The sequence below is a fragment of the Solanum stenotomum genome, chromosome 4, assembly GCF_019186545.1.
Source record: "Solanum stenotomum isolate F172 chromosome 4, ASM1918654v1, whole genome shotgun sequence".
NCBI lineage: Eukaryota > Viridiplantae > Streptophyta > Magnoliopsida > Solanales > Solanaceae > Solanum > Solanum stenotomum.
The window spans coordinates 538,541-596,655 of NC_064285.1; the positions used below are offsets into that span (position 1 = coordinate 538,541).

At 35.4% G+C, this 58,115-nt stretch overlaps 6 protein-coding genes across 7 annotated transcripts in view; 4 read left to right on the top strand and 2 right to left on the bottom strand.

Annotated features, from left to right (window-relative positions):
• The window catches only part of LOC125862197 (50S ribosomal protein L18, chloroplastic), a 3,663-nt gene extending 424 nt beyond the window's left edge, over nucleotides 1–3,239 (top strand). Inside the window, exons 2-3 of the mRNA XM_049542209.1 lie at nucleotides 1,966–2,127; nucleotides 2,951–3,239. Of these exons, the coding sequence (XP_049398166.1) occupies nucleotides 1,966–2,127; nucleotides 2,951–3,100 (312 nt within the window). The 3' untranslated portion in view covers nucleotides 3,101–3,239. The remainder of the gene's footprint in view (nucleotides 1–1,965; nucleotides 2,128–2,950) is intronic.
• Nucleotides 3,240–7,076: 3,837 nt separating this feature from the next.
• Nucleotides 7,077–13,139, top strand: LOC125862186 (ABC transporter B family member 11-like). 2 transcript variants are annotated; one of them, XR_007446023.1, is made up of 12 exons: nucleotides 7,077–7,541; nucleotides 8,191–8,245; nucleotides 8,355–8,530; nucleotides 8,614–8,835; nucleotides 8,930–9,168; nucleotides 9,374–9,899; nucleotides 10,003–10,276; nucleotides 10,417–11,291; nucleotides 11,376–11,642; nucleotides 11,720–11,978; nucleotides 12,078–12,371; nucleotides 12,528–12,659. XR_007446023.1 is itself a non-coding variant. In XM_049542197.1 (12 exons), exons 1-12 carry the CDS (start codon nucleotides 7,221–7,223, stop codon nucleotides 12,879–12,881), a joined length of 3,867 nt encoding a protein of 1,288 aa, XP_049398154.1. In that variant the 5' UTR covers nucleotides 7,078–7,220; the 3' UTR covers nucleotides 12,882–13,139. The 2 variants fall into 2 exon arrangements, 1 of the variants encoding a protein (XP_049398154.1); XM_049542197.1 differs by having other exon boundaries at nucleotides 7,078–7,541; nucleotides 11,720–11,983; nucleotides 12,528–13,139.
• A 664-nt stretch (nucleotides 13,140–13,803) lies between these two features.
• Nucleotides 13,804–26,487, top strand: LOC125862781 (uncharacterized). Its single transcript, XM_049542907.1, has 24 exons — nucleotides 13,804–14,049; nucleotides 14,633–14,693; nucleotides 14,798–14,925; nucleotides 15,009–15,064; nucleotides 15,993–16,068; nucleotides 16,267–16,333; nucleotides 17,141–17,207; nucleotides 17,326–17,392; nucleotides 18,526–18,609; nucleotides 18,683–18,765; nucleotides 20,083–20,125; nucleotides 21,164–21,322; nucleotides 21,904–21,972; nucleotides 22,099–22,164; nucleotides 22,253–22,381; nucleotides 22,455–22,511; nucleotides 22,906–22,995; nucleotides 24,076–24,141; nucleotides 24,810–24,878; nucleotides 24,946–25,050; nucleotides 25,193–25,318; nucleotides 25,845–25,903; nucleotides 26,008–26,044; nucleotides 26,135–26,487. The coding sequence occupies exons 1-24, from the start codon at nucleotides 13,867–13,869 to the stop codon at nucleotides 26,276–26,278; spliced, it is 2,091 nt and encodes a 696-aa protein (XP_049398864.1). The 5' UTR covers nucleotides 13,804–13,866; the 3' UTR covers nucleotides 26,279–26,487.
• A 454-nt stretch (nucleotides 26,488–26,941) lies between these two features.
• Nucleotides 26,942–28,895, bottom strand: LOC125862192 (diacylglycerol O-acyltransferase 3). Its single transcript, XM_049542204.1, has 2 exons — nucleotides 28,453–28,895; nucleotides 26,942–27,932 (listed from the first exon to the last, which is right to left on the bottom strand). Exons 1-2 carry the CDS (start codon nucleotides 28,819–28,821, stop codon nucleotides 27,081–27,083), a joined length of 1,221 nt encoding a protein of 406 aa, XP_049398161.1. The 5' UTR covers nucleotides 28,822–28,895; the 3' UTR covers nucleotides 26,942–27,080.
• Nucleotides 28,896–30,402: 1,507 nt separating this feature from the next.
• Nucleotides 30,403–36,387, bottom strand: LOC125862198 (ABC transporter B family member 11-like). Its single transcript, XM_049542211.1, has 12 exons — nucleotides 36,073–36,387; nucleotides 35,537–35,591; nucleotides 35,267–35,442; nucleotides 34,962–35,183; nucleotides 34,632–34,870; nucleotides 33,636–34,161; nucleotides 33,252–33,525; nucleotides 32,123–32,979; nucleotides 31,774–32,040; nucleotides 31,416–31,679; nucleotides 31,028–31,321; nucleotides 30,403–30,871 (listed from the first exon to the last, which is right to left on the bottom strand). The coding sequence occupies exons 1-12, from the start codon at nucleotides 36,385–36,387 to the stop codon at nucleotides 30,518–30,520; spliced, it is 3,843 nt and encodes a 1,280-aa protein (XP_049398168.1). The 3' UTR covers nucleotides 30,403–30,517.
• A 5,762-nt stretch (nucleotides 36,388–42,149) lies between these two features.
• Nucleotides 42,150–52,575, top strand: LOC125862187 (uncharacterized). The gene is made up of 17 exons (XM_049542198.1): nucleotides 42,150–42,612; nucleotides 43,360–43,454; nucleotides 44,216–44,335; nucleotides 44,907–44,996; nucleotides 45,070–45,185; nucleotides 45,470–45,569; nucleotides 46,104–46,175; nucleotides 46,251–46,298; nucleotides 46,374–46,451; nucleotides 46,658–46,777; nucleotides 47,022–47,127; nucleotides 49,530–49,693; nucleotides 50,097–50,231; nucleotides 50,650–50,780; nucleotides 51,061–51,123; nucleotides 51,237–51,315; nucleotides 52,251–52,575. The coding sequence occupies exons 1-17, from the start codon at nucleotides 42,327–42,329 to the stop codon at nucleotides 52,302–52,304; spliced, it is 1,857 nt and encodes a 618-aa protein (XP_049398155.1). The 5' UTR covers nucleotides 42,150–42,326; the 3' UTR covers nucleotides 52,305–52,575.
• The last annotated feature ends 5,540 nt before the right edge of the window (nucleotides 52,576–58,115 follow it).

Sequence of the window (58,115 nt, forward strand, 5' to 3'; positions counted from 1 at the left end):
ATTCGTGGTGTAATGAAGCTATGTTAATTGGGTTAATCTTGTTTTTTAGTAACATGGGGCAGTGAAGTATGTATGTGGGGCTTTGAGTTTGAGGTTTAAGCATTCTGGGTTGTGAATTCGCGGTGTAATGGAGTTATGTCAATAGGGTTAATCTTGTTTTTACCAACATGGGGCAATGAAATTTGTTCGTGGGTTGGATAAAGTTGAAGTCTTTAATAACGAATTTGTGGTATAATGGAGGCATTTAACTAGTAGAGGAAACCAAAAAAGCCACCTTTTTCAGTTGGAGATTATTTTTTGGTAAGATCAGTCTTGTTTTTGCTTAAATGGAGCGACATGGTCGATAAGAATTTGTACAGCCTGCTTTAACTTGCTTGAGGCAGAGTAGTAGTAGTCGTTGTTGTTAAGGTTAATCTGGTAGACCAATTGGCAATGCAATCTCTTCTTGGGGTCCTGAATTTGTGTTGTAGAAATCCCAAGTATCGGATAATGAATTTGTGGTGAAATGAAGGTATTTTACTAGCAGAGGTAACAAAAAAAATCCACCTTTTTCAATTGCGCTTTTCTTGGGGTAATGTTGAACTTGTTTTCGCTTAAATGGGGAGACATGGTTAGTGTTAAGAGGTGATGTGGTTAGTCAGAATTCATATAGTCGTCACCACTTGCTTGGAATTGAGGCATAGTTGTAGACTTGTAGTAGTTGTTGTCATCAAAGTTAATCTTATTTACCAAAATGTGATGATGCATTCTCTTCCTGGTGTCTTGAATTTGTGTTCTATGCATTGAGAGTTGTTCAAATCCCAAGTCCCAAATAATGTTGTTGTATAATGGAGGTAGTTAACTAGCCGAGGAAATGAAAAAAGTCACCTTTTTCAATTGTTTTTTGGGGGATAAGGTTAATCTTGTTTTTGCTTTAAAATGGAGTGATATGGTCCATGGGAATCCATGCACCCAACCTCAATTTGCTAGGGGTTGAGGCTTAGTTGTAGTCGTTTTCATTAAGGTTAATCCTGTTTTCCAATATGTGGCAATGCAATCTCTCTTGGGGTCTTGAATTTGTTCTCCGTGCATTCACAGTTGTACAAATCACAAGTCCCAAATTGCTGCATGGTAGAGCTATTTAACTAGCAGAGGAAACAAAAACCATGAGGAAAGGAGAGAAGTAAATAGAGCATTGTGTTGAGATTGAAACCCAATGATGTGACTAGGAGGGGAAAGAAAAATTGATAACCTTCCTAGAATTTTTAGGAATATGTTAGATTGACCTCCTTCCAAGAATTCCACTGTAAGTGGTCTCTTTACCATAGATTATGGGCAGAGGAGATAGTTGGATCCTCTTTGATGTTTACCGTTATATGCTTGCTTGAAAAGATAGTTCTTTAGAAGCAATGTAATATAGGAAGTCATCAAAAGTTTGGCATGAAAATGCTTGTTGAAAGATTTAGAATTGTCTTTGCATACTGTTTCGTTAGACAAAGAAAGTACACCAGTAACCAGTTCAAGTGTATTGAAAAGGATGGGCTCTCTTTTTCCTCATTGTCTTAAGTCCTCAAATCTTCTAAATATTTTTATTGTGAAAACTTTAGAAAAATGATACATCTACACTTACATAAGACAATTTGCACTTGCACTTGCCTTTATACATCATATAGCTTGAACCCTCTATCATTTTTCTCCTTGATTCCATTTCCATAAATTTTTGTATGGAATAGACTTTCTTTTTAATGTTGTAAACATATATTTGTGATTGATATGCTACTTTATAGTAATTCTTATTTGACCTGCCGTCATGATCTGATTTCCCTTCCTTGGTTCTCTTCTTTTTGGTTCGTTTTTTATTTATGTAAATTCATGAATTCTATTGCATGAATCTTAAAGGTGAATTCACTGTTGCCATTATCAAACGAATCTTAAAGGTGCATATATCATTAAGAGTCAACTCTACAACACATCTTTTACTTTCAGGTTGAAGGGACACCTGAAAGACCACGAATGTGTGTCTTCCGTTCCAACAAGCATATTTATGTTCAAGTTATTGATGACTCCAAGATGCACACACTGGCTTCAGCTTCAACGATGCAGAAACCAATCTCTGAGGAATTCGACTACTCTGCTGGTCCCACTGCAGTAAGTTCTCAAATATGTTTTCTCAAAAAAGTTTAAAGACCTTTCTTTTAGGAGTAATATTTAGTAATGTTTATGAGAAGAGTTGTTGGGTCCTCATTAATTATCCAGTTTTGTATTCCCCTGCAAAGGTAAGCAGATATTATTGTAATCTTTGTTGAGTAGGTGGACTGACATTGTTGCTCTTGTGCTTCAAATGCCCTGAGGCTCCATGCTTCACCTAACCTTTTAAAACTGCAATACTGATCAATTGAAGTACACCAACCCTCGTGGATGTAGCTTCACATTATTTCGCCCTCATCACATTTTATATTCTTATATAGCTAGAGCTGAAATGTGTTAATATCGAACAGTTTGTGGCACTGTTTGTCTTGGTTATCATCTCTTGATTGCTCTTTCGTGGCAAACGTAACAACATTTGCATTATCTCTCCCATGTATACATATGCTCTGTTATGTTCATGATGGAGTTCTTTCCGTCTATTAGGATCATGTTGATGCTATTAGGTATTACTCCATAAAACACATATCAACTATCACATGGTGTGGTCAGTTGCAGCATTGAAAAGAAGATCTTATGAGGATTTGGTTGGTTTTCTAATTGCATCTCTTTGCTGAACCTCTTAGGCATATCTCAACCATTCTTCCAGACGGAAATGATTAAATGAACTAAGAAACAGAAAACAGCAAAAAGAGCGTAGAGTTACCGGAGACAATTACTACGATGTGATTCCCCTGGCAATTTTCTTGCATCGATTTAGTTTCTTGAATACTTGTTATGCTGTTTGTGAACAGAAGGCTCTATCATAACAACCTTTTGTTTGCAGGAAGTGGCAAAGAAAGTAGGGGAAGTTATAGCTAAGGCCTGTCTAGAGAAAGGGATCACGAAAGTAGCCTTTGATCGCGGAGGTTATCCTTACCATGGACGGATTGAAGCTCTCGCTGATGCTGCACGAGAACACGGCCTTCAGTTTTAGAAAGCGGTTTCTTTGTTCCTATTTTTTGTTGTGCAAATGTCCTTTTCCAATCTTCCTATTTGTTCCAGTTTGTAAAACTCATGACTAACTAGAGAGATGAACTGGAGTTTTAAATGTATGATCTGCAATTTTTGTCTTAGATGAGAACTTTGATTCCTTTGTACTTCAAATTTGGCTTTGGTTTTCCAATTTAGAGAAACTTAACTAAAACAACAGAGATAATGGTCAAAGATACATTTGAACTATTATTTTTTCGCGAATTTCACACCTACTATTAGTTGTTTCCTTTTTCTACTTGAATTATATCTAGTTGGTCCATTTTCGTACCTGAACTATCACCATTTATGTGTTCAAACACACCTAGTTGAGTAAATGATGATAGTTCAAGAAGAATAAGGAACAACTCATGGTTGGCCTAATCAACTTCGGGATGTGTTTTGATATATAGATAGTGATAGTTCATATAGGAAAAGGGAACAACTAATAGTTGGAATGTGAAAGTCGCAAAAAATGATAGTTTAGTCGTGTTAAGTTATGGGAGAATTTATATATTTAGTTTATGCGAATAATAAATTATGAAAATAAGAATGTCTATTATGATAATATCTCCAAATATTATTAATCATTACATAATAATTTCTTCATTATTTGACCACATCACAATAACCATATCATTGCTATTTCATCACATAAACAATTACTGCATAATTTGTTTGTGAACCAAACAACCCTTTAATGTAAAATTACAATACAATTCCAAATACAGTTGAAATCTCTCCATGATATTTAATGATCATGGGGATTGAACTAAAAAAACCAAACAAATTGGCATAAAAAACAAGTCTATAACTTGAATAACAACCAATTTGTCACTTGTTTTTTCTACCTAATCAAACTAAGAAGCATTAACAAATTTTCCAAATCTTGCTTTTGGGTGTCAAGAGTATAGCCACCACATCCACAAGACAACTAGCAACTAAAAAAAAGACAGTTCAGTACACAGATCATCCCCTTTTTTTTACAGAAAATTTAGAAAAAGGGCCACATCAGCTTCCACGACTTGAATCCTAACCTATAAATCGTACAACGACAACTTTACTGATACTCTGAAGCTACACTTCAAGACAACTAGCAACTATGTACATAAATTGCTTGATTCTTGATAGCTTATCCAATTAAAAAACAAGTTCAAGTTCTTGGGTTTGACTTGTCTAAAATTGACCACATCACTTGAACATCTTCATATGGACAAGCCATTACTTCCACTTGCAAATTTACTATGTGGTTCTCCGGCCCTGAACAGGTGGATCGAGAATTTAAAGTTAGCACGATCATAATGACTATGATTTTACGTATCAACATAGTTATTCGCACATGTCTGAGTCAATTGAACTCACAAAACCAACGAATTGCTAATAAACAAAGATAAATCCAGCATATAGAATCAACATGTTCACATCTAAATGTACGTACGTACGTACCTTCTTGATGCGACTTCTTATCCCTCGATGATTCTTGATTGAATAAAGTTCGAGCCTTTCTGAAAGGAGATGTGATTGTTCGAACCCATGAAGTAGATTTTCTATCATGATGATAAGTTGCCATGAAATGGTAAAATATTTTTTTGTGTTTACTATATGATCTTATTCTATGTGATATATCTAAATTTCTATTGGCTAAGAACACAAAATTGGTTGGTTTATATAGAATGTACGTGTCACATATAGATACAATACAATATTTTTTTAAAGTAAAGATATTATTTCCCATAAAAGGCAGGCAAGATCCGTGAGAATAGCTCTGTTTCATTATGTAATCTCTTTTTCATTTTTAAAAAATGTTTCCACCGTTCAAATTTACTTGACGCTTTTCGAATTTCTATATTCAAATAAGTTTTTTAATCATAATTTTATCATACATCTTGAATTATCAATTATTATGATGTATAACACTTCATACGTAACTTTCAAATATGTAAATTTTAGTTAGAGATTTCATGTCCAAATTTACAAATTGTTTGACTATCGAAATTCGAACAATGTCATATAAATTAAAACAGAGGCAGTAACATTTTTGGTCCTTTAACTATTCATAAATTTTGAGTTTGGTTCTTGTGATATATTGACTCAACACATTATACTTTAAATGGATAAAAATATATGTTTTGATCCCTTTTTTAATATAACGCGTTATATAATAATAACAATAACATACTCAATATAGTCTCATAATGGAGTTGAGGAAGGACGGTGTACACGTAAATCTATGCCTACTTTCGTAAGATAGATATGTTGTTTCCAATAAATTATCGACTCAAGAAAACAATGCACCCCCACCCTACTCCCACCCCACACCCCATCCTCTTTTTCTTTTTCTTTTTTAAATATTTGATTAGAAGTGTTTGTGCACATGGCATTCACGCTCCATTGATGGCCCCTTCCATGTGAAGTTCATTAATTTGGGCACATGACGTTGACGTAAAGTTGATGAGTCCAATTATCAAAGTTATAACTAATTAAACTAACCAATTATAATTTTATAATTGTTTAATTTGACTTTCTATAGCTTAATATAATATTAATTCAATTATTTTTTCTAGGATTTTAGTTTAGTACAAGGGCGATTGGCTTTTGGCTTATGACTTCTAAGCCAAAAGCCATAAGTTAGGATTTCTAACTTATAGTTTTTGGCTTATTTTTGTTATTTTAACTTTAAAATAAGTGTTTATAAGCACTTTTTAACTTTACCCAAACACTTCAAAACTGCTTAAAAGCTATTTTGGTTTAAAAGCACATAAAATAAGTCAATCCAAACGGACACTTAATAAGGATGCAACACACGATTTTAGTTTAAACTTTGCGTATTAGGATTCAATAAGAACGCAACACATGACATGTGTTAGTTCTATGGTAATGATACAACATGTAACTGATGTTATGTTATACATGTTAGGTGTTAGGCATACGTTACAAGTTCGAATTTTAAGGTATTTTTGTTTAACGATAACGAAGCAAACACATGTGACGTGTATTGGGTGCACAACTAGCTATTTATTACTAGGTTCCTTGTTAAAAAATATTATCAAAAAATTATTATAATTTTGCCGCACTTCTTGTTTTTATGTTCGAATTTTAAGGTAAAAGGTTTATTTTTTAATTTCAAGTTTGACTTTGATTAAGCTCAATTGGTGGAAAAAATGGGATCCACGAGAAGAAAAAACAAGCAAGCTAATATAATCATGACTGTTAGTGATGGTTGACGATATATCATAATAGTCGATAGTAATGGTTGACGATACATAATAATTGTGGTGATGACTGATAGTAATAGTTGACGATACATAATAATGCTGGTGTTGACTGATAGATTAGTGATGGTTGACGATACATAATAATAGTTGATAGTAATGATTGTTAATAGTGATCAACACATGATGTGATAATAACATTTCTTCTTTTACCTTCAATTAACCATTGTTTGGATCTCACTTTCAGCCTAAAAAAAATAATTAAGAAAAGAGATATTCTTAAAGTAATTTAATTTTTTATTTACAACATGAATCATTTTAATATGTTTGAAAGAGGAAGTGTCATCTATTGGATGAACTATGACAAATATATTTTTACTGTACTATACAAAATTTATTATTTGGATAATGGTAAGCGTAACGAGGGTGTATCAACCCTAAATCACAAACTTTGAGAGGTATATCAGACCTTTTCCCCCTTAAAATAAAGACGTTTTAACCATGGTTTTGTATGTGATAATTGTGCAAAAGACAAGTTTTAACCAAAAATGCATTATTTTTTGGAGGATCCGACACACACCTGTCAACATTTCTGAAGAGTCCGAGCAACATAGTCTTCAACTGCAAGAGTAGCAACTATTGGAGTTGATTCATTTTTCAATTGTATGCATTTTTTTCATTTGACATAGTCAAAATAATCCTAATTATTAGCTGTTTTCAAAATCTTTATGTTCTTGTTATTATGCTCAACATGTTGCCATCAGATGGATATTTTTATTGTTATTAGCTATTGACCATATTACTGAAGTTATGTTCTTTTCTGATCATATTGCTAGTAATAAGCTGATAGTTGGAGATTCAGGTTGAAGTAGGATGATGGAAGAAGAGAATGATACTCAACGAGGCATCGATAACATGGAAAATAAAGTTATAGTATCCTCAGATGGCTCGAATTGTGCACGAGTACAGGACAAGACAGAGAAACAGAAAGTGGCTGCTGCTGCTGCTGAAGTTCCATACTATAAGTTGTTATCTTTTGCTGATACAATAGATCATGCATTGATGATTATTGGTTCGATCGCAGCTGTTGGTAGTGGAATTAGTTTTTCGATGATGGCTGTTTTGTTTGGAGAGATAGTTGATTCCTTTGGAATGACCGTGGATAACGAAAAAGTTGTTGGTGAAGTTTCTAAGGTACAATGAATTTTCCAATAGAATGCTATTCTGGTTATGTTTTCTTGATGATCTATCTGTCATAGTCCAAATTCTAGGAGTGTATGGTCGTTTTGTCCCTTAGGCTATGACACGTCGAGTCCAAAGTTGCTCGTACCATGTTTACTTGTCCTCTGCCTCATATAACACTTCACTTTTCATTTCATTTCCAATGTGTGATTTACCTAAGGTGTTATTCTGTTCCCTTTCTTCAGAAGCTTGCCAATCCTCCTCTCGACCTGTCCTCATTGGGCATCATATACCCCCTTAAGGACATATTATCCTAGTTTTTCCCCACCATGATAGGAGTCTAACTTTGATACCATATTTGTGACATCTCGAGTTCATGACATGTAACGATAATTTGTCCCTTGGTGACGCCACATTGAGCCCAAAAGTGCTTGTACCAGAACATTTGTATTTGGTCTTATATAGAACTTCACTTTCCTTTCCCCTTCTGATATTGGATTTGCCTAAGGTGTTATATGCACCCTTCTTCGGAAGCTTGCCATCTTAAAATGCCCATATCAATCCATGTGTCATGAATTGATACGGGCGTTTTAAGCTGAAGAAGTTCTGATGAATGGACAAATTTCATTTTAATGCTTGCTTTTCTGTCCTATTTTTTCAGGTTAGCCTTAAATTCATTTATCTGGCTCTGGGTTCAGGTCTTGCTACATTTGCACGTACGTATACTTGTCATGACGATATACCTGCTTCTGTTATCATGGCATTGTTAAAGTAGTTTCTCTTTATGACCAAGAAAACTGAGTACTCATATTAGCATCTTTTCAGAGGTGACTTGCTGGACGGTCACAGGGGAAAGGCAGGCTGCTAGAATCAGATGTTTATACCTGAAAACTGTCTTAAGACAAGATATTGGATTTTTCGATCAGGAGACTAACACTGGTGTCATTATCGAAAGACTGTCTAGTGATACTCTTACTATTCAAGATGCCATTTGCGAAAAGGTATTTCTTCAAGACAGGCCTATGTATATCATTACCATTTGATATATCTAGAAGACTTAGCCTGCATTCACATTAAACTGCAGGTTGGAAAATTTATCCAGATATTAGCTACATTCCTTGGAGGATTAGTAATAGCTTTTATTAAGGGGTGGCGTCTAGCGTTGGTCTTGTCATCTTCGATTCCTCCACTTGTCCTATCTTCTGCTGTCTTGACTATCCTTCTGACGAAACTAGCATCGCGTGCACAGACTGCTTATTCAGAAGCTGCAACTGTGGTTGAACAGACAATAAGCTCAATTAGAACTGTATGAAGAATTGGAAAAAGACGCTTTTTTTTTTTTCAATTTTCAACTGTTGGCAAAAGTATTCATTCACTAAGTTGCATTATCGATCGTGCAGGTTGCATCGTATACTGGGGAGAGAAGAGCTATTTCTGAATATTACAATTCTCTGAACAAAGCTTACTATTCTGGTGTACAAGAAGGTTTGGTTTCAGGGATCAGTATGGGTGTTTTCTTTTTTGTTTTCTATTCAAGTTATGCTTTAGCAATATGGTATGGTGCAAAAATGATTTTGGAACACAACTATACTGGAGGAGATGTGATGAATGTCATGATGGCTACACTGACCGGCTCCTTGTAAGTTCTATTCTGGATTTTCTTTGTACGTTTAGTTTCTCTCACCCATAAGACGGGCCGGAGGCTACACTGACAGATATGGTATACAAACCAATAAGTTACAGAACATGTATTGATGACACTGATAGATATACTAAGCCTTACTTTTCTAAATTATATCTGCTTATTATTGGTCTTTTGTTCTTTGTTTTCCTTGTAATTGCAGTACTTTAGGACAGGCATCTCCATGCTTGCATTCGTTTGCTGCTGGAAAGGCTGCAGCGTTTAAAATGTTTCAGACGATAAACAGAAAGCCGGTCATAGATCCTTATGATATGAAAGGACGGAAACTTGTTGACATTAGTGGTGACATTGAACTTAAGAATGTTCATTTCTGTTATCCTGCAAGACCACAAGAGAGCATATTTGTTGGTTTCTCTGTGTCCATACCTAAGGGAACAACGACAGCTCTAGTAGGACGAAGTGGAAGTGGAAAATCGACTGTGATCAGTCTAATAGTGAGGTTCTATGATCCACAGGCTGGTGAAGTTCTGATTGATGGTATAAATATCAAAGAATTTCAGCTTAGGTGGATCAGGGGGAAAATTGGCCTTGTTAGCCAAGAACCTGTTCTGTTTGGTTCAACGATAAAGGATAATATTGCCTACGGGAAGGATGATGCAACACTTGAAGAAATTAAAGATGCAGTTCGACTTGCCAATGCATCCAAATTCATTGATAAATTACCTCAGGTCTAGAGTTGTTTTATTTTGATTTCCATCAAGTTATAGCTATCTAAAGTTCTTCTCAATAGCTTATAAAAAATATTTTTGGCCATTATTCCTTCTAATTCAGGGACTAGATACCAGAGTTGGCGATCACGGAAGTCAGTTATCTGGAGGCCAAAAGCAAAGAATTGCTATTGCAAGAGCTATACTGAAGGAACCCAAAATTCTACTTCTGGATGAAGCTACAAGTGCTCTTGATGTAGAATCTGAGAGGATTGTTCAAGATACATTGGATAGTGTCATGATCAACCGAACTACAGTAATCGTTGCACATCGCTTGAGTACAGTAAAGAATGCAGATGCAATAGCTGTACTTCAGGAGGGAAAGATCATCGAAAAAGGTGTGTCAAATATACAATATTTTCCAGCAAATTGGATTGCAGATGATAAAGAAGACAACAGAAATGCATGTATGTTTGTTTATTGGCGAATCTCGTCTTTTTTTTAGAATGCTGATTTCTTATACCTTCCAAACTTTTAGGTTCCCACTTGGAACTAATGAGAAAAAAGGAAGGAGCATATGTTCAGCTTATACAGTTGCAAGAACTTAGCAAATATTCAGGAGAGAAAGATTCAAATGAACTGGATAATGAAGAGATAATCAAAAATCCTAACAACCAATCAAATCACCAGATTTTCGTGACACGATCAGCAAGTAGGCACTCATCGGAAGTTGAGAATAGCAGCCATCATCCGGTATCCTTTTCAGTTACTGCAGCAGAGAAAGCAGTTGGTGAATGTCATGATCCTAATTCAACAGTTATGTTGAGGAAGGATAAAGACAACACGTTTTATCGCTTGGCCTTAATGACCAGACCAGAGCTTCCAGAATTATTACTTGGTTGCATAGCTGCAGTGGTCAATGCTCTAATATTACCAATTTTCGGGGTGCTTCTTTCTTATGTTATTAAGACTTTCTATGAGCCAGCTCATGAACTCAGAAAGCATTCAGGATTTTGGTCATTGTTATTTCTTGGTCTAGGATTGACATCTTTACTAGCAAAACCCTTGAGGACGTTCTTTTTCGGTGTAGCAGGATGTAAGTTAATCAAGAGAATTCGCCTAATGTGCTTCGAGCAATTAGTTTACATGGAGATTAGTTGGTTCGACAGAAAGGAGAACTCGATTGGTGCAATTGGCTCCCGACTATCTACAGATGCAGCATCTGTCCGAGGTATGCTTGGAGAGTCACTTGCTTTGCTTGTTGAGAACACTTCAACAGCTGTAGCTGGTTTAGTTATTGGACTTGAAGCAAGCTGGCAAATGACACTCATAATGATAGTTATGGTGCCTCTAATTGGACTACATGGATATCTGCGCTTGAAATACACTAATGGTGGTGGCGCTGATGTTAAGGTTAGCTCCAAACTTCTGTTTTCTAACAAAATGTTTTAAGTAAAATTAGCACTCAGTGCTTATGCAAGTAAAGTTTTCTTGTAGAAACTATATGATGATGCAAGTCGAGTTGCGCATGAAGCGGTTGGAGGTATCAGAACAGTGGCTTCTTTCTCTGCTGAAGAGAAGGTGGTGCAATTGTACAAAAGAAAATGTGAAGGTCCAGTTAGAGCTGGAATAAAAGAAGGTCTATTGAGTGCTGCAGGTTTTGGTTTTTCAATGTTCTGCTTTTACTCTGTGTATGCTGCCAGTTTTTATGCTGGTGCTCTATTGACTGAGTCCGGTAAGGTCACATTTGCTGAGGTTTTTCGGGTAAGGCTCGAGAGCTAAAGATAAAACTTATGTCAAGTCTCTCTTTGTCATTTAATTTTCCTACTTCTGAATTTCAGGTTTTCTATGGTCTTAGCTTGACAGCTACCGCGATTTCTCAATCAGGTGGCCTTGCTCCCGACTCCTCCAAAGCCAAAACTGGTGCATCTTCAATCTTTGCACTTCTTGACCGACAATCCAAGATAGACTCGAACAATAACTCAGGAATGATATTGGACAATGTGAAGGGAAACATTGAGTTTCAACATGTCAGTTTCAATTATCCAAGTCGACCTGAGGCTCCAGTCCTAAAAGATCTATGCCTATCCATTAGCTCTGGTGAGGTAAATTCTAATGCATTATTCATAGAACCATTTTCCAGTCTTGTTACGTGATTTGACAACAATTGTGATGAAAAGATGTTATCTTTTATGTTAGACGGTTGCTCTGGTGGGAGAAAGTGGGAGCGGAAAATCAACAGTTATTTCCTTGTTGCAAAGATTTTACGATCCCGATTCAGGCCTAATCACATTAGATGGACTAGAAATTCAAAAACTGAATGTGAAATGGTTGAGAGAGCAAATGGGACTAGTAAGCCAGGAGCCTATATTGTTCAATGACACAATAAGAGCCAATATAGCATATGGAAAAGAAAGTGATGCCACAGAAGCAGAAATATTAGCTGCTGCTGAGTTAGCAAATGCTCACAACTTCATCAGTGGCTTACAACAGGTATGCCTCAGTCCCAAACAAGTTGGGATCGACTATATAAATCCTCACTTCTTCAGTTAAGCTCAACATTTTCTAGAATTTGCAGACGGACCTAAAATCTACACAAGTATGTCAGACAGATAAAGAATCATCATGTAACATAGACTTAATGTGCAGGGCTATGAAACAGTAGTTGGTGAAAGGGGCATACAACTATCTGGTGGACAGAAACAAAGAGTTGCAATTGCAAGAGCTATTGTGAAATGTCCAAAGATACTACTACTAGATGAGGCCACAAGTGCGCTTGACTCCGAGTCTGAAAAAGTAGTTCAAGATGCACTTGATAGAGTTAGATCAGGCAGAACAACAGTTGTGGTGGCTCATAGATTGTCCACAATTAAAGGAGCTGATGTTATTGTTGTTATCAAAGATGGAGTGATTGTGGAGAAAGGAAATCATGAAACTTTGGTTAATAGACAAAATGGTATTTATGCTTCTCTAGTATCAAAGTCTGCTAGCACTATGAAGTAGTGTACATATAAGGAGCTGCTCGGTGCACAAAACATCCCGCATTCACACAAGTTCCAGAAAGGGCAGCAAACCAATGTATATGATGTGGTGACAGTGACTGATTCTACGGCTTGAACTCGTGACCTACAAGTCACATGGAGACAAACTATGAAGTAGTACATGTTCTTCTTTGTTTTTGTTTATAATAGTAGTGTACGTTCCATCTAATTTAGAAGTCAGGTCGAACTATGTCCTTCAAGTATCACATTGAGCAATTATTATTGAGGACTATTTGATAAATTCAATATAACAGAGGCGTATCAACATTTCAACATTTTCTTTTGACCTATGAGGACCTACCTATTTGAAAGAAAATTCAATACTTCTTGGTCGTAAATATTTAAAATAATAGTTTATTAGTCAATTCTTATATACTCAATACTTCATATATCAATATTCAGTTGCACCATCACGACAACTATAAATATATATCTAGATCTTTCTCAATAAAGACGTATAATAAAAAACTCAAAAGTTAATCTGACAATTGTGGACTAGAAGGTGAAAAACTGAATAGAACTTTAGCTTCGTGCATTCCGTTTAGTCGTCGTTAAGTGGATAAAATATGCTCAATTTTACCAAACTTAAAGGATAGTAAATGCTCAAACTAATAGTATAGGGCTAGGTCTTTCTCAATAAAGGCGTATAATGAAAAACACGAAAGCTAATCCAAAAACTATTAAACTAGAAGGCAAAAAATCGGAAAGAACTTTAGCTTCATACATTCGGTTTAGTCGTCGTTAAGTGGACAATAAATGCTCAAACTAATAGTATAAGGATGAAATGAGACCTACCCTCAAACTTATGGGGCAATTTTGGTTGAAAACTCAACAAGAAAAAACAATACAAATATCTACAGCAAAACCCCCAAAATTTGAAAAAAAAACCGGCAGCAGTTCTTGAAATTCAAAAAATTGGAGTTTTGGAGAAGAAGAAGAAGGAAAAAATGGATTTTGATGATTGGGAATTGAGTGCAGAGGAATTGGATAAACTTGAAAGAGATGCCCTAAGGCAAATTGCTGAGCGAAATGCATCTTCTTCTTCTGCTACGACGAGTTCCTGTTTGCAATCAACTGTTTTGTCTCGCCTTCAAGGAGATGGTAATGGTTCTGGGGTTTCATATAAAAGGGTCAGTTTCATTTCTACTCATGTTTTCGGTGATACCCATTTAGGATTTTTCAACTTTTGTTTGATTTCTGTTGGTGTCTTATTGTATTTTGTAGTTCGATTATTGCACTATTTTGTTGTAGTTATTGTTCCTTTTTTTTTTTTTGTTTAGAATGGTTTATTATGCTTTCTGTAGTATTTTGCTGTGATTTCTTCAATTTCGTTATTTAGTTTTTCGATTTGCTTTGATATGCTTTTCTTTGAGCAGTGGGTTTATGGGAAACAACCTCTTTAACTCTGTTGGAGGGGTAAGGTCTGCATATACTTAACCCTCCTTAGATCCCACTTTGGGATTACATTGGGTATGTTTTTGGATTATTTCGACCTGTGTTCTTAGGGTTTTAGATTGAAAGTGTAGATTGTTTGACACATTAGGTTACGGATATTTGCATGTTTTAGTGTGTTTTTGTGGCATCTTTGAAGAATTTAGCAACTTTGGCATCCATGTTATGTAACTGTATTTATGTGCTGGTGCAACTTGAGCTAAAGTATTAGGCTTTTTCTGATAAGTAACTAAATTATTAGCTAATTGGGTTCTGTTGCAGGAAGATGTGTTATCTGCTGCACCTATAATAAGACCTTCATCAGGATATGATAAGGTCTCTGGTGAGTTTCTTGCATTTCCCATCTTAAGGTGCTTATATCTGATTTTCCAATCTTCCTGACTCCTGTATGCCTGTCCTCCAAAACCCCCTGACAAATAAATAAAGGGAAAAGCTCTGTTGGATATTCTGGGCCTCATAATGACAATCACATGAAACAGCTAACAGAAAAGCGCTTGGTTAAATTTTTCCTTCATGCGAGTGGAAATATTGCAGCAAAGTTTTCATATGATCAGGTAGCTATTGGCCTACTTGCATTATTTTGTTGAAGAGTTTCTTTTTGGATTTTTGAAACTATGTGGACCTTATTTTCTACCAGATACTTGTTGAAGCTTGCCGTAAAATCCCTAAAGCTAGTTGGAGTGCAAAAGAGAGGTATTCTTGTCCTTTTCTTTGTTATGCTTCCCTCCGCCCTCAGTCTTGCTTTTCCTTACAAATAGGTCCTAGGCAGGCAACAGAACTGCTGGTACACAACCCCCCCCCCCCCCCAACGCAACGACAACAACACTACCAAACTAGTTAGGGTCAGCAAAATGAATCCTCATTTCCAATAAACCCCGGTAAAGAGGAGATATGGGAATTTAAAGTCTAAAAGGAACAAAAAGCAATGTTTACTGCGATTCCACCCAAGTACACCAACTGATAGCAAATACATTTTCATTTTATTCTTTTTTCTTGTGACTTTAAACTGCCTTATTGTGGATGTCCAAGTATATTTGCAATCAGAATCGTAAAAAAGGAGGAAAGGATAAAGAATATTTGTTTTCTGGGAAGTACTACTCTCCCATCTCTTGAATAGCTCCATCCTTAACACAATCAATATTTGTTAAGTTTGTAGGTCGAGGATTAGGGTAGAAGGGTAGCAGGTAGTTGTGTGTTTTAGTACTTTCCTGAATCCTGAGGGAGAGGCAGGGAGCTAGCCTCCTTTTCTCATCTTTTTCTTATTCAGTAGTCTTACCTTGTATTTGCATGGTATTTTTTTCTTCAATTTTACTACTAACTGGTACTTCGATTGTTTTGTTTATCTTTCTATTTGTTGTTGTTATTTTCCTTTCTAACCTGTTATGATTACACTTCTTTTGAGCCGAGGGTCTATTGGAAACAACCTCTCTACCCCACAAAGGCTGGGGTAAGGTTTGCGTGCATCCTATCCTCCTCATACCCCACTTGTGAGATTACACTGGGGATGTTGTTGTTCTGGTGTTATCCATGTTAGAATGTGGGTTGGCCAAGAATCTTAAATCATGATTTGCAGGGATAATTTCCAAAATTTAAATGCAGTGACTGCTCTTAAATGTTGCAGGTTGTGGATGTTTCCTTTGTCATCGTTGTCTGTAGCAGAAAAAGTTCTCCATGAAATTTCTGGCTCCAATCTAGAGGTAAGGATTTCAAATCCTTTTGGTCTCCCGGAATTACAGTTTCCCAACTTCAGATGAGACTACAAAACTATTAGGAGTTAGCTTCGGTGGACCTTGTGCATATTTTTCTTCCCATAGAAGCTGGAACTTAAATATCCTAAATCCTTTTTCGCTCCTCATTCAAGCAAGCTAATGTTTGGTTCATCTTTTACATGCAAGTTGGAGAATTTAGATCCTCTGGTGCAACGTGCCATTGCTGCTGCTTCTGTGATGCCTGACCTTCGAGGTAAAATTATCACTGCTACTCTGCTTGATTACTACCATGAAGATTCCATGGTGATGCTTATCATTAAACAGATTAGCAAAGAAATAACAGAAATTGCACCATCTTTCTTCTAGTGTTTGCGATGAGATTACTGATCAGAATAGGGAGAGTAAATTCAAGAATTAGACGATGCACAGGTTGAACAACTGGTTCAACACCACCTTAAACAAATTCTTGTATGCTGGTTCTTGTTTCATTTTAGGCCCATGTATTTGATGTTGGTTTGCTAAATGCATTGCTCTCAATACCTATAAGACATTCCTTCTGATGGTATATATCGTGAAAGAAGTTGAGCATCCAATCCAAAACATTAAGGTAATGGTTGAGTTTCTCAACATCTTTAAGCACCTTTGGAATCCCAATCCATTTAGGTCAAGTTGTAACTCAACTCACTTCTGCATGTATAAAATGATTTCTGGGTTCACAAGTGAACTTCAATGTAGACTTATGAGAGTGAGAATTGACTTGGCACAGGTTGACCATGATTCCATGTGAAAGAATCTGAATATGTAATCAAATGCTGAAGGCAACTAGTGGAATATCCTTAGACCTTCATAAACATCCTTATTAGATCTTCTACAGTTCATATTGGAAGGGTCATGTTAGCATATTTTTTTATTACACTCTTGTTTCCTAGAATTTTATAGAAGGACATCTTATCCTCGTCTATGTAACACCTGCTTTTATATATCACTAAAATATTCATTTTGTATAGAAGGACAGTTCGTCTAGCTTAGTATGCTTATTCAATTCCTCTTTTTTTACCAGATCATTATGAATTTATTCCAAATAGTATTGAAACAAAGCTTTTGCCTTTTCAACGTGAAGGGGTTAGGTATGTTATACAACTCTTTTAAAGTTTTCGAGTTTTTCCCTCTATTTGTCAATATGACCGAGAGAAAGGGCACGTTGTTCTTTGACTAGAAAAGGAAGGCTTACGTTTTCCTATTTAGATTTGCATTACAACATGGAGGGCGTATCCTGTTGGCTGATGAGATGGGACTTGGAAAGACTCTTCAGGTTGTGGCTAAAACTATGTCAAAGATGTTAGTTTATAGTCATTTACCTGCTACATGATGATATTTTCATATAACGACAATATCAAGTTTGTATTGGTTATTCATTTAGGTTGCAGCCTTTTACTATATTTGATACGGAGTTGTTTTTTCCTATGATGTCCTACTTTATGTCCTAAGTTCTAGCTTGATAGGTTGCTGAGTTATTAAAATTCCCTTATGGATTGTATGGAGGTTTCTAACAGACCCTGTCCTTGCCTTTTAAAATTGGATTAGACATTCAAATTCTTTCACATAGTAGCAGAGCCAACCTTTGGTAAGCCCATTCTCACACCTGAAAGGCCATATTGAAGTTCATGTGTAAACCCCAAAATGAGGTCGTAAGCACTGAAGTGTTTGAATTATGTAAGGACTTCCAAAGGGTTTGTAAAGGTCTTGGGCCTTGCACCCATTGCCTTAAGGTTTTGGGTTGGTTGCTTAAATTATTTCGCATAACTAGTTGATATTTGATCCCCGTGGAGAAATGGTGTTATTCGTTTCCTGACGTCTGTATGAGCACTCGCATTACTTTTATCTAACCATAAGAGATACCTCAAGATGCCATTGCTGCATCCAAATGACTAGATCTAACTCACAACAGCTAAACAACAGCAACAAAGAAACCCAGTATAATCCCAAGAGTAGGGGCTGGGGTGGTAGGAAGTACGCAGACCTTACCCCTACCTTTGGGGGGGCAGGGAGGTTGTTTTGGATAGACCCTCGGCTCAAAGAGGAGCATTCAAAGCATGGTTGCAAGAAATATGATAGCAAATTAGCAAGATTCAAAGTACATGAAGCAACAAATAGTGATACACATTGGAGAATAAGAAACTATGCTGTTACTATATACTACCTTAAGTATGCCTTGGCAGAAGATTATTTTTGTTTCTTTCAAATCACAACTATATTTGACATAGGTAGTTTTGATTTTCAGCTAGCATGTGTTTATATTTCTCAATCCATAACTGATACACATAAGACCAAAAGTATGACATATTTTTATAATCAAGTTCCTATAATCAGAATTCTCTTTGACATGCATCTTTGGTTACCCTATCTCTGTATATCGTACATGCTGAATTTCTGCTTACATTGCAGGCTATCGCTGTGGTTTCATGTGTCCGTGAATCATGGCCAGTTCTTGTTCTTGCTCCATCTGCCTTACGGCTTCACTGGGCTTCGGTAAGTCAAGTTAATATTTGTAAATTATCAGTAGTTTTGCCTTATTCTCACCGTCTTTGGTGCTTTAATGCAGATGATTCAACAGTGGATGAACATTCCGTCATCGGAAATACTTGTATTGTTCAATACCTTTTTTACTATTTTTGTGAAGATGGAGTGAGTTGTTTGATGTTTTAGAGTTATCAATTATCTTGAGATCTAAATATAATGATTTTCACAAATACATTTAGTATCATGTTGCCTGCATTAGTCTTTACAATTCAATCTGGGAAGTTAGGTGTACTTCAAAATTTAGCTCTACACAATCCTTGTTTTCTCATGAAAGAGTTCACTCGAGTTCCCAGATATCCTCAATTTCATTTCAAGTAAAAATTTCACATTTTTGTTGTTACACAAGGAAAAAAGATGTATATAATGAATTAGTTTAATTTGGTGGTATAAATATTTAGTATATTGCAGCAAGTTTTGTGATAATTCATACCGTGGTGAATACTTAAGGATGTTAAATCATTAGAATTTCTTGTTCTTATGTTTTAAATGTCAAAACTTTCTTCAGATATGATTAATTGGTTGATAAATTATGGAGAAGTTGTAATAACAAGAAAATGAAACAAAAAACATAAAATGTTAAGGATAACTGAAAGTCAAGGACAGCAATAAGGTGCCAATCTTAAAAAATAGTGTTGGTCAGCCTAATTAATATGGTTTCATTTGTTGTGTTTCCGCATTATTAAATGAGTATTTCCTTGTATTCATGATATCAAGTTTTACAGTACACAAAATTTGTTCTCTTTATTCTTTTTACCCTTCAGATTTTCTACATGGTATAAAAGCATTTCCTATTAGAAACCTCAGTTGCCTCAGCATATTAGCAATGGGTTTTATGCTTCTCGCCTAGCCACTTGTTGCTCCTTTAGCCTTTATGTGGCTGATTTGGAAAGAGAGGACTAGGAGAACATTTGATGGGGTTGAGAATGTCATTCTATACTTGAGGAACAACCTCATGCTTTTAGTTTCTTTTTGGTGCACACACCAGGTCCGTACTAGTGTAGATGATTGGCATAGATGCTTTCTTCATTTGCTATTATGAGCAATCTTTTCTATTGACAAATCTCTTTTAAGGTAGAAGCTGCCTTCTAGTCTTTTAAGTTCATTCAACAAATTGGATTGAAAATACTACTTTTTTTATTTTTGAGAAGGCAACAACTTGTATTCTATTTCCACACAAAAACAGAGACCTGCCACAACAAGTTACAGGTTTCCTAATTACAATTGAGAATGGAGTATCTAGAAGATCTTCAACCCTTTTAACAAAAAATTACAATGATCCTAAGACATCCATACTTGATTCTAGATCTTCCCTATACTCCTGTTTACACCAAAAATGAAACAAAACTAAGCACTTCATCTTCATCTTCTGGATATTGTTGCTCTTGTTTTGATGGCACTTGATGTTTCTTTCTGTCCAAGCAGCCCACCAGATGCAAGCTGGTATAATTTTCCACCTATCCTTATGGTCTGACAGGTTAGCATAACTGCTCCAGATCTTCAAAGTCTGATCTATTTTCCTTGGCATTACCCAGTTCAGATCCTTCTTACTTAGAAACATTTCCCATAGTTGAAGGGTAATCCTGCAGTGTATAAAAAGGTGGGTTACAGTCTCAGCCTTTTCTTCACAGAAAAAACACCTAGGACTTAGATGTATCCCCCTTTTCATGAGGTTTTCTTGGGTTAAAACAGCTTGTTTGGCCACAAGCCAAGTGAAGCAAGAAACTTTATAAGGAATTTTGACTTTCCATATAAGCTTCCAAGGCCAGTCCTCAATCTGATTNTGAGTTATCTGGATTTTGTTCCATTCTTACTTGTTTGGATACCCTTTTATTATATAACGATTGCAATGCAGTTGACATAAATTGCCATTTCATAATATTACCAGTTTCAAAAAAAAATAAAAATAAATTGCCATTTCATTTTACTAAGTTAAGGCTCGATGAATTTTGTTTGAGGTCGCTCCTTGTTATGTTGGGTGGACTACTTAGAGGAAATGATAGATGACTTTTTGATGGGCTGTAGAACCCTATCCAGGAAATCAAAGAACCTTTTTGTTATCTGGAATTCGTTCTATTCTTATTTACTTGGATACACTTTTATTGCTTCAGTGGCAACACTTAATTGGTTCACTTTCATGTGCTGCTTTTATACTTTTATATTAACAACTTTTAAATTTTTTGAGCTATCAAAAAGACAATTGAAAAATAATTAGTGTCAAGCATCCCTCATGATGGAGGAAATGGGTTATTGTTCAGCTCAAGGCATGCAGTGGGTGTTATCCCACATTGATAGTGGAAGTGGATTGTAGTCACCTTGTATGGTCTTGGCCAGTTATCACCTCATGAGCTAGCTTTTGGAGTTGAATTAGACCCTGGACCCATTTTCTTAACAGATAGTAAATACAAGAGGCATACTGGTCCCATACTGTTACTTCAATTCAATGTTTAAGATCTTCAATGTTTGGATATTGATACTTATCTATGCTCTTGATTATTTTGTTTAGGGTAAGTTCATTGTGTTGGATGTCACGGTTGCATTTTCATGCTACTTAATGATTGTTATCCGTGATGATTTGTTTATTCAGGTTGTTATAGCAGATGAATCACACTTCTTGAAAAATGCCCAAGCAAAAAGAACCAGTGCTTCCCTTCCCTTATTACAGGTCTTTTCCTTTCTTTTATAAAGAAATGGTCTGCATGCATTTTCTCTGTGTTCAGGGGGTGGGAGTTGGTCTATATTGAGTTCTTATCTAACGGTAAGTCAATGGAAGTATTACTTTTCAGAAAAAAAAGAAAAAATGTAGACGGCCATATCACTACAGTGACCTGTGTACGGTACATGGAGGCATCTCTTGATACTTCTTACTGTTAACTTCATTCATTTAAACAGAAAGTAAATGGATATATCACTTGTGAAAGGAGGCACACATCAATTAGTCTGGTGCACCACCCTGAACTGTATGCAATATATATTTCAAGATACAATTTACAGCAGAGAATTCCACACAAGCTCTTCCTTTGTGACTTTGTCTAAAGCTTTCTCCAGTATAGAACACATCGAAATGAACAAGAAAAGAAAAGAAACAAAAAGTATCAGTTGGACCGTGGACAAATGGATCTTGAATAACAAACTTGCAAAACAAAATTGGTTTGATATTCCCATCCAAGTTGATGAGCATACATTTTCACCAAATGTATAAGTGGTACGAGTGGTCCTGATGAACTTACATGTTGACTGCTGCAGAAAGCTCAGTATGTGATATTGCTCAGTGGAACTCCTGCTTTATCAAGGCCAATTGAACTATTCAAACAGGTATATGTTCAGCTTTTATGATCAATTAAGTATTAGGCTCTGCATACAGTTAATAATGGCAGTCGAGTTTCAAATTGAAGTTCTATTTGTTGGGGGTTTGTGAGCTAAAATTGTGTGGTTTCACAGCTCGAGGCCTTGCATCCTACTGTATATAAGAACGTGCACGAATATGGCAACCGCTATTGCAAGGGTGTAAGTCAAAATTCTCCTGGATCGGAAGCCGCCTCTGAGATCTTACAATAATTAAGAAGTGCTCTAACAGGTTTGCTGAACATTCTAGGGCATCTTTGGAGTTTATCAAGGTGCAAGTAATCACGAAGAGCTGCACAGTTTAATCAAAGCAACAGTGATGATTCGACGACTAAAAAAGGATGTCCTTTCTGAACTCCCTCAGAAACGGAGGCAACATGTATAAATTTTAGGCTTACATTTGATGGTTCTAGCTGCATGACTTCATCTCATTCTCTCTCACTTTATTGCAGGTTTTCCTAAACTTGGGGGAGAAGGAGATGAGACAAGTTAATGCTCTATTTAGTGAGGTACTCCTGAATACCTTTGTGATTACACTTTTGTATCCCCTGCCCACCCTAAAATTTGAATGGGCTTTTAACCAGAAGTGCTGTTTCCTCTGCATTCTTTTATCGTCTAAGTTTATGCGTTGAATGACTTCAATTCTTCCGGAACCTCTTTGACTTTTCAACTGTGAATACCTTAACACTTGCTGTGGTATTTCTCACAGGACACTTAATATTCTATTACTCTTTTCTGAAACTTCCTTTTCTTAATTTGAATTTAAAGATAGGAATTTAGTTAAGTAAATGATGTCTGATACTCCCTGTCCAAAGATTGTAATGAACTGTCTTCAATAATGATACCTGATTTTCCTTGATTTCTGAGGAAGATATTTACTTAATCTAATGTTGTGTCCTGTAGTTGGAGGTCATTAAGGGGAAAGGTAAATCAGCTCAGTCCGAGGAGGAGGCTAATTCTCTCAAGTTTGCAGAGAAGAGCCTCATCAGTAAGGTACATTTGCAAACTTCTGTCCTGATTATTTATTTCTTTTATCAGTTTGAGAGCTGATCACTATATCAAGGACTCTTGAAAATATCATATCTGGTCTTACTGCATAATATGCTTCTCTTTGTCTCTTGATCCTTGAGAATTGACGCACAAAGTATCCCTTTCTCCAAAAAAAAAATTGCTGTTAGAATAGTGCTCCTGTGTGCAGGCGGTTTGAGAAGCTTTCCCTCTTTTGAGGCTAGTGGATCACATTCCATGACTAGTCTCATGCATGTCTTACCTGTAGGTAGAAGATTCAAATAAGGAGGACCCTAGATCATAGCATCTCTTCTTATCTACAACTTATTTCAATTAGCAGGTAGAAAACCAGGTCGAAGGAAAAGCTATGACTTCTCTTCCCCCAAACATTAAAAGATCTGTTTTCTGAACAATTCATGTTCAATGCCAGCAGATACCAATGCTTCTTCCATATTCCTACTATTATTAATATATTCCTTTAGAATCTTCTAGTATCTTGTAAAAATATTATGTATGATTTACTCCCTGTAATTAACTACTTATGTATTTGATTCTCTTTTCTTGCTTAGAACATGTCCACTTAGCTATTTAAACCCAAATGACTTGATGGAATAATCAACCTGAGTTTTCTCCACCTTATTCTAATTGTTCACATGGTATCAGACCCATCCTAATTCTTGGTTTGCCCAATGTTGGACCCCAATATTAAACTATCTATGCTCCAGTTGGCAGGCATGGGTGTGCGGGGAAGGGGGTTGAGTTCCCTCATCTGCTAATTAGGGATGTGAAGGTCTCTTTATATTGTTGTGTCAATCCTCACCTCATGAGTTAGCTTTTGGGGTTGAGTTTGGCCCAAGATGCATTTCTTATCCCCTGGCCACCGTATTTCTTTCATTGCTGGTCTATAATAATGAAATTTGACATTTCATTCTTGTTTCTTATTGTGCTCACTGCCAATTTTTTGGATTATTTTCTTTTTTTCTAAAGCTTGATTGGCTGCTTTATTGCTAGAATTGATAAATTTTACTAGAGTTTTAACCCCTATACTTTGCTTGTGGGCTGCAGATTTACACTGCCTCCGCTGAGGCCAAAATTCCAGCAGTTTTGGATTACCTAGGAACCATGGTTGAGGTGAGAAGATTTTTTGTGTCTTCTACATCCTAGATATTCAGAATACAAAGTGAAAGCATCTCCAACTTCTCTATTGAAGTGTTCTTTATTTATATCTTTCATCATGTTGGTTTAGAAAACAATATCATCTGCGAGGAAAGGGAATATATTGTTCTCATGTTGAAGAGCAATAGAGAAAGATAGCATCAGAAAATGTTGGCTTTCAAATTTCGAAGTTATTGCATTTATGTTAGATAGAAGAAAATAAACTACAGTACCAGATACACAACCTAATGACCTATAGATAAATTAGGATATTGGGAGCATTGTTGTAACTCGATGAGTTCAAAGCAACTAAGTTTCAACTTGAGTTCTAGGTGTCTGATGCCTGGCTAATGACAACACAGGTCATCTAAGACTTGTCTAAATGTACAAATTCTCATATAAACTACTTTCGAGTCAAGTGCAAGGTTCAAGCTGTTAAGCAATGCTTGGAAGGTCCTCATATCAGTTCTATCATTTAACCAAAGAGTGCTCAGACATGCAAAATGCTACTGTCCTTTTTTCTGACAACGTTTTATGCTTTGTGTGTAGAGCAGTTGCACATCTTCTCCAATATGCTCACTTCTTGCTTGTTCATATGAACTTTGATACTCTTTTTATGCTTCTTGGTTTCTTCAAACATGCAGGCAAACTGCAAGTTCCTGATATTTGCACATCATCAATCAATGATTGATTCAATACATGAGTATTTACTAGTAAGTTTTTCATATTTTAGTAGATTTTGAGAATTATAGACTACTTGAACATTCCCTTGTTTTGCAGAAGAAGAAGGTTGGTTGTATTAGGATTGATGGCAGCACTCCATCAGCATTACGACAAGATTTGGTGACAGATTTTCAGGAAAAAGAAACAATTAAGGCTGCAGTGGTAATGTCATTAATCTGTTTATAATTAGTCAAAACAGCGTAATTTTCCTGTTGGAATGATTTCCTTATCGATCCTTAAATACAGTTGGAAAGTGAGATTATGTAGGATGGAAAATAATATTGTTTTAACTATTGTATTGTAGCTTTCCATCAGAGCTGGGGGAGTTGGGCTAACATTAACAGCAGCAAGCACAGTGATATTTGCAGAATTATCATGGACACCAGGTGACCTTATTCAAGCCGAGGATCGAGCTCACAGAATTGGCCAGGTGAGCTACAGAATGTTGTATAATTGTTTCAGGATGACTTCTCTGCTTGAATTATTTTCAAATCTGCTAGTATGCCTGGCTTGGCTAGTTTTCTGTTGCTGCAAGCTCAGATATTCAATGGCCAGTATTGACCACACTACTTTACTTCAAGAATCACCCTCTCCATGACTCTCTTTCCACTTGAGCTTTGTATATTAGGAATGTGTGTGTGATTAAGCAGTCTTGGCAATGAAACTCATTGATGTCCAACTCCAGCTTCATCCATTACAGTGCTCGTTTGCAGAGTCCTTAAATTCATCTTTGACATACTTAGCTCTTGATGGTTCCTTAGCACTTGAAATAGAAAAATAAAATGAGTATAAACAGCAAGACACTGATTTATTTGCGGTGTTTCGGTATTACCTGTCTGGATTCCAATACTTTTGTTTAACTACTGAGTTTATGGGTGCCTCTGTGTGTCCATTTATCAGAAGAGCTAAGTATCTAAGAATTCCAGAGTCAGAACTTTAACAAACTTCCTTTCTAGGTGTCCTCTGTCAATGTGTGTTATCTGCTGGCGAATGACACTGTTGATGACATAATTTGGTATGTTCCCTTATTACTAGTAGAGATTTCCAATTTATTCAACTCTGAACGATACCAAATGTAGAAACTATGGTGTAATGGTTATGTTTACGTCTCTTGTACAGGGATGTCGTTCAGAGCAAGCTAGACAACCTCGGACAGGTCTTCTTCTACTTAATTCTTTATGTGCTTGAATACTTAAGGTACAAAACTGACACCCTAAGCTAATAAAGCTACAACTGTATATGACAGATGCTTGATGGCCAGGAGAAATCATTGGAAGTTTCGACTAATCAGTCCCACAGCAGCCCTTCAAAACAGAAGACCCTCGACTCCTTCATAAAGCGCTGTAATAACTCACCTCAGGACCCCAGCAAAAAACACTGTCGTGATTAGGCCACTCAAGAACAAATATTAAACCCCCATCTCTATACACATTAGAGGAGATTGGAGATGTGTATATTCGACTAGTATATCATACTGTTTAGCAAGTAGTATGGTGTATTCCCTCATATTTGTCTGATAGATGTAGAGCTGTTAGAGATGCAGCTTATGGTGAAAACATTTTTTGTTTCAACTATTTTATCGCAAAACTCTGACTCGAATATCGAATGACTATTGATATTCGATCAATCAACTACGCCTTAATCCCAAAATGAATCCCAAAATGGGGCTGTACATTTCATGTCTTAATCAAATCCCAAAATGGGGCTGTACATTTCATGTCTAAATCAATCAAGCATTTTTTTTCTTGGGTTCTATTGAAGTTGTAATCACTCATTGCTATTTTATCTTATGATCATTCAAAATAGATATGTTATGATTGATGTTTACAAAATAGGTATAACAACACATTTTCAATTAACTAAAATGAGTGTGTTTAGTCCCTTCATATAGAAGATATGTTATAGGCAATTAGCAATCATGTTACATTTGCTAAGCTTTACAAGCAAAGGTGTTCAAAAATGCACAATTCAAATCATTTGAAGATTAAATATGTTAAATCAAACATCATAAGGACTAAAATCAAAATTTATACCAAATATAAAAAGAATAATCTCACTATATAATGATAATATTCACATAAATAGCAAACTTTATCTATATTGCTGATATTTACATAACAAAAAAAGATTCAAACTCATTGCCAAAATCCCAAAAACCTACCTACTATATTGCTAATGAAAGAAAAGAACATTTAAGGCAAAGCATTAGCCAGCCCTACTTCTTGATATCTGCCAAGTAAATTGGCTGCAATTAGACTCACATCCTCTAAGCCAACCCCAATACATAGAGAGTTACTAGTAGTTGGAGTAGAGCTAACAGCAACCGAGTCACCGGCTTGGAAAGCTTCCGAGCTGCTGCTACACCCTGAAACTCTGACATTAGGACCAACTTTACACTTACCCATGCATTTGCAACCAGAGACTGCAGCTTCAATCCCAGCAACGCGTTGGAATTCTTCTAATAACGCTCCAGCGCCCAATCTCTTGCACTTACCACCCATACATACTTCGATTCTCTTTGTCCCCTCTGCTGTTGTTGTTGTAGCTGCTGCTATAGATGATACATTAGACCTACTGCTGCCTACATTGCCAATGTGACAATCACTAGCTTCCAAGCAGCATTCGCCTTTTTGCTCAGGGACTGAAAATTCTAAACTTGTCGTCTTCCCAGTTGATTCCTCAGTGGAAGTTGATGGCATGCTTGAGATCTCTACTGTTGTATCCACTTCTGGAGTTGAAAGGAAAGGATTTAGTGTTGCATTCTCAAGTGCTCGATCACACGCTTCAGGAATTGTTTGAGCAAGTGTTCCGATTTTCAGGCTTTTCATGTCAACCAAATTTTGACATTCATCATCACTTGATTCACTCGATTCTGAAGACGAGCTTGAAGATGATGACATTGCACAGCTCCTTGTGTTGCTCTGTACTTGACTTGCTGCTACTTTCATCTTCATTTGCGCTTTTTCTTCTTTTCTTTTCCTCTTCAACTCCTTCTCCTCTGCCTTTAGCTGTTGAAGCTGTCCCAGCAATAGATCCGCCGCCTCCTACATAGAGATAAACAGCAACATGAATAAACTAGAAGAGCAATAACTAAATCTACTAGCACGAATAGACGGGCGCCTCTACAAGAAAATCACACTTCCATTGTGTTCCTACTAACTAAACTTGGCAAATCAACAACAGGGGAAGGGGTTAACATTGGAGGATTAACCAAAATATGCTGTTAAAAGTGCTAATCATGTTCAACAAAATCACTAATCAACAAAATCGATAACACTGCAACAATCATTCAATGTCCCACTTCAAAAACTTCATTCTTTTTGCCAACAATATCTAGCAAGATCTAAGCTTTTACAAATTGCTATAAATTTCACATGAACTTCACCTAAACCACATATAACAAAGCCTAAGCCTATTCAGAGACGGATCCAGGATTTTAAAACTCTACCTTTGATCCTATAGTATTTTTTCGATTGATCCAAAGTACTTGATTCAGATGAACCCGATGCAACAAGGCTATGTATAATTGCTAAAGCTAGTAAGCATAATTCATAAAAAACTTACCGAAATTGTCTTCCCTTGAACTTGATCAACCAAATCAACATCACAACCAAACCCTAATCCCATCTCATTCAAATTCGACAAATTCCTCGTCAAACCCTTAAGTAATTTCATCTTCTTCTTCGTTTTCTTCAACTCCCCCATATCCTTCTCTTTCTTCTTCTTCCCACACCTAATAATTCCACCTCTACCAGAAGAATAATACTCCAAACAACCCTCATCGTAAAACTCACAACCCACTAATTCCTTCTTCACCGATTTCAAACTAAAACATGAAAATCTACAACTACGATTCAATGGATTGTTGCTAATTCCGGCACCGGCGCCGGTGACTGAAGGAAATCGGCGTAAAACTCCGGCAGAGGCTTCCATTATGATGATCAAATTCTTGTTCAACTTTACACTGAACAAGAATTTTTTTTTTCCTATAATTTATAAAATTAATTTTTTTTCTCTTCCTTTTTTTATTATATAAAGGAAAAAAAAATTAAAAAGTTTGAATAACTGATGTAACTGTTTTCTGACGTGGAGGATTTTGATTGGTTGAAGATGAGGTGGATGATGACGTGGCATGTACACTCGCTAAATTGTGACAGTTTTAAGTTTCCCACGCTTTTTCTTATTCCCGCCACGCGTTTGTAGTGTTCATTGAACTGTTCGATTGAGTTTTAGGGAAATGGACGGCTGTGATTGTGCCAGGTAAGTGACACGTAGTGATGTGGAAATTGATTACGTGGCAGATTCTGCGGTGTCACTTTTTTTTTGTTTTTTTTTTTAAGTTAAGATAATTATCCTAGGAAATATTTTATTAAAAGAAATACTCCTCCATTTCAATATGTTTATCCTATTTTTTTTATGTCCGTTTAAAATAGGTTAAATAAATTGAAACGGTGAAAGTATTAAATTTTAAATAGATGTTATTTCTATATTTTAATTTCACTATTAATGAAAGACTTGAACCTGAGACTTTTAACTAAGAGCGGAGGGATTCTAACAGTTTCATTGATGTTATGTTGATAAATGAACGTTCGTGTCACCTTAGTGTAATGTTCATATACACTACATCAAAAGAGATATTTAGTTGCGATAGATTTTTTTTTTAGTGGCAATGTTTATGATCGCCTAAAATATTTAGAGATATTAATTATATATGCATATTAAACCATAACAAAGGAAAAAGCTAGAACATAAAAAAGAAAATTGTTGATTGTGTACCTGCTTATTACCAAAGTTTGAAAAAATACGATATTAATTAGAGCCTTGAATTATTAATTATTAAAATAAAGATAAGGTCTTAAACTAATTAGCTTTAGAATTTGTTAAGTTACTTTAGGAGCAAGCAAATAATCTCTTTTTGGGGTTTCTTTGCTTGCACGACTTAAAAATTCTCCAAATTGAAAAAGGATTATTTATTCCTTTCCTTAATCAAGTGTGAAATTAGCAATTTACAACTCTTATTATTTTTCTTTAGTTAAGCTAACTTTTAGTTAATAGCAAGTAATTCTTTATATCGAGTCTGATATGATAATGTAAAATATAGAATAATAACCTACTATAACTATAAACAAAAAATGTATTCAATTATTTTATACGACTTAAATCCATATTTTCATATAAGGTTGCAACCCCCTCATGTCTTTCACCTTTAAGTTTCTAACTCTTGATGTTTACATTGAATCATACTACTCATAGTAGTTAAATAAGAATTAAGGTTGGAATATGTATTAAATAACTATAGTTTATATATAAGAGTATACGTGAAGACAAATGTCATGTATTTATTGGATGGTGTAATGAAAAAAAAGTATCTGATGAAATAATTGAAGTACGTGTAAGTTAGACAAGACACCACCATTGAGAACAAAATAAAAAATTGTATATGTACTGCTTCATTATTCATGTCTTTGTGTGACCTATATATAGGTCACATATTCAAGCAGTAGAATCAACTACTGATGTTTGAATCGGAGTATACCGCCTACATCATACTCCATAGATTTGTGGCCCTTAATTCTCGGAACTTGTGTGAATGCAGGATGTTTTGTGCACCGGGTGTCCCTTTTATGTACTACTTCATAGTGCTAGCAGACTTTGATACTAGAGAAGCATAAATACCATCTTGTCTATTGACCAAAGTTTCATGATTTCCTTTCTCCACAATGACTCCATCTTTGATTACAGCAATCACATCAGCTCCTTTAATTGTGGACAATCTATGAGCCACCACAACTGTTGTTCTGCCTGATCTTACTCTATCAAGTGCATCTTGAACTACTTTCTCAGACTCCGCGTCAAGCGCACTTGTGGCCTCATCTAGTAGTAGTATCTTTGGACATTTTACTATAGCTCTTGCAATTGCAACTCTTTGTTTCTGTCCACCTGATAGTTGTATGCCCCTTTCACCAACTACTGTTTCATAGCCCTGCACATTAAGTATATGTTACATGATGATTCTTTATCTGTCTGACATACTTGTGTAGATTTTAGGTATATGTGCAAATTCTAGAAAATGTTGAGCTTAACTGAAGAAATGAGGATTTATATAGTCGATCTCAACTTGTTTGAGACTGAGGCGTACCTGCTGTAAGCCACTGATGAAGTTGTGAGCATTTGCTAACTCAGCAGCAGCTAATATTTCTGCTTCTGTGGCATCACTTTCTTTTCCATATGCTATATTGGCTCTTATTGTGTCATTGAACAATATAGGCTCCTGGCTTACTAATCCCATTTGCTCTCTCAACCATTTCACCTTCAGCTTTTGAATTTCTATTCCATCTAATGTGATTAGGCCTGAATCAGGATCATAAAATCTTTGCAACAAGGAAATAACTGTTGATTTTCCGCTCCCACTTTCTCCCACCAGAGCAACCGTCTAACATAAAAGATAACATGTTTACATCACAATTGTTGTCAAATCGCGTAGCAAGACTGGAAAAGGATTCTATGAATAATGAGTTAGGATTTACCTCACCGGAGCTAATGGCTAGGCATAGATCGTTTAGGACTTGAACTTCAGGTCGACTTGGATAATTGAAACTGATATGTCGAAACTCAATGTTTCCCATCACATTCTCTAATGTCATTCCTGAGTTATCACTCGAGTCTATCTTGGATTGCCGGTCAAGAAGTGCAAAGATTGAAGAGGCACCAGTTTTGGCTTTGGTGGAATCAGGAGCAAGTCCACCTGATTGAGAAATCGCGGTAGCTGTCAAGCTAAGACCATAGAAAACCTGAAATTTAGAAGTAGGAAAGTTAAATGACAAAGAGAAGGAACTTATAGAGAGAGACTTGACAAAAGTTTTATGTTTGCCTCTCGAGACTTACCCGAAAAACCTCAGCAAATGTGACCTTACCGGACTCCATCAATCGAGCACCAGCATAAAAACTGGCAGCATAGACAGAATACAAGCAGAACATCGAAAAACCAAAACCTGCAGCACTCACTAGCCCTTCTTTTATTCCAGCTCTCACTGGACCTTCACATTTTCTTTTGTACAATTGCACCACCTTCTCTTCAGCAGAGAAAGAAGCCACTGTTCTGATACTTCCAACTGCTTCACTCGCAACTTGACTTGCATCCTCGTATAATTTCTGCCAAAAAATTTCACTTGCATAACTACTAATTGCTAATTTTACTTGCTACATTTTGTTAGTACAGAAGTTTGAAGCTAACCTTAGCATCACCGCCAAAACCACTAACGTATTTCATGTGAAGATATCCATTTAATCCAATTAGAGGAACCATAACTATCATTATGAGTGACAATTGCCAGCTTGCTTCAAGTCCAATAACTAAACCAGCTATAGCCGTTGATGTGTTCTGCACAAGCAAAGCGAGTGACTCTCCAACCATACCTCGGACAGATGCTGCATCTGTAGATAGTCGAGAGCCAATTGCCCCAATCGAGTTCTCCTTTCTGTCAAACCAACTAACCTCCATGTAAACTATCTTCTCAAAGCACATTAGGCGAATTCTCCGTATCAACTTACATCCTGCTACAGCGAAAAAGAACGTCCTCAAGGGTGTTGCTAGTAAAGTTGCCAATCCTAGACTAAGAAATAACAATGACCAAAATCTTGAATGCTTTCTGAGTTCATGAGCTGGCTCATAGAAAGTCTTGATAACATTAGAAAGAAGTACCCCGAAAATAGGTAATATTAGAGCATTGACCATTGCAGCTATGCAACCAAATAATAATTCTGGAATCTCGGGTTTGTTCATTAAGGCCAAGCGACAAATCGTGTTGTCTTTATCCTTACTCAATACAACTGTTGAATTAGGATCATGACATTCACCAACTGCTTTCTCTGCTGCACTAACTGAAATGGACGATGAATGATGGCTGCTATTCTCAATCCTCGACGAGCCCCTACTTGCTGATCGTGTCACAGGAATCTGCTGATTTATGATTATCTCTTCACTATCCAGTTCATTTGACTCTTGCTCTCCTGAATATTTGCTAAGCTCTTGCAATTGTATAAGCTGAACATATGCTCCTTCCTTATTTCTCATTAGTTCCAAGTGGCAACCTAAAAGTTTGAAAGGGATAAGAAATTAGCATTCTGAAAAAGACAAGATTCGCCGGTTAACAAATGTACATACATTTCTGCTAGAGTGAAGGGCCGAAACACACCTAAAGTATTCCGATTTTCGAGTTTCATATCTGAAGTATCAGGTAGGAAACTCCCACACCTGATAGTTCAGGTATGAAACTCGAAAAATCGGGATAATCACATTGGTTTCAGCATGATTAACTAACAATCTGGAATCCAGACTGGAAAAGATGGTATAAATGACTCACCTTTTTCGACGATCTTTCCCTCCTGAAGTACAGCTATTGTATCTGCATTCTTTACTGTGCTCAAGCGATGTGCAACAATAACCGTAGTTCGGTTGATCATGACACTATCCAATGTCTCTTGAACAATCCTCTCAGATTCTGCATCAAGAGCACTTGTAGCTTCATCAAGAAGTAGAATTTTGGGGTCCTTCAGTATAGCTCTTGCAATAGCAATTCTTTGCTTTTGGCCACCGGATAACTGATTTCCGTGATCGCCAACTCTGGTATCTAGTCCCTGAATTAGAAGGAGCAATGGCCAAAAATATTTTTTTATAAGCTATTGAGAAGAAATTTAGATAGCTATAACTTGATGGAAATTAAAATAAAACAACTCTAGAGTCTGACCTGAGGCAATTTATCAATGAACTTGGATGCATTGGCAAGTTGAACTGCATCTTTAATTTCTTCAAGTGTTGCATCATCCTTCCCGTAGGCAATATTATCCTTTATCGTCGAACCAAACAGCACAGGTTCCTGGCTAACAAGGCCAATTTTTCCCCTGATCCACCTAAGCTGAAATTCTTTGATATTTATACCATCAATTAGAACTTCACCAGCCTGTGGATCATAGAACCTCACTATTAGACTGATCACAGTCGATTTTCCACTTCCACTTCGCCCTACTAGAGCTGTCGTTGTTCCCTTAGGTATCGACACAGAGAAACCATCAAATATGCTCTCTTGTGGTCTTGCTGGATAACAGAAATGAATATTCTTAAGTTCAATGTCACCACTAATGTCAAGAAGTTTCTGTCCATTCATATCATAAGGATCTATGACCGGCTTTCTATTTATCATCTGAAACATTTTAAAAGCTGCAGTCTTTCCAGCAGCAAACGCATGCAAGCATGGAGATGCGTATCCTAAAGTACTGCAATTACAATGGGAAGAAATAATAAAAGATCAATAATAAGTAAATATAATTCAGAAAATTTAAGGCTTAGTATTGTGTTGGTTTCTGCGTCATATGTATCATTCATAAAGGAAGGCATAATACGTAAACATATGCTCAAACTTGTCCTGAGCTGACAAGTAAACGCTCCAACTTTGAGATCGCACATCAAGACACCTCAACTTGGTGTCAACTGACAACTAAACACTCTAACCTGTCCTTATTGTGTCTCGTGGACATGACATGAATTTTGGATGTGTCTATTGTAAATTGGAGATGAGTTGAGGTGTTTAGATGTGCATACTCGAAGTTGGAGTTTTTAGTTGTCAGTTGAGACCAAGTGTGTCTGTCTATGTATTATGCCATTAAGAAAAGTCAGTCAGTGTAGCCCTGCCCTCTATGGGTGATAAAAACTAAACATACAAAGAAAAAAGCAGAATAGAACCTACAAGGAGCCAGTCAGTGTAGCCATAATGACATTCATCACATCTCCTCCTGTATAGTTGTGTTCCAAAATCATTTTTGCACCATACCATATTGCTAAAGCATAACTTGCGTAGAAGACAAACATAAAAACACCGAAACCAAGCCCTGAAGCTAAACCCTCTTGTACACCAGAATGGTAGGCTTTGTTCAGAGAATTCTGATATTCAGAAATTGCTCTTTTCTCTCCAGTATAAGATGCAACCTGCCCGAACGATAAAGCAACTTAGTGAATGAGAACTTTTGAAACAGTTGAAAATTGAAAAAAAAAAGTGTCTTTTTCCAACTCTTCATACAGTTCTAATAGAGCTTATTGTCTGTTCAACAACAGTTGCAGCTTCTGAATAAGCAGTCTGTGCACGGGATGCTAGTTTCGTCAGAAGGATAACCAAGACAGCAGAAGATATGACAAGTGGAGGAATTGAAGATGACAAGACCAACGCTAGACGCCACCCCTTAATAAAAGCTATTACGAATCCTCCAAGGAATGTAGCTGATACCTGGATAAATTTTCCAACCTGCAGTTAAATGTGATGCAGGCTAAGTCTTCCAGATATATCAAATGATAATGATGTACATATGGCCTGTCTTGAAGATATACCTTTTCGCCAATGGCATCTTGAATAGTAAGAGTATCACTAGACAGGCTTTCGATAATAACACCAGTGTTAGTCTCCTGATCGAAAAATCCAATATCTTGTCTTAATACAGTTTTCAGGTATAAACATCTGATTCGAGCAGCCTGCCTTTCCCCCGTGACTGTCCAGCAAGCCACCTCTGGAAAGATGCTAGTATGAGTAGTGAGGTTTCTTGAACTTAAACAATGGCATGAAAATAGAAGAAGGTATATCATCATGGCAAGTATACGTACGGATAAATGTAGCAAGACCTGAACCCAGAGCCAGATATACGAATTTAACGGCTACCTGAAAAAAATAGGACAGGAAAGAAAGCATTTAAATGAAATAACACTGCCAATTCATCAAAACTTCTACAGAACAATCTAAGTATCGGATTATATGACACTCATGACGGAGAATGTGAGGATTACAGGCTCAATGAGGCATCAGGTACAAATCCATGAGGTCTCCTTACATGTCATGGACTCGAAATGTCACAAATATGGTATCAAAGTTAATTAGACTCCATGGTGGTGTGGAAAAACTAGGATACTATGTCCTTAAGGGTGTATGTGATGGCATAATGTCCAATGATGAAGGGGTGAGCTGATGAGACAAGTGAACATGACACGCGCTATTTTGGACTTCATGTGTCACAGGCTCACAGGCCACAGCCCAACGGCTGAAACTGTGATGTCTGAAGGGTCAACACGACAATTTGGGAAATGACAGATAGATTATCAAGAAAAGATAACCAGAATAGCATTCTATCGAAAATTCCTTGTACCTTAGAAACTTCATCAACAATTTTTTCGCTATCCACGGTCATTCCAAAGGAATCAACTAACTCTCCAAACAGTACAGCCATCAGGGGAAAACAGATTCCACTACCAACAGCTGTGATCATACCAATAACCATCAATGCATGATCTACAGGGTCAGCAAAGGAAAACAGCTTATAATATGGAACTTTATCAGCAGCAGCCACTTTCTGTTTCTCTGTCTTATCTGATACTCGTGCACAATTCGAGCCATCTGAGGATTCTAAAACTTCATTTTCCATGCTATCAATGCCTCGTCCAGTCGCATTCTCTTCTTCCATCAGTCTGATTCTCCAACGATCGTTTTATTACTAGCCTGTAAGCAAGATAATAAAGCATAATGAACATGACTTGTGAAAATGATAAAACAAAAAAAGTCAAGTCTTTTAGTGGTACAACATGAAGTAACTCCTCAATATTTTTTCTTAAAAGTATCTATCTAATGGGAACATATTGAGTATAATAATAATAACAAGAACATCAAGATTATGAAGCCAGCCTATAATTGGGATTATTCAACTATACAACAACAATGGCATACCAGTACGCAGCCTTATCCTTACCTTGTAAGGGTAGAGAGATTGTTTCCGATAGACCCTCAACTCAAGTAAAACATATAAGAGAAATACAAAGTGACTGTTTCCGATAGACCATCGACTCAAAAAAAAAAATGAAGAATGTTTGCAAGAAAGTAATATGATTGTCTTACTAGTTTTTACTCAAAGAACTTGCTGCTCTTGAAGTAGAAAATGAACTAAGAATAAAACATATATGAGAGTAACAAACTCTCTTTGTATTTATAGTCTTTCAAACAGACTTCAGATATATAATGTCACATCAAATGATGCTTTTGAGAGATAAATTAAAGATGTCTTATTCCATGCTAAGACATAACATAATTAAGTTAAAATATTACTTAAAGTTTTATAAACAGTCTTTCGTAGAAATGCAAGGTAAGGATGGTACAATAGACCTTGTGGTCCGCCCTTTCTCGAATCCCACACATAGCGAAAGCTTAGTACGCTGAACTGTCTTTTTTTAGGGTCACACAGTTAAATATAGTATAAGAGTACACATCGCTCAAGAAAAAGAAAGATATATTTTCTTTATTCACATGTTTGACCATTGTAAAAAAGTCAAAGTGTGAGTATAATAGGACGTGTTAAGACATAATATAATTAATATCCTGTGTGGCCAGGTTTCTAAGAAGACAAAAATGTTTATTTCAGAGATTAAGGTGTTTGATCAAGTTTCTCGAGGAAAAAAACAAATATTTTCTTACTAGTAATAAAAGTTGAAAAAAAAAAAATTCAAGAAGGATTTTTGTAATCTTGGCCAAACACAAATTTCGATTTTAAATTGGCAAAGTGTTTGATAGCGCCATAATAACGCTCAAATCATCAGCAAAGGGTATAAATTCCTTTTAAATATCCTCCAAATTTAATTAATTCCTTAAACAAATCGTCACAAAAAGTACCAATAATTTAGTTATTTAATTAAACATTCGTACGAAAGATTTAATATTCTAAAATTGTTATATGTTTAAGCTCAAAACGTCATAGTAATAATTAGTGAAAAAGACTAAATATATAACAACTCTTGATTAGTACTGTATTATTTTTTATAATTGCTTATTCTTTAATGATCTTTGGTACTACGTGATTGTTTCTTTCACTTTGTTTATCTTATTATCTTGTTATTGCTATTACTTCTTTTTCATCCCTCTATAAGTCGAGAGTCGATCGAAAATGCATGTGATCCCTACCCTTTTAAGTAGGGGTGGAGCTAGTCAGGAGAGTTCGGATAAATTAACTCCTACATTTTTTATACATGATTAAAATTATTTTTATGTATATAGTAGATGTTGAATCACCTTCGATTTCTTCGTGTGTTACTTCTTCATATTTTGAATTCTAAGTGCAAATTCCGCTACTGCTCTCAAGGTAAAGATAAAATCTACGTATATTCTACGGACCCCACACGTAGAATTATATTGAATATATTATTATTTATTAATGATGTATATGATGGAACTACTTTGCAATTGATTATTATAATATATCTTTCTCTCTATTTATTACTTAATAATGTAATAAATTAATATAATTTGATATAAACATATTATATATATATATAATTATTTTTAGGACCACTTTGGCTAATTCCATGGACAAGAGACTACAATTCAAAATTATATTACAAGTTTCTTATAAAAAAATATTTAACCACTCCATTGCTAATATTGAGGTACCGGTTACCATATTGAGCCACCAAAAATTTAGGAATCTTAATTGCATAAATTTCCAAATCGTAACTAGCAAACGCTGGACATGGCAGTCGATATACAAAGTATTCTGCATTTACATAGAGTTCAACGGATAGCACGTAAATAACTTACTCTAATATAAATATTAGTGATTGCTCTCATGATTCAAATTTATAGTCTATAAATCACATAAAGAAAATTTTACCATTGCTTCTTAAAATCATCTAGTTCTGGAAAATCAGACAAACCAAGTTTTCTTTTCTTTCTTTCTTAAAATTTTTTGTTTCGTTGATTATGTATTATAGAGGAACATAGTGGTGGAATGTTGGATATTCACCAACAGTTACCCATAATTCACTAGAAAAGTAATTAAATTAAGTAAATAACATCACACAAGTTGAACAAATAAATATATACGTCCTATGTGACATCTTATATGGCAATTTGAGTCTTGCGTGGTGTCTTACGTGTATTATATCATAACGGATGAACTAGCTCTTTTTTCTCTTTTAAGGAAGGAAGTCATCAGATTATTATTGTATGTCTATGCGCGCAAGACACAGAGACTTAGTCTATGAATATATATTAAGTATTAAAAATTATTATAATCTCACTATTTTAGCAATATATTATCTTGTCTATAAATATAGGAAAAAAAATTCTCTTCCTAAATATTTTTTGTACGTAAAATCTTTTTTTTTTAATTTTCTTTTAAATAATTTTTTTATCGTATTTTTTTGTTAAAGGCATCTTTATCAGTGATTAATTAATTACCCTATAGATAATCAAACCATTTTAACAAACTAATTTTAATTTCATAATAAGATTAAGGATACGGTGATACAAGTACGTACGGTAGGTTAATTATGATTTCTATACTTCTATTCAGTTAATTATTCTTATAATTAGATAAAAAGATTATTTAAAAGAAAATTAAAAAAAGATCTTACGTACAAAAAAATATTTAGGAAGAGAACTTTTTTTCCTTATATTTATGGACAAGATAATATGTTGCTAAAATAGTGAGATTATAATAATTTTTAATACTTAATATATAATGTATTTATTAAAGGGAAAAAGGATAAATATATCCCGAATTATCGTAAATGGTATGCAGATATCCCCGTCATACTTTTGGGACATTGGTGCCCCTACCGTCCAAAAACTAGAGCATATATGCCCTTCACTCTAACGGAAGACTAAATAGGGACATGTGACGCATTTTTATTCGTCAATAAATGTCGGATCAGTGGATAAGATTATGACACGTGTATGTCAATTAGTATAAAGGGTATATATGCTCTAGTTTTTGGACGGTAGGGGCACAAATGTACCAAAAGTATGACGGAGGGTATATGCATACCATTTACGATAGTTCGAGGGTATATTTGTCCTTTTCCCCTTTATTAATTAAATTATGGTTAGAGATTTACTTAGGAAAATTAAATCTTAACCATTTATTTTAACCTATGCCATGTGTCACTAATCCAAATAGGAACTTGGGGAAAATGGAGAGGAGCCGGATCCGATTATAATGTTATGAAGTTCATCAAATTCACTACAATAAATCAAAAAATGTAACATGTGATAAGACGAATTATAAAATTACTGATGTTAATCCTGTTAAGACTTGAGAATATATATATATATATATTTTAAAATGAAATATTGTGTAAGTCAGAAATAAAAAAGAAAAGAAAAACTCCTTTTTTGGATATTTTTTCTTCATTTATTTATTTATATTATTTTTAATAGCCCAAAAAGTTTTAGAATTCAATTAATAAACTTTTCATCTCTCATTATAATTGTGTTCTTTATTATATATATATATATATATATCTTAATCTTAGTTATTGGTTAGAAGCGTTGTTCTATTTATTTTTTTTACTATGTCGATTAACATTTATGCAAAGGTATATACATATTTACGTAAGCACCTCTTCAAAATTAGAAATTCTATTTATCTATTTTTTTTCTTTTTTGAATTTTTCTTCCTATTGATTTACTTTATCTTATTTATTAAAAGTAATTGTAAAAAAGATAAACAAGTACTTTTATTTGAAGAAGTGGTCCTTCAACACATCAATTTTAAAAAGAAATCTTATTGAAGAGTACAATAATGTTCTTGTGGTCCATTTATTCTCAATATTCAGAAAATATGATATGGACAATGCTATTTGTGGTTTTTTTTTCTTTTGATAAGTATATTTATACATGTATTTATGGTTCTTTTTCTTAAAACATTTAGATTTAAAAATAAATAAATATATAATATACACAATAATAGATACAAAATCTCTTGAAATGCTTTTCTTTCTTTACTTCCTACTAAGAAAAATAATTAATTATTTTCTTCACTTATAACTACACCACACAAGTATTTATAGAAGACTAAAACAATTTAAAGTGATAAAAATATCATAGAAGAATATATAAATGAAGCATTAATATATATTTGGTGAAAGATTAAAATATTTGACTTTGACAATTAAGAGCTTTTAAAATATAATTGAATTGAAAGATTAATCAGCGCCAAAATACGAATTAGTTCACTAGTTAAAGTACAAATTAAAACCTTATAGATAAATATATATAAATTTCAAGAATCTATGTTATATTTACAAAATCTAATTATATTTTTTTCCCTATACATGTTAAAAAATTTTGCTAGGAGTGTCAAAATCAAATCATTTTTTTTCTCTAAATATAAGTTAAAAACTTTGTTAGGAGTGCTCAATCAACCTTCAAAAAAATGACTAATGTAAAGATTTTTGCTAAGAGTTTCCAGCCAATCTATATGAATGCCTATAATATCCATCAATTTGGCAAATTAAAGACAAATCAAAGGAGATTTTCAACTCTTACAAAATCAATCATGACTAAAGGTATGTTCCTATTTTATCTTATTTTTGCTATAATTGTGTATGAACAGAGGCGGAGCTAGGTCGGAGTTTGTGGGTTTGGACGAACTCAATAGCTTTTTCGTAGATCCTGTATTTTTACTAGAAAATTAAATAAATATAAATATATATTAACTTTTGAACTCGGTTCAGTGGTAAAGAAATAACTATAAAATGCTAAAGTTTTGGGTTCGAACCACCCTTAATCCGAACCACTCTGAACCATCCTCTCTTTTAGAACCTCCAAATTTTTAATCTTGACTCCGCCTCAATGTATAAGTTAGTTTCAACATATGTAAGTAGACTAATCACATAGAATAAGAATAATTGAAATTTTGTGCAATCAACTAAAGTTTGATGGGTGATAGTCTATTTTTTCTCTCACATTTTTTAAGCTGAATTACATTAATCATCCTTCTATAGTGAAAAAAATACTAATATTTAGTGGTTATCAAGATTTATTTAAATTTCTTACTAAATAATTGGGTTATAGTTCGTATATTTAAATTCACGTGTTCTATTTCTCGTTTGATGTATTTGAGAAAGTATCTCACTTTTGTTATTCAGTAATATAATAATTTTGATATTCTATATGATATGTTTAATATTATTAGATTTAAAATAATATTAAATCTAGTATTATAGTATGTAATCTTAGTGAATAGAGTAATCGGTATCTTTTACTTGGTGAGAAATAATACTGTATATCCTCTAAAATTAGTCTAGGTGCACGAAACAATAGTTCCGGTTTCGAATGCTATTTCTAAAAGGGCATTTGAGTCATTTACCAAATCTAAGTTGAACCCTAGGTGATGTTTGGTTTTGGTTTTAAAATATTTTCAAAAAATCTTTAAAAAATAGTGTCAACCTTTTGACAAATAGAGAAAAAGGGTAAAAGACTCAACTTTTGCGATCATTGGTCGATAGAATTTTGGTAAAGTATACACGTCATTCCCCGGCGGCGAACGTACCGGCGACGGAAGTACCGGCTAGTGGTAGAATTCAACTTCAACCGCCGGCAAACCGGAAGAAATACACACAAAAATCCACGCACATGAGCTGTTCGACAGTTTGCCAAGCTGTAGCAAGCTGTATGAGTATACCAAATAGTACTAGTAGAAGTCCGGCCGTATTCTCAAATACCCAGAAACTCGATGGTGCATTGGTGTTCCGTTCATCTGTTTCGTATAATCGAGTGAATGGATTCTCCTCCTGTCGCTGTAGCGCCACTACATCGGTTCCTCCTGGAGAGGATGTGTTTTCTGTTGTCACTTCTTCCACAACCTCTGAAGTGGATTACCTTGGCGAAAGCACAAAAGGCGATTTGAATCTCAATTTTGGTACATTACATTCCCAATTTTGAGTTCATGTGTTGCACCTGGATGTGGGGTTGGTGATATTTCCTGTTTTTCCTTGGCATGTTTTTTGTGGAGTGGAATACAAACAGTGATGCTTGTTTGTTCGATGTTCGATGAACTGAATACAAATTTGGTTTGTCATTTTCCGGACTCCCAAATTAAAAAGAGAGGATTTTCGCCTGTTTAGTACTTTGGTTGAGCTTTTGAATTGATTCTGAGTAGTTAAGTAAGTGTTGCTAATAGCTTAATTATAAAAAAAGGTTTAGCTTTTAGAGTGATTATTATGGTTATTCAAATATTCCCTCCCGCCCTGAGCATGTCTTCCAGTTTATATGATGCTCTTTCCAGTTTGGTTCCACTAATAATATTTTTGTAGGTAACTTTCAAGAATTCAAATTCATTTAACTATTTGAATTTTATATTTTGATTTTGATTTTCTTGATCAAACTAATGTTTCAACCACTTAACTTTGTGTCAAGTCAATCACCGAGATAAAATGGAAGAAATGGTGCATGTTTAGTAATCACATGCATTGGAAAAATAAAAGTTTTGTTGATCACTTGCATTTGAGAAAAACAAAAGGTGGATTTTTATGATAACTGAAGTTTTGGTTTTAATGAATGAAATTGAATATCCAAATTAAACTTTTGATGCATATAGTATTGTGTTGTTTAACTATTATGTTTTGAACTTGGCAGTTCCTTACCATTTTTGCTACAAACGATGCAGGAATTGATGGCAAGGCATTGCAAGGCCCTGTTGAGGAGGTGGCAAAGATGGAAACTCAAGAAGCAGAGAAGTTGCTTCAACACTTGGGCATTCCGGTACTTTAATAGTGAACTTGTCTTTGTATTGCATTTATCAAGTTGGCATTTTGATGTTTGTATCAATTGCTGAAATTTCTGACATTGGCTAAATGCTTTTGCTCAGTGTCAGAGAACTTGTGTATCCCATGTTGCTCCAAAACAGTGTCGATCATCTGCCCCTCACGTTGTCTTCCTTTCATCCTTGAGTGATGGAGAATATGTCTGTCCTTGCATGTCCATTCACTTTTACTTTTCTCATTTTCTCCCTTTGGGCTATTTTTCCTTGTCAACACTTCAGCATTTTAAAAGGATAGAGCTTATCTCTTCTATTATACTCAACTTATATTTGAGTGTAATAGAAATAAAAATTGGAATATAAAAGAAAAAAGAAGGGAGAAGAGGCTGTATGTTTTTATCAGTTCAATATGTAACCAAAAATGTGAATTGTTCTTCTTTAAAAGCTTTGAAAAGGTTCTATTTTAGTTGCCAAGATAAATAACTGAAGGAGAAGGGTTAAAGCCTAAAGGAAATGAAAAGATGGCCGGATCGTGGGTGGGGGGTGGGGGTGGGTCTGCACTCTATACTCATTGAAATGCTTTACAGAATGAAGTGAGAAAAGTCATGGAATCTTAGCATCTTATTAATGGCTATCTTCTTGCAGTGTTTATGTAGCATCTCTGATGCTTAAACTCACTGAAGATTTATAACCTCTTATTTTAGAAGCAGTATTGGCATTGGCATGTAAATCTTAGCAAATTTCTAACTCACATAATGTGCAGGTTCCATATAATGCTCGACATTCGCCACGTGGCATATTTTGCAGCCGCACATTAAATCTACGATCAATCAGTGCAATTGGATATGATATGGACTATACACTGATGCACTATAACGTGATGGTACCTTTTAGTTCTTGTTTCATGTGATGTAAACTATTAGCTCATGTTTTCTTTGTTACAAATTGAGGCTAATGTTCATTGCTTACACATTTATTTCCTTCATTTGCCACCACATCTATTGTTTGCTTGATTGTTGAATTGCATATGACAATGTTGTGCCATAGCAGGGAACTAATCCTATAAGGCAGCGTAGGCAGTTTTTATCCATATATATGTTTTCTCTGTTACCAATCCTTTTATCTTGGTGCCTGATGAAGCTCTTATTTCATTTATGTGTTAAGAGGATTAAATTCTGATGATAAGAAAAAGTGCTTTATATGCGTTATCAAAAAAGAGAAAGTACTCTATTTGCCCCAAATTCATTTATCTTTTTTTTGAGTTGCAATTTTTTTTCCAGTTTTATTCTCTTAGATTGTTGTTGGAAGTGCCATGACCGACTAGCATTTAGATGTTTAAATTTAAAATACGTTGCTGTCTTGTATATTCTTTTTGTTGTCCCTTGAGTAGCTTTAATTGTTTTTGTATTTGGCATATGTTACTGGTGTAGTATGATTAAGTCCATAATTTACAGGCCTGGGAAGGAAGGGCTTATGATTACTGCATGGAGAATCTGAGAAATGTGGGTTTCCCTGTGGATGGGCTTGCATTTGACCCTGATCTGGTATAGTCTGACCATGTGATCATGCTAATGGTTTATCTTAATACCCATTTGAGGACATTTCATTATAAAACAGGTGATAAGAGGTCTTGTAATAGACAAAGAGAAAGGTAACCTGGTTAAAGCAGACAGATTTGGATATATCAAGAGGGCAATGCATGGAACAAGAATGCTTTCAACTCGAGAAGTGAGGTATGGCTTGGGCTTTTGTGTCTACTTGTCAGCTCAAAATATTGATCCATATAACCGTAATTCTAGCAAAGATCGTCCACAAAACGTTGCTTTGCAAATTGGGAAATAGAAGCTTAAAATCTATTTGCTTCATGTAAATTTTTGGTTGATGGGTGCAGACTGCACTACACAGCCAAAAGTTTTATTTGCTCCATGTAAATTTGAATGAATGTTCTACATTTTTATGTGCTCTGGAAAATTGGGTAATGTTTTGGTTAGTGTCTCATATTTTCTATGTTTGGAAGTGAGATCTATGGGAGAGAACTGGTTGATCTGCGTAAGGAGAGTAAATGGGAGTTCCTCAATACACTATTCTCAGTTTCAGAAGCAGTGGCTTATATGCAGGTAGATCACTTGGCCTCCCTCAGTATACATGCCATGACTCGATACTAAAAGACATTATTTCTTCATGTTTGTCATATACATTTGTTAGTTTTTTTTTTCTTGTGAAGGGATTTGTATGACTTCTATCTCTTCTTAATGCAGTTTCTTTCCTTGTTAAAATAAGATGTACTGATTTAGTAGGTTGTGACTTGTGGGTTTTCATTATTATTGTTATGTTTCTTTCTTTAGGTTGAGACATTTTGGTTATCTATTTTCTAGTTGTTTTAGGTTTTCTCTTGATCATAAGAAGTAGATGCTTTATTACTGAAGTGGTTCTCTTTAACCAAATTTATAGATAGTTGTCTACTCCTTTCTGTAGAGGCTGATATTTTGCTTAATTTATTTGGACAGAACGGTTCATCCAGTTGCTTGTTTCTGATTAATGATGATATTTGAATTGCATAAATTTATTGAACACCTGAGGTTTCAACTAAAAAGAATGTAATATTGCTTCTTCTGCACTTGCCCTATATCCTAGACATGTCTCTTTTGCAGTTGGTAGATAGGCTGGATAAAGGAGTAATAGGACCAGATCTCTGTCCAAATGAGTATAGAGGGCTTTACAAGGTATGGTTGGATGCTGTGTGTGAATGGATTGTGATGTGAACCTTGAGTTTGCCAACCTTTTTGTATTCTATTTAGGCTGTCGGTAAGGCACTCTTCAGGGCACATGTAGAAGGCCAGCTGAAGGTATGTGTTTCATTGATCCATTGCTTCACATGCCGGGAGCTGCAAATATCACTCTAAACTATTTCACCCATGCAGAGTGAGATAATGTCCAAGCCTGAATTATTTGTGGAACCTGATCCTGAGCTACCTTTGGCATTATTGGATCAAAAGGAGGTATTTCTAACTATATCCATTTGATTGATTATCACAGTCTATTTAGAGCCTTGCATAAATAATCTTAATGAATTTAGCATAGCAAGTGTAGAAGTCCAATAGGACATCAATTGGGAGATAAGTTGTCCAATTTCTTATTAAGATTTATTAATCCCCTATCAAAAAATGATGGTTGATTCAGCATCTAACATTTCATGTTTTATCAGGCTGGGAAGAGGCTCTTACTGATTACAAATTCAGATTATCATTACACAGACAAAATGATGCAGCATTCATTCAATCGATACCTTCCCAATGATATGAGCTGGCGAGATCTATTTGAGATGGTGAGTAAGCAGAACAGGATTTTGATAATAGCTAATCATTAAAGTCTTTATCTCATAGTGTAATGCTTTTGAAGAGAAGTTTATATAAAAGATAATTTTGTCAATGCCAAATGTCATTGTTAGAATTTGATGGCTAACTATTTTGACTCCTTTATTGCTTCCTACAAATTTAAATTTCTCAGGGAAGTGTTAATTGTTAAATGGCTCCATAACCAAATGTATTTTCCTTCTTTACCCAATACAGGTTATAGTCTCAGCTAGGAAGCCAGAATTCTTCCAAATGGCCCACCCAATGTATGAAGTGGTGACTGGTGAAGGTCTGATGCGTCCTTGTTTTAAAGCTCGCCCAGGTGATTAAACTTCTAAACTGATGATATGAAAGTCATCCCTATTTTGGATAAGTAAATGAAACTCGTCTTCTCCTCCTGTCTCATTCTAGCACAATTTATTTTTTCAACATTTTTTGCCGTCTTTGTATATGGTTAGTTAAACGTGAAACACTTTTTTTTATTTCTTTCAATAAAAAATGTCATCTTATTGAGATATATGTATTTTGAAAGTTCGACTTAAAAGGTCACTGTATCTGCTAAGATTGTCCTTAGAGTTGGTGCAAGTAATATCATGGAGGTATTTTCTAACCTGTTGCAAATTACTAAACTTGTGGTTTATCTTATGTAAAATTTGAGAAGAAGAAAAGGCTTCTTTCATATTTCAGTATGTCTTTACATACCATGAGAAGGGGTATTTATACAAATGGTCCTAACTAATTAAGGAAAGACAATAGAAATATTTTTTTCCTATAATTACGCTAGGAAAAGAAAAAACGGAGTCTCCTCAAATCATGCTAAATATAATACACAATCAACACCCTCCTCAAGTTGGAGCAAAGATGTCGTACATGCCCAACTTGCAAACCAAAGTATGACAAGTCTTTTGGCTGAGGTTTTTTGTAAGCACATCCGCTAGCTGTTTTTCTAACGGTACATAAAGTAAACTCAAGGGTCCACTAATAATTTTCTCTTTGATGTAATGTCAATATGTTTTGTTCGATCATGCTGAATAGGATTCTTAACTATACTAAACTCTGTTGTCGCAGTACAAGGAAAGTTCCCTTTCTTCAGACAATCTCGAATTTTTTAGTAATTTTAGTAGCTAAAGAAGCTCACAAGCACCTTGGTCCATAGCTCTATATTCTGCTTCCAGACTTTATCTTGCAACTACACTTTTCTGCTTACTTCTCCAAGTAACTAGGTTCCCTCCTACGAGTGTACAATAACCAGATGTAGACTTCATCTAGTTCTATTGGGAAGTGACCTTGTTTAGAGAAATGCAAACCTTTTCTTGGAGCTGATTTCAGATACTGTAAAATGTGAAAGACAACTTTCATATGAGGATCTTGGGGATCATGCATGAACCGACTGACCAAGCTGACTTCATAGGCTATGTCTGGTCTAGTATGAGAGAGACAAACGAGTCTTCCGACCAGCCTTTGATGTCTCTCCTCATCAAGCTGACTTCATAGGCTATGTCTTGGTCTAGTGTGAGAGAGACTCGCATAATGTCTTTCTATGCTCTATTTTTTTTTACAGGTAACATTTTTGTGTATTCATAACAAACTACATAAAGGGTGTGTAGTCCCCCATATTTACATCCAGATGAGCAAAAAAATAAGCTCCTAGTCCTTAATCTTCTCATAAGGAATCTAGTACAAGTGTACAACATAAATTGATTCTAACTCTTCCATTAAGCTATGTTTACACCAAAAAAAGAAATGCCTAAACATTTCATCTTTAGTTTCTGTATACTAATGGCTTTGACTGGAGTAAATTATCAAATCAGGTCATCCAAACACCCAACAGTCTCCCCTTGAATTCTTCTTCCAGAAACTAGGGAGAATTATCTATTCTTTTGTTACTCTTCCAACGAAGAGGTAATGATGTAATATTCAAATAGAGCTCAAACTCTTGAAAGATAACATCCATGCTGACAAAGGATCACTTGGAGGGAGGATGATAGCATTTGTACCCTTTATGTGTAGGAGAATATCCAATAAAGACACATTTAAGGGCCCTAGGATCAAGTTTCTCAGAATTCCTAGTGTGAACAAAGCAGACACACCAAAACACCTTCGGAGGAGCAATATATTAATACTCACCCTTTAAAGTTTCTAGAGGCTCTGAAAATTGAGGATTTTAAGTGGCATTCTCTTGATAAGGCAACAACTACAATGGTATCCCCCAGTAAACTTTTGGTGGATTCATGGTAAACAATTCTGCTGCTAAAGATTTGCCTGGGGGTTAAGCAATGTTCCTGGTGTAGTTAACTTCTGATTGGAGAAGCATGCTGACCAAGTTCTAGATAATGGGCTGCCATAAAAACTAATAAAGCACATTGCAGTGCCCATAATAACTGGCCCAATAGCGCAACAAATGACCCTAACAATGTATTTAGACTCCAAAAAAAGAAGATGAAGGAAAAATAATATAATAGAACATTCTCCAACTGCGTCATGCAAAAATGATGTTATATTTGTGGATGTAGGATTCTCTTTGTGCTTGAAATACATCTGACATTTCTTGCTTTTAATTTAGGATCAGAATTTTGTGGGTGTTAGGCTTCTTTGAATTTTCATTTGTGAGGAGTTTTCTCCAGCGATCACCATCACATTTGGTCATTAATGACATTTCATATTTTCTTTCGAACATGGATAGGACTTGTCCATTCTAAGCAGCAGCTAATAATTTTCTTATAGGTGGATTATACTCTGGGGGAAGCGCTCAGATGATTGAGAGTTCGCTCAATGTTCATGGAGATGAAATCTTATATGTCGGTGATCATATATATACTGATGTAAGCCAATCCAAAGTTCATCTACGATGGAGAACTGCTTTGATTTGTCGAGAACTAGAAGAGGAGGTTAGTTAATCTTCATCAGGTCTCTGGAATGGATTACAATTGTTTATTTGCTTCTTTTTGCTCCGTTAGTTGGATTTGGGGGGTTCCGTTCTGTCATGACCTTTGGAGTTTAGTGTCTACCTGCTTTGGATTTTGTTATGATCCAGTTCTTGTTTTCATCTTTGTGTCTTGGCGCCATTTTAGAACTATCATTGTTTGGTTCATTTTTCGACTTCTCTGCTTCCCCCCTCCCCCCCTCACCCCCACCACCGTAAAGAGACTTCATTGTTTCCACCTTACACGTACCAGTAATGAAGAGTTATAGATTTAGCAAAAAATGAATCATAGTGAATTAGAGATGGCTCTTTGACGATTTTGTTCTGTAAGACTGCTGCATATGATGCCTTTTATTCTTGTTCTGCAGTATAATGCGTTAATTCATAGTCAAGAGGAGAGAGCTACTTTGATAGATCTTATCAATAAAAAAGAGGTTTTAGGTGATCTCTTTAACCAACTTCGGCTTGCTCTTCAGAGGAGGACCGAGGGACGTCCTGCACAGGTAAGTGTACTAGTTCTAGCATATGCATATTCTTGCATTTCTGTAGATTAAACTTCAATTAAAATATTCTTCCTCCTGTTTCATGGTTGCAGTAGTATCTTCAATCTAATATTCACCGAGGAATTAATAAGTAGTTATTGACATATTGCCTGGAATTATGCAAATTAAGTGCAAAGAATAATCCATTAACTCTTGATATTGTATAACATACTCATAGAAGGTGTTTAGCACTTTCCTTGTGGATTGCTCTCGTTGGGGGGGGGGGGGGGGGGGGNGGGGGGGGGGATGGAAGAAAAAGTTTGGCTCTCTAAAAAGCCTCATTGTAGTGTCTTTAATGACTTGTGTGGGTTACTTTGTGCTACCAATTTTGTTACTTGATGTAACCAGTTTAAACCTGTATTCTCTTAATATGCATCAGACCCTTGCTGCCACACGTATGGAAGATAATGAACTCACAGAAAGCATGCAAAAGCTACTTGTTGTTATGCAGAGGCTAGATCAGAAAATTGGTCCAATGTTGGATGAGGATGGAGAGCTTTTCAACAAAAGGTTATTTGAGGATTTTTCTTTTGAAATAACCTGTCCCTTCAATTCAGCCTCAGATTTGTTATACTAGATTACTTTATTTATGGTTTCATTAGCTCTTAGTTGGCAATGTAATGTTCAGAATGAGTTAACATCACCTTGGCTAAGTTTAACCTATATAAGTTGCCTGGAATATTTACTTGAACATCTGCATGTTTTCTCAGATGAGCCACAGGCATGGTTTCTTTTTCAGTTGACGAATTTGGACTTGAGGGTTATCAATCTGTCTTATTTTCTCTTTCAGGTGGGGTTATCTTTCACGTGCAGGCCTGTGGGATAAAAGTCACTTGATGCGTCAAATCGAAAAGTATGTCAATGTGCTGTGACAATTTCTGTCACTTTTTACGACCTATTAATTGATTGTAAAAATTTTCTTTAAGCACTTTTGACTGTTTTTAAAAAATTCTCTTGAAACTGCAGATACGCTGATATTTATACGTCCAGAGTTTCAAACTTTCTCCACTATACACCTTTCATGTATTTCCGTGCCCAAGAACAGGTACTCAATGGCAATTTGAAATTATGAGTGTTCTCTAATAAATAATATCAAGCAACATTGAAATAGGTTGAAACTTATTACTCCCTCCAGTCCAAAATTAGAATGTCTTTCCATTTGGGATGTTACTGAATATTTGAAACCATTCCATCTCTGGGAATATGAAGGTCAGTGTTGACCAATTGAGCTTGAGGTGAATTTGTTTTTGCTTTCCTAGAGAACATGTCTCATTCATGCTAGGAAATCTGGATTTTAAATAATAAGCGGTTGCCCCTTAAATCAAGCCTTAGGTTCCTTTCAAAATGCTTACAACGTAGTTTGCTGGTTGAGTTCATCTATTTCCATATCCTTGGTCATGCCTCGGAAGATTTCAACCATGCCTTCTAATGGTCTGTAGACTGTAGTAAAGGCTCACTTGTATGTACAATTTGCATTTCTTGTTCTGTATGTCTTGTCACCCAAAAATTTGGTCAGTAATTACTTTCGAGATGTGTTTTCCCTTCTTTCATATAATAGACACACAGTTAAGTTGCATAATTTATTTGCGAAGGACAAAAATACTCTTTTTTTATGGTAAAAGGCTAAAAAACTTCTTCACTTGACGATAAAAAGTAATAGAATAATCCTTCTGAAGTTATGGTGTGATGTAATTCCCAAAGCATTGCTAGTTCCATTCAAATTGGAGGAACAAACCGATCTCTTGGAATAATGGGTGAACTATTTCTTAAGCTGCACTGATATTGTTCTTTAAATTGAAATGCCTCTTCCATTTCTGGCAGCTCTAACTCTATTAAGTGGCTTATATTGTTCAATCTTGTTTGTTGGACAGTGAGCTTGTGGTTACAATTCGGATATAGTAGTCTCTGCTAATTGCTGTAGTCTCTTTCCATTTAGACATACATTTACTCTTTTCCTAATGTACTTCATTCTTCATGCAGAATCTTGCTCATGATTCATACACATTTGACCATCTACGACGTGAGGAGAACTAGCTGATACCAGGAGCGGCAGAATTTCATTATAACTCTATAGCCAATCCTTGTTGTATTATATGTAGATGTTGTGTTTGGCATCCTCCACTCTTGTACTTCAACCCCACAGCCCTGCTACAACTTCTTGTTGCAGGACTCCAGTATAAGCTATCGAATGTCATAGCTATGTTATTGTACAAGTAAACAGTTGAGGAAGTTCATAATAATAATCCCTAGAAAAACTTAATTATCAAAATTGACTCATGTTTAATGAAATTTAGCTCTCTTTGATGATCCTCTACTTGCATTTGTTTTTGCTCCTCTGATCAGTAATTCTTTATTAAGTATCAATGGTGACATTGTTGGATGTTGTGTTATAATTAGCCTATACATCTGGCGTTCGGAGCACCCAAATTTTTTTCCTCAAAAATCTTTATGAGTATCTCTGTAATGAAAAATTTCCTCAAAAATCTTTATGAGTATCTCTGTAATGAATTGGGAACCTTCATGTATATTCACACCATTTATTAAATACCCAATTCCTGATTTAGAAGTCCCTTTTTAAGAATTGCTCAAATTCTCTATTTTTTCGTATGTATTAGCCCATGGAACACCCAAATTTCTTTCTCAAAAAGCTTTATAAGAACCTTCTTAATGAGTTGGAAAACTTTCATGTATACTCACATCATTTTTTAATGCTCATTTCTTCATTTACAAGCTTTTTTTAAGAATCACCCAAATTTCTCGTTTTTTTGTGTGTGTTAGCCTATATATTTGGCACATGGAGAATCCAATTTTTTTTCTCAAAAAACGTTATGAGGACCTCCGTAATGAATTGGGGAACCTTCACGTATACTCACACAATTTTTAACACTCATTTCCGCATTTACAAGCCTTTTTTTCAGAATCGCTCAAATTCCCCGATTTTTCGTGTGTATTAGCCCATGGATCTGGCGCTCAGAGCACACACATTTTTTTCTCAAAAAACTCTAAGAGGACCTCCGTAATGAGTTGGGTAAGCTTCATGTATACTGACATCATTTTTTTAATGCTCATTTCCGCATTTACGGGCCCTTTTTTAAGAATCGTCCAAATTCCCCGATTTTTCGTGTGTATTGGCCTATAGATCTAGCGGCCGAAACACCCATATTTTTTTCACAAAATACTTTATGAGGACTTTCGTAATGAGTTGGGCAATCTTCACGTATACTCACACAATTTTTTTAACGCTCATTTTTGCATTTGCAAGCCCCTTTTTAAAAATCGCCCAAATTCCCTAATTTTCAGTGTGTATTAGCCCATGTATTTGGCGTGCAGAGCACCCAAATTTTTTTTCTCAAAAAACTTTGAAAAGATCTCTGTAATGAGTCGAGGAACCTTCACGTATGCTCACACCATTTTAACGCCCATTTCTTGATTTACAAGTCCTTTTTTAAGAATCTCCTAAATTCTCCGATTTTTCGTGTGTATTATTCTAAGGATTTGGCGCCCGGAGAATTCTAAATTTTTTTCTCAAAAAACTTTATAAGAACCTCCGTAATGACTTGGGGAATCTTTATGTATACCCATACCATTTTTTTAATGCACATTTCGCATTTACAAGCCCTACTTTAAGAATCACGTAAATTTCATAATTTTTCTTGTGTTATCCCATGGACCTGACACCCGGAGCACTCAAATTTTTTTTCTCAAAAACCTTTATGAGGACTTCCGTAATGAGTTGGGGATCCTTCACATATACTCACACCATTTTTCACACCCATTTCCACATTTACAAGCCCTTTTTGAAGAATCGCTTAAATTCCCAAATTTTTCGTATGTATTTTATCCCATGGATCTGACGCCCGGAGCATCCAATTTTTTTTCCTCAAAAACCTTTATGAGGACCTCCGTAATGAGTTGGGGAGCCATCACATATACTCACACAATTTTTTTAACGTCCATTTTCGCATTTACAAACCCTTTTTTAAGAATCGCCCAAATTTTCAAATTTTTCGTGTGTATTAGCCCATTGATCTGACGCCCGGAGCACCCAATTTTTTTTCTCAAAAAACTTTATAACAACTTCTGTAATGAGTTAGGGAACCTTCAGGTATACTCACACCATTTTTTTAACGCTCATTTCCTCATTTACAAACTTTTTTTATGAATCTCTCAAATTCACCATATTTAGTGTGTATTAGCCCATTGATCAAGCTCCCGGAGCATCCAAATTTTTTTCCTCAAAAAACCTAATGAGGACCTCCGTAATGAGTTGGGGAACCTTCACGTATACTCACACCATTTCCTCATTTACAAGCCTTTTTTTATGAATTGCCCAAATTCCCAATTTTTCGTGTGTATAATGCCCATGAATCTAGCACCCAAAACACCCAGAATTTTTTTCTCAAAATTTTTTATGAGGGCCTTTGTAAAGAGTTGGAGAACCTTTATGTATACTCACACCATATTTTCAACGCCCATTTCAGCATATACAAACCTTTTTTTAAGAATCGATCGAATTCCTTGATTTTTCGTGTGTATTAGCCTATGGATTTGTCCCCTGGAGCATCCAAATTTTTTTCTTCTCAAAATGCTTTATAAGGACCTTCGTAAGAAGTTTGGGAACCTGAATAATCAAATCATTTTTTAACGCTCATTCCTGCATTTACAAGCCATTTTTTAAGAATCGCCAAATTCTCCAATTTTTTGTGTATATTAGCCATTGGATGTGGCCCCCGGAGCACCCAAATTTTTTTTCTCAAAAAACTTTATGAGGACCTTCGTAATGAGTTGGGGAACCTTCACGTATACTGACACGATTTTTAACACTCATTTCCGCATTTACAAGTCCTTTTTATACAATCTCTCAAATTTTTTATTTTTCGTGTGTATTAGCCCATAGATCTAGCGCTCAGAGCACCTAAATTTTTTTTCTCAAAAAACTTTTTAAGGACCTCTGTAATGAGTTGGGAAACCTTCACGTATAGTCACACCAAATTTTTAACGCTCATTTCCACATTTACAAGCCATTCTTGAAGAATCACTCAAATTCCCGATTTTTCGTGTGTATTAGTCCATGGATGTGGCGGCTGGAGCACCCAATTTTTTTTTTCTAAAAACTTTATGAGGATATTTGTAATGAGTTGGGGAATCTTCACGTATACTTACATAATTTTTTAACGCCCATTACCGCATTTACAAGCCTTTTTTTAAGAATCACCTAAATTTCCCAATTTTTCGTGTGTATTAGCCCATTGATCTTGCGCCCGGAGCGCCTAATTTTTTTCTTTCAAAAACATTATGAGGACCTCCGTAATGAGTTGGGGAACCTTCACATATACTCAAACCATTTTTTAACACGTATTTCCGCATTAACAAGCCTTTTTTTAAGATTTGACCAAAATCCTGATTTTTCATGTGTATTAACCCATGGATATGGCGCCTGAAGCACCCAATTTTTTTTCTCAAAAAACTATATAAGGACCTCCGTAATGAGTTGAAAAACCTTCACGTATACTCACACAATTTTTTACGCCATTTTCGCATTTTCAAGCCCTTCTTAAAGAATCGCCCAAATTCCATGATTTTTCGTGTGTATTAGCCCATTGATCTAGTGCTCGGAGCACCTTAGATTGTTTTCTAAAACAACTATATAAGGACCTCCGTAATGAGTTGGGAAACCTTCATGTATACTCACACCATTTTTTTATGCCTATTTCCGCATTTTCAAACCCTTTTTAAAGAATAGCCCAAATTCCTCAATTTTTCGTGTGTATTAGCCCATGAATCTTGCACTCGGAGCACACAAACTTGTTTTCTCAAAAAACTTTATGAGAAAATCCGTAATGAGTTGGGGAACCTTCACGTATACTCACACCATTTTTAATGCTTATTTCTGTATTTACAAACCCTTTTTTAAGAATCACCCAAATTTCTCGATTTTTCGTGTGTATTAGCTCATGGATCTGGCGCTTGGAACACCTAATTTTGTTTTTCAAAAAACTTTATGAGTAGCGACGTAATTAGTTGGTGAACCTTGACGTATACTCACATTATTTTTTTAACGTCCATTTCTACATTTACAAGCTTTTTTTTAAGAATCGCCAAAATTTCATAATTTTTCGTGTGTGTTAGCCTATGGATCTAGCACCTGGAACACCCATAATTGTTTTCTAAGAAAACTTTATGAGGACCTCCTTAATGAGTTGAAGAACCTTTACGTATACTAATATCATTTTTCATGCCCATTTCCGCATTTAGAAGACCTTTTTTAAGAATCGCCTAAATTCCCCAATTTTTCATGTGTATATTAACCTATAGATCTGACGCCCAGAGCACTCAATTTTTTTCTCAAAAAACTTTATGAGGACATCCGTGATAAGTTTGGGAACCGTCACAAGTACTCACACCAATTTTTTAACTCCCATTTCTGCATTCAAAAGCCATTTTTAGAATCGGCCAAATTCCGTGATTTTTCGTGTGTATTTGCCCATGGATGTGGCGCCCAAAGCACCCAATTTTTTTACTCAAAAAACCTTATGAGGACTTTTGTAATGAGTTGAAAAACTTTCATGTATACTCACACCAATTTTTAATGTCATTTCCATATTTACAAGCTTTTTTATAATAATCCCTCAAATTTTTTATTTTTAGTATGTATTATCCCATGGATCAAGCGCCCGGAGCATCCAAATTTTTTTTCTCAAAAAACCTTATGAGGACTTCCGTAATTAGTTGGGGAACCTTCATGTATACTCTCACCTTTTTTTTAACACCTATTTCCGCATTTATAAGCTCTTTCTTAAGAATTGCCCAAAATCACCGATTTTGCGTGTGTATTAGCGCATGGATCTGGCGCCCAAAACACCCAATTTTTTTTTTCTTAAACAACTTTATGAGTACATTTGTAATGAGTTGAGTAACCTTCATGTATACTCAAACCAGTTTTTAACAGTCATTTCTGCATTTACAAGCCCTTTATTAATGATTGCTCAAATTCCTCAATTTTTCGTGTATATTAGCCCATGGAATTAGCGCCCGAAAAATCCAATTTTTTTAATTTTTTTTATAAGGATCTTTGTAATGAGTTGGGAAACCTTCACGTATACTCACACCATTTTATTAATGTCCATTTCCGTATTTACAAGTCCTTTTTTAAGAATCACCCAAATTCTTTAACTTTTCGTGCGTATTAACCCATGGATATGGCGGTCGTAGCACCCAATTTTTTTTCTCAAACACCTATTTGAGGACCTCCGCAATGAGTTGGAGAACCTTCACGTATATTCACACCATTTTTTTAAATGTCATTTCGGCCTTTACAAACCCTTTTTATAAGAATCACCCAAATTTCTTGATTTTTCGTGTGTATTCTCAATTTTTTGTGTGTATTAGCCCATGAATCCGGCGCCCGGAGCGCCCAAGCCCCGGAAGACAAGTGAGTCTTAATAACATAAGCGAGAATGCCGAGCACCCAAAAATTTTATGTGGACCTTCGTAATTAGTTGGGGAACCTTCACGTATACTCACACCATTTTTTAACGCTTATTTCTGTATTTACAAGACTATTTTAAGAATCGCCTAAATTTTCTAATTTTTCGTATGTATTAGCCAATTCATCTTGCGCCCAGAGCATCCAAAAAAAATTTCAAAAAACTTTATTAGGACTTCCGTAATGAGTTGGGAGCTTTCACGTATACTCACACTTTTTTTAAACGCCAATTTCTGCATTTACAAGCCATTTTTAAGAATCGCCCATATTTCCTGATTTTTCGTGTGTATAAGGGCATGGATCTGGCGCCCAAAGCATCCAAATTTTTTTCTCAAAATACTTTATGAGGACCTCCGTAA

Excerpts from the sequence above, each read along its gene's own strand:
- LOC125862187 (XM_049542198.1), top strand. The coding sequence starts at position 42,327 with ATGAGCTGTTCGACAGTTTGCCAAGCTGTAGCAAGCTGTATGAGTATA. Across the intron at positions 45,186-45,469 it reads CTTTCAACTCGAGAAGTGAG|TGAGATCTATGGGAGAGAAC; the intron begins GTATGGCTTGGG and ends TATGTTTGGAAG. Across the intron at positions 50,781-51,060 it reads GGAGAGCTTTTCAACAAAAG|GTGGGGTTATCTTTCACGTG; the intron begins GTTATTTGAGGA and ends TTTCTCTTTCAG.
- LOC125862186 (XM_049542197.1), top strand. The coding sequence starts at position 7,221 with ATGATGGAAGAAGAGAATGATACTCAACGAGGCATCGATAACATGGAA. Across the intron at positions 11,984-12,077 it reads TATCCATTAGCTCTGGTGAG|ACGGTTGCTCTGGTGGGAGA; the intron begins GTAAATTCTAAT and ends CTTTTATGTTAG. Across the intron at positions 12,372-12,527 it reads TCATCAGTGGCTTACAACAG|GGCTATGAAACAGTAGTTGG; the intron begins GTATGCCTCAGT and ends CTTAATGTGCAG.
- LOC125862781 (XM_049542907.1), top strand. The coding sequence starts at position 13,867 with ATGGATTTTGATGATTGGGAATTGAGTGCAGAGGAATTGGATAAACTT. Across the intron at positions 14,050-14,632 it reads CTGGGGTTTCATATAAAAGG|GAAGATGTGTTATCTGCTGC; the intron begins GTCAGTTTCATT and ends GTTCTGTTGCAG. Across the intron at positions 16,334-17,140 it reads TGTGATGCCTGACCTTCGAG|ATCATTATGAATTTATTCCA; the intron begins GTAAAATTATCA and ends TTTTTTTACCAG.
- LOC125862198 (XM_049542211.1), bottom strand. The coding sequence starts at position 36,387 with ATGGAAGAAGAGAATGCGACTGGACGAGGCATTGATAGCATGGAAAAT. Across the intron at positions 35,592-36,072 it reads TTGTTGATGAAGTTTCTAAG|GTAGCCGTTAAATTCGTATA; the intron begins GTACAAGGAATT and ends TATTTTTTTCAG. Across the intron at positions 30,872-31,027 it reads TCATCAGTGGCTTACAGCAG|GGCTATGAAACAGTAGTTGG; the intron begins GTACGCCTCAGT and ends CTTAATGTGCAG.
- LOC125862192 (XM_049542204.1), bottom strand. The coding sequence starts at position 28,821 with ATGGAAGCCTCTGCCGGAGTTTTACGCCGATTTCCTTCAGTCACCGGC. Across the intron at positions 27,933-28,452 it reads TTCAAGGGAAGACAATTTCG|GAGGCGGCGGATCTATTGCT; the intron begins GTAAGTTTTTTA and ends ATCTCTATGTAG.